Source organism: Hevea brasiliensis, chromosome 13 (assembly GCF_030052815.1).
Source record: "Hevea brasiliensis isolate MT/VB/25A 57/8 chromosome 13, ASM3005281v1, whole genome shotgun sequence".
NCBI lineage: Eukaryota > Viridiplantae > Streptophyta > Magnoliopsida > Malpighiales > Euphorbiaceae > Hevea > Hevea brasiliensis.
Window position 1 is genome coordinate 82,817,633 of NC_079505.1, and position 72,089 is coordinate 82,889,721.

The following is a 72,089-nucleotide window of genomic DNA, read 5'->3' on the forward strand; positions in this document are numbered from 1 at the left end:
CAGTTGACTGATAGAAGACTAATAGAGTGTATGCAACATATCATGGGGCCTATGCCTAGACAATGGATGAATGACTACATATTACCTCGGATGGAGGGTTTGTCGTGGACTCAGTTTGTGAAACTGTTCATCAATCGGTTTGTGCCAGAAAGCTTCAGGGATCAAAAGCAGTGGGCCTTTGAGGCCTTAAGACAGAATGGCGAGTCTGTAGATGAGTATGCTACAGAATTTCTGGAATTGAGCAGGTATGCCCCTACAGCAGTATCTGCAGAAACTATGAAGGTGAAGAGATTCCTAAAGGGGCTGGACAGGAGGTATGCAAACCTGGCCATGATGTCTAATCAGTCTTTTGATGTGGTAGTTGATTGAGCCAGACAGATAGAGATTAGCTATGCTGTGGATGACAGCGGAAGGGCAAAGAAAAACAGAGCAGAGGATTCTTCAGGTGTTCCCCACATGGGTACTCCAGATAGTGGTGGCCAAAGTAATTTCAGAGGAAGAAGTAGGAACAAGAAGAGTGGTTTTAGACACAAATCCCGAGGGTTCAGACTAGGGTACGGATCCAGCAGTGGTCACAGTTCAGGGTACAACAGTTCTGGGTCTGTTTCAAGATCCTCCTTGGCACCTTGTGCACAGTGTGGAAGAGGACATTTAGGACCTTCTATGATGGGTTCAGGAGTATGCTTCAGGTGTGGCCAACCAGGTCACTTTGCTAGGGAATGCCCCATGTTCAGCGAGCCACAGATGGGGTCACAGGGTTCTGTTGCAAATGTTCCTCGTTAGTTGTATCCGGGTGCTTCGGCAGATGGCAGTGATGCCTGGGCACAACAGGCCGAGGACAAGGGGGACGTGGATTTGGAGGCGGTCAGAGGTAGAAGTCGATCGTGGTTACGCCACTCAGAGTAGGGGTCAAGCTCGGGTTTTCACCCTGACCCATCAGGATGCTCAGGCTTCAAATGCAGTTGTGGCAGGTATTCTTCTGGTCTGTTCCTATGAGGCTCGTGTTTTAATAGATCCGGATGCTACGCACTCATTTGTCTCCCCTGTGTTTGTCATGAGGTTGGGTAGAAACCCTACAACTTTAGAATGCCCTTTATTGGTAGCTACCCCACTTAGTGACAACATAGATGTAGATATGGTTTTTCCGGGTAGCCCAGTAGTGGTGGATGGAAAGATCCTCCCAGCAGACTTGGTTCCTCTACTAGTGATAAATTTTGATGTAATTTTGGGGATGGACTGGTTGGCAACTCATTATGCCACTTTAGACTGCAGGAACAAAAAGGTGCATTTCCACATACCTAGTATGGAAGAGTTTAGCTTTGATGGTGACAGGAGCGTGGCTCCATATAATTTGGTGTCAGCAATTAGTGCTAGAAAAATGTTGAGGCGTGGATGTCAAGGATATTTGGCATTGGTGAGAGATACATCTGTAGAAGGTGTTAACATGGAAAATGTTTCTGTTGTCAGAGAATTCATGGATGTCTTCCCTGAGGAGCTTCCAGGGTTACCACCAGGAAGGGAAATAGAGTTTTGCATTGATGTTGTGCCGGGTACAAACCCCATATCAATGGCGCCTTACAGGATGGCACCAGCAGAATTGAAAGAGTTAAAGGAGCAACTACAGGAGCTTTTGGACAAGGGTTTCATACATCCGAGCACTTCACCCTGGGGTGCTCCTGTGCTATTTGTAAGAAAGAAAGATGGGTCATTGAGGTTGTGTATTAACTATAGATAGTTGAACAAGGTAACTATGAAGAACAAGTATCCACTTCCTCGGATCGATGACCTGTTTGATTAGCTCCAAGGGGCTAGATTCTTTTCCAAGATAGACCTACGATCAGGCTACCATCAATTGAGAATCAGGAATGAGGACATGTCCAAAACGGCATTCAGGATAAGATATGGTCATTATGAGTTTTTGGTGATGTCTTTTGGACTCACTAATGCACTAGCAGCCTTCATGGACTTGATGAACAGGGTGTTCAAGCCATTGTTGGACCGTTTTGTCATCATTGTTGGACCGTTTTGTCATCGTATTCATAGATGACATTTTGGTATACTCTCGGACCGAGGAAGAACACGTGTGGCACTTGAGAATGCTGTTGCAGACTTTGAGGGAGCACCAGCTATATGCCAAATTTTCAAAATGTGAATTTTGGCTAGAAAGCATCTCATTCTTGGGACACGTGGTTTCTAGTGAAGGTATTCGAGTGGATCCCAAGAAAATTGAAGCTGTAACTGATTGGCTTAGGCCTACAACAGTCACTGAGGTGCAAAGTTTTCTGGGTCTAACTGGCTACTATAGGCGTTTTGTGCAAGATTTTTCCAGGATAGTGGCTCCCCTAACTAAGTTAACTCAGAAGAATGTTCTATTCATTTGGACAGATGACTGTGAGAAGAGCTTCCAGAAGCTTAAGGAGTGTCTAACCACCGCCCTGTGTTCACACTACCTATAAGTGGTGAAGGATACATCGTGTACTGTGACGCCTCCAGAGTTGGCCTAGGGTGTGTTTTGATGCAGAATGGAAAAGTAGTGGCTTATGCTTCAAGACAGCTGAAGAGGCATGAGCAGAACTATCCCACCCATAATTTGGAAATGGCGGCTGTAGTCTTTGCACTAAAAATCTGGAGACACTACCTGTATGGTGAAGTGTGCGAGATATACACCGACCACAAGAGTTTGAAGTACATCTTCCAACAGAGGGATTTAAACTTGAGATAGAGGAGATGGATGGAACTTCTGAAAGACTATGATTGCACTATCCAGTACCACCCTGGGAAGGCCAATGTAATAGTAGATGCTTTGAGCGAAAAATCTTCTGGCAGTTTAGCGCACATTTCAGCAGAGAAAAGACCGTTGATTCGGGAAGTACATGAGTTAATGGATCAAAGTTTAATCCTAGATCTTTCAGATGAGGGGGTATTGTTGGCTCATTTTTCAGTGAGGCTAGACTTGCGGGACAGAGTTAGAGTTTCCCAGCACAGAGACCAACAATTGATGAAGATCATAGAAAGAGTACAGCAAGGTGAAGGTGGTGAGTTCGGGTTTGCCAATGATGTGGCCCTTATGCAAGGTTCTAGGATATGTGTGCCCGATATGGACAATCTCAGAAATGAAATCATGCAAGAGGCACACTATACACTGTACAATGTCCACCCAGGCTCCACCAAGATGTACCATGATGTGAAGGATAGCTATTGGTAGAATGGCATGAAGAGAGACATAGCAGACTTCGTGTCCAAGTGCTTAACTTGTCAGAAGGTGAAGTTTGAATACCAAAGACCGTCAGGGAAGCTGCAAGAGCTCCCTATCCCAGAATGGAAGTGGGAAATAATCACTATGGATTTTGTGACTGGGTTGCCTCGTACCACGCGAGAATATGATTCGATATGGGTAATTGTAGACCGTCTAACCAAATCAGCTCACTTCTTGCCTGTGAAGACTACATATTCTGTGGCACAGTATGCCCGACTCTACATTCGAGAAATAGTTAGATTGCATGGAGTTCCAGCTTCCATAATATCTGACAGAGGGCCCTAGTTCACTTCTCGGTTTTGGAGGAAGTTGCAAGAGGCACTTGGCACACAGTTGAACTTTAGTACGGCTTTCCACCCTCGCATGCAGACGGACAAATTGAAGGACAATCCAAACACTGGAAGACATGCTTTGCATGAGTGTTTTGGATTTTGGAGGTCAATGGGATGATCAGCTAGCTTTGGTGGAGTTTGCCTACAACAAATTCCAGCATAGGGATGGCACCCTATGAGGCACTATATGGAAGAAAGTGTAGGTCTCCTTTGTGTTGGACGGAAATGGGAGAAGCGAAGGTGCATGATGTAGACCTAGTGCAGTACACTTCAGAGGTAGTTCCTTTAATCAGGGAACGATTGAAAACAGCTTTCAGTAGGCAGAAGAGTTATGCAGACCCTAGACGAAGGGATGTGGAGTTTGCAGTAGGCGACTATGTATTCCTGAAGGTTTCTCCAATGAAGGGAGTTATGAGATTTGGAAAGAAGGGCAAGCTGGCACCTCGGTATATCGGACCTTTTGAGGTTACTGATAGAGTTGGAGCAGTTGCCTACCGGTTGGAGCTACCACCCAACCTTTCTCATGTTCATCCTGTGTTTCACATCTCCATGCTTAGGAAATACATTCCAGATCCTTCTCATGTACTACAGCCGGATGTAATAGAGCTAAAAGAGAACTTGACATTTGAGGAGCAACCTGTAGCCATAGTGGACTACCAAGTGAGACAGCTAAGATCAAAACAGATCCCTATGGTTAAGGTTTTGTGGAGGAGTCAGTCAGTGGAAGAGTGCACCTGGGAGTCAGAACGGGACATGCGTAGCAAGTACCCTTATCTGTTTAATGTGTAATTATGTATTTTATTCTGCCTTGTGTAAAATTCGAGGACGAATTTTCTGTAAGGGGGGAAGAATGTAACACCCCAAAATTTTAAATTTTATTATTTTATGAGTATTATTGACATTTTAATTTTATTTAAATTTTAAGAAAATATTTGAGATTTTTTGGATTTTAAAAATCGGGTTCGATTTAACAAAAATATAAACTTTGATGATTTTTAAAAATTTATTTAAAGACCACGTGGCAAAACTAAAAATATATTTGGAGTCTATAAAATTTTTCTGAGTTTTCTAGAATTTTTTCAGAATTTTTGGACCTCGTTTTTGGTCCCAAGGCAGAATAAAAATTCAAAATTTTGTATCCTAAATCAAACCGGCCGAATCGAACCGGACCGGATCGGACCGATCTTCTTCTTTTTCTTCCTCCTCCCCGCGCGCGTCCCTACCTCCCTCCCCTTCTCTCCCTTTTTCTCTCTCCTCCCTCCTCCCCTTGTTGCGCCGCCGCCTCCCCTGCCACCCCAGCTCGCTGGCGCGCCGCCCCACCCCTCCCCCACGGCCGGCCGATGTCCCAGGCTGTCGGAAAACGCGCGCGCGACTTTTCGACTTTCAGGCCAAAATCTGGCCGATCTGGCCACCAATCGGACCGGGTCTTGTGTCTAAACTCATCTACTCGTCGAGCGCTTTCCATAGACACTAAGAACACCAAAATCCATTGAGCGGTTTGTCCAATTTTTGCCCGGAAAGTTTTAGCCTATTTTGACTTTTGGGCTAGATTTCTTGCAAACCGTGAACCCCACGAGAAAACCGAGAGTACCAGAGCGCTCCACTCGTCGAGAGCTTCGAGGGGATATAAATTTCAAAATTTTCTAACACCGTTTTTTGGTGGGTCCCACGAAACTTCGCAGTGTTATTCTGAGCATTAAATAAGCTTAGAAAATTTTGAAAATTTTATGTACTAACCCCCGTGTTGTGGGCTTCGTGTAGGTATCATCAATTCACAGAAATTCGATAGTTGTCGAGGTCTGTGAATTTCCGGCCAGACAGACTCGCTACCGGAAAAGTCTCCGAACTGGATCGAGGTTTTGGCTACCCCACCATTGTCAGACATCTCGAGCGCGTTCCCGAAGTCGGAATCGGCAAAGGTAAACCCGAACCTTGCTTTTTCGTAAATTTCTAGTGCTTAAATAGGATTAAAAATCCATAAAATATTCTTGGTAGCTCAGAAAATTATGATTCTTTTTGCAATAGCCTAGTAATATTCTTTGAGGACATGAGGCAAAGTTTTAGAATTTTTAGAGCTTGTTTGGGTAGTTTTTGCAAAAATGATCAATTATAAGGACTAAATTAAAATTTTACATATTGTGATGGATGACGGATTTGATGGGCCCAGGAGAGGCTGTGTGATGTGACTGAATTGTGGATATATGAGTTGCGAATATAGAAGTGTGTTTTGAGCCCTTTTGCAGGTTGGGTAGATCCTAGGTATAAGGGAGACTCTGCCGGATTTTCGGCACGACTTAGGACGTATTTGGTATTTTCATGATTTGTATTGAGTTAATTGTGTTAAATAATTGTAATGTAATTGTCAGGTGAGCCGGGACAGCCTTCTTCCTCCGCCCAGCCGCCACAAAGGACTGGCCATCAAGTCTGTGAGTAAAATATTAATTTTAATTGTAATTTCGATATTATTATATGTTCAAGCATGTCCATGCATCACTTATATGTATATATCTATGTAGTTAAAATTTAGGCACGATTTATGTTGCATTCATAACTGTTAAAGTATCATGGATGTTGTTGTGGTAATTTGGAGCAGTGTGCGTGCATTAGCGTGCGTGTGATGTGGTGTGGACTATGGATAGGACGGGTAGACACGGCTTGAGATCTTCGCTGGGACCCGGTCCTTCGGGGTAGTCACGGCTTGAGTTCTTCGCTGGGACCCCGATTTGGTTTATTAAGCGAAAGTCCGGCTTGAGTTCTTCGCTGGCACTAGGTTGGATTTAAGAGAGCTGTATAGGGGATCAGCTCCCATATATTATGATTGATATTATTGGGTGTGTGAGTGCTCCAAATTACCTTTTTGCTGTTATGATGTGAATTTGTTGCTGATGTTGCATTTCACTTTACATGATGCATTAGTTTTATATAGTTATAGAGATTATGGTTAAAATTGATATTTTACTCTCTGAGTCGAACGCTCACTCCTGTTCAATATTTTTCCAGGCCACAGGAGGATATTTTTGAAGTTAACCTGCTTTTCTCCATCGCAGGTCATTTTCTCATGTTTGTGTAATTCTATAAACTTCTAGAAATTTCCACATGTGATAGAAATATTTAATTGATTCGGGTTTGTAATTGTCGACACCATATTTTGGCCGATCCCCAAAATCAATAAGACTTTGAAACCGATCCCCGGTACTAAGTCTCCTTCGGATGGCTAATCACATTTCCGATCCCTCTTTGATAGACAGTCACAATTCCGATCTCTCCTCACAAAGAATTAAATCAAATTGTTAAGTTCTCGCATCAGTCAAAGCTTTACCAGTCTATCGCTCACTAATCTCTCAAACCCATTGTCGAAACTCAGGACCCGTCAAGTATATTCCTACTAAACGAAATGAACTGGCACTAGATCTTTTCCTACCAGTTTTATTGCCGACCTCCTTTCCGAAAGTTTAAGAGCTAAAGTTTTGGTTCGATTCCGATCTTAAGTGTTCAAGTTAGATTTTCAAATTTAATCAAGTCTCATTCGGCATTTCTTCCCCACCGATCTCATGCTTAATGTGCTCTCATACTTAGATTAAAAATTGCATTTAGTTTCGCTATGCTCATACAATCAAATACTAAGGCAATTCAAAAATTTTCCGATCACAATCATTCATTGAACAAAAGGCATTCCATTTCATGTCATAATTTGTACAAGTTATTCGGCTGGGGGATCACCCCCAACCTGATCTACATTCTGCTCACTCTCTCTCTCACCTCGGCTTCCTCCTCACTGTCCTCATCATCACCCCGGGGCAGTCGACCATCCAAGAGAAGTCCTCCTCTGGGTAACGCTTCTGGAGTTTGGTCAAGAGGTCCTTGTGAGCATTCACATAGGCCCCGGCTATTCCCGTCACCATCTCTTCATCTTTCTCCTTAAGCTCCCCGTCTTTCTCTTTAAGCTCCTCGATGAGTTGGGCGACTGAGCGGCCGTTGGCACATGTAGCGCTGGACTTCTCCGAGAAGCCGATTCCTTTCAGCCAGAACAAGATTCAGTTCGGCTAGCCTATCTTCATAAAACTTCGCCCGTCCCTCAACTTGAGATATATAATCCCGAGCGGATGAGAGTTGGGATCGGAGGGAAGCCACTTCCTGATTCTTCTTCCCGATCTCCTTACCCAGACGCTGAACCTTTTCCCAAACCATGGTTTGACTCACGAGCACTCGAGTTCGGGCTCATGGATTGAGTCAAGATATCATCAAGGCATTCGAGGATAGCTTGTCCGATCATCGAAGGAAGATGGAAGACCCCAAGACTTGGGCAAAACCGGGGTTCTCCCGAACAGTCCGGTTATTCTTCAGGGACTCGATTAGCTTTTGAGCGCCACGAGAAGAGGTCCTCCCAGAAGATTGAGAAGGACCCCCTTCCGCACTAGAAACAACTGGAGGAGGTGGAGGCTGCTCTTCCGATCTAGGAGGAGATCGAACAGCTTCTGCGGTTGGCGGGCCCGAGGGTTGAGGTAGGTCCCCTTGTACTTCCCCAGGTTCATGACCAGGCGTTCGAAGCATTTCCGAACGCTTCATCTCCTTTATTTTTCGGGAGATCTCTTTGTCCTTCTTCCGCTTCCTAGAACCCTCACCGCCCGCCATACCTGCACAAAGAAAAGGTCAGTGAGATCGCTAAGGTCCTGAGATCTGAGATATAGAAAAATACCAATGCCGAGGTCAGAGAGCGGAAGTTTGCGGTCTTGGCCGGTGAGCAGTTGAATAGTCCAATGGTGCAACTCGGCAATCACCGCATCCAAACAAGAATACTTTTGAGTGGCGGCCAGACTCTTCAGATCCATCACTATTAAGCTTTCCTCCTGGTTCAGGGTAATATGCTTCGGAAGCAAAGGCCCCTGGTACCACCCGGCTCTGAGGAAGTCCTCAAAGCGGCTCGGATCTTTGCTCCTCGGAATGAAGAAAGCGGTTCTTCCAATTCTTAAGGGATGAGGGCGGTCGGAAAAGAGCCGCAATGAGGCTTACTGAAAGAACCAGTGTTCGTCATCCTTTCGGCGAGTTAGTTTGTGCAGCTCAGCGAACACCTTAGCCGTAGGTCTGATTCCCTTAGCTCGGCATAGACCTCGGAAGGCTACCAAGATCCGCCACGAGTTAGGGTGAATTTGAGCAATGCACGCTCGGTGAAGTTTTAGGACCTCCTTATAGAAGTCATCTAGAGGGAACCGAAGACCGACCTTTAACTGTTCCTCGTACACCATAACCATGTCATTCTCTTCAAAGGAGTGATCGACACGAAGATCGCCGTTGCACTTGATTAGCTCGCATTTAATCGGGCGAATGTTGTATTCTTGGCTAAACGATTGCGGATCGGATACTCAAGAACCGACGGTAGCTCATCTATAGGAGAGTCTCCTCCCCAAAGCAGTGCGCCTTGATGGTATGACCCGCCCCGACAGGCGGAAACCCTAGGAGGTTCAGGTTGCGTGCTTGGCCCGACTACCTCTTCTTCATCGGACGACCATGAGAACTGAATGGAAGGAGGGCTCGCCGCTCTCAGACCTTCGACACCGCTCATTTTCAAAGGAAATAAAGAACTTAAATTAAAAAGAAGATCAAAGCCCTTACGCAGTCCGATCGTCGGAAGAACTTGGGAAAAATGAGAGAACTTCGAAGTTGTGGGCAAGAGACTGAAAATGGAATGAGAGAGCAAATGGCTAACCCCCCCATCCCTATTTATACTAGTCCGAGCATTTAATGCTCACGAGGTTCCATGCAGTGCATCGGTTAACGGGATTCGCCAGCTGTTCTGACACGTCTCTCGAACATTCCGAGATCGGTTAACTGGAGATCGACATAATAAGTTGAATGTTTTGAATGAAGGATCAGTTAAGAGTCGTTTTGTTAGGACCCAGATCGGACAAATATATCAGAGGTCGAAAAATAATCAATAAGATAATAATTGGAGAAACAAGACTTTTATTTCCAAAAAGATCGGATTACATCATTAGGGCGATCTCTAGGGATCAGATTACAATAAAGGTCTAACTACATCATTTGGGCGATCTCTAGAGATCTGATTACATTAACGGATTACATCATTTGAGCGATCTCTAAGGATAGGAATACATTGGAGATCTGATGATATCAAAAGGCTGATCTAAGAATCAGTTTATAACTGATCCCAAGGATATTGCCGACCGGATGCTTCATCCGCTGTCGGAACACCCAATGTGGATCAGAATCGCTGTCGGAACACTTAATGTGATGAGAAGCTGAATGAACTCAGTTGAGCGACTCGAGATCGGTACAACCGAGGTCCGCAATACAGATCGGTCAAATCCAGATCTCTCACCATCGTCAGTTAGGGTTATGCGATCACCGGGATCGTGAATTTTCAGCCGGTGGTTAAAGAAGCCCATCGGAAAAAGATCAAAAACCACAATCATGGCGGGCGATCACGAGCAGCTAGAACTAGAGAAGTAAGAAGGAAGAGAGGGAAATCAGATGAAGGAAATGTCTCTGCCAACAGGGGTATATATAGGGGAAAATGAGCATTTATTGCTGAGCAGAAAACAAAGCGAACGCTTCGGGAATCGAGGGGCAATTAATGCTTTGACCAGACCGGACCTGAGGAAGGGAAAAGATCGGAATAATAGATCGGAAGATGGGAGACCAGCATGAAAGATCGGAAAGAACATGTGAAAGAGATCAGAAAGAGGAGGGATCGGAAGGCAAAAAGAATAAGACAAATCCCAAATAACCGTCGTCAGAATCAGAGCCGAGGTAGTTAAAGCGTTGCAGACGAGATCTCCACCGCACGCCTAAGAATCGCCGCAATCTTGTGAGTGCTAGGGTATGTCATGCGATCCTGTACATCCCAATCTCCACCGTTGATCCCACTTGTAAGGACAAACCCGGAACCCTTGGATCAAGAAAGAAGACGACAATGCCAGCATCTTTCGCTCTTAGCCCTTAGATCGTTCCGGACAAGAAGATCTGGGACCGTCAGATTGAAAGAAGAAAAGGACAAACATTCTGAAGAGGGATCTCAGCCATTCATTTTGATTCTCTTTAATTCCTGGACATCCGATCATGTCCTTCAAATCTTGACCCTCCATCTCCTCAAAATAAATCGACCCTCCACGGAGCGCCGATTCCTATAAATACTGCATGAAAAAAGCTGCTCAGGGACGGACGGACAAAAAGGAGAGGTCATTATTATAGTGGAAGAACTCGAAAACTTCGTTCGATTTGTTATTCCGCTACTTTGGAGTGTTGATTGGAAAAACTTTTGAAACTAGTTTTCTGAAGTGTTTCTTGAAAAGGATTCTGAATACCGGAACTCTACATTTCCAGTTTGTTCATTATCTGGTCACACCCTCACTTTCAGCCCTTTATCATCTCTGTTTTCATTCTCACGATCTAAGCTAAACTTCATTCCACTCGGCTTTTATCTTAATCGATTATATTTTAGTGAGCTCCCTTCACTTCCCGACGAACATCGGCTCTCGTGCTAATCAGTCCACTGTCTTATCTCTATTTGCCACCCGTAGCTATTTCAGATGATTTGGCTCCTCACGGTAAGAGCTCATATTCTTTGTTTTACTAAGTGTTTACATTTATTTTTTGCACTTTCTTTGTTTCTTCTTACGTATGTGATTTTCTCCAAGTTCATTTTGTGCAAAAGGACCCAAAAGAATGTTACTCTCGAGTTATCTCTTTAGTGATTAGTCCGTCATTTTATTAATCTTCGTCATGCAAGTTTTTCTGGTTCCTAGTAGCGTGTAAATGGTCAGGCAAGACGTAGGTAATCGCAACTCGAGGTCTCTTTTAAAAGAGAACACGAATAACGTCGAGAAGATAGCCAAACTATTAGGTGACGTGAGCAATGATTCGACAAAGAGGTCATAAAGTGGAATAAAACCAAAATAAACAAAACAGAATAGATCGATCATTAATAGATATTGGTAAAATGAATACATGGAAGGTCGGTAAATCAAGCCTAGTTATCCCCATCTAGCCAAAAGGTATCGAGAAGCCTTATCCTCAGCATCTTTGAATGCCAGAATCCTTAGCTTTAGGCTCTTATGTCATATAGCCGAAATTAAAATCCGGGAGATCGGAAAAGTCCCTTTCAGGCTCCTGTTAATCTAAAAGAGATCGGAGGAGAGTTCTTATCCGATCTCCCCTCAAAATTTTAATAAACGTTAAAAAGAGATCGGAGGAGAGTTCTTATCCGGTCTCAACTCAAAAATTTTGATAAATGTCTAGAGGAGATCGGAGGAGGATTCTTATCCGATCTCCCCTCAAAATTTTAATAAACGTTAAAAAGAGATCGGAGGAGAGTTCTTATCCGGTCTCAACTCAAAAGTTTTAATAAACGTCTAGAGAAGATCGGATGAGGGTTCTTATCCGGTCTCCCTCCAAAATTTTAATAAATAACTTAAAAGAGATCGGAGGAGAGTTCTTATCCGATTCTCGCACCAAATCTTAACCCGTACGCAAAATAATCTCAGAACTAAAAAATTTGTAACGTCAATTCACTAAGGTGGTCTCATTTACTTGTGTATCTGAGTGATCCGAATTTAGTGAAAGATCAAAATTTCCTTTTGAAAAAAGGATTAACATTTCCATCCGAGCCCTCTTAACTAATTTATAAAGAACGCAAAATTAAATCTACTTACCCTTATTAAGGGACGAGGTGGGGTGCCTAACACCTTCCCCACCCGTTTACTGACCCCGAACCTAGAATCTCTGTTTTGAAGTGGTTTCATTTTTAATTTATTTTCCCAAATGGTTTTCTTTGGTTTCCCTCAAAACTAAGGTGGCGACTCCTCACTCTTCCCACTTCGGTGAGTGATCGTCCAGGCGACCGCAAAATCCCTTGCGACAGCTTGGCGACTCCACTGGGGACGTAATTTTAACCCCGGTCTAGTGGTCCAAAAGTAGATTTAATTTTGTTAGATCAAATTATAGTTAGATGGGCTCATTCGGCGATGTTTTACATTAATTATTATTGCTGCTAACTATTTTGTTTTGCCTGTTCTATGTCCTTCTGTGCTCTTCTTTTCAAAATAGGGGAAATAGGGAAAAATGGAAAAATAAAATCCCCCTGAATTGGGAAGAGGTAAAGGTGTCCCTTCACACACTGAACACTCACACGATGTCCTCACACACTATGGTCCTAACCCGGGCTTTCTTACCCTTTTAGGAAAGTAGGAGGGGGTCATGTAGCGGTACCCGTGGGTTTTACCCCGTTAGTATCCGTGAAGGCTTCTGCTCAAATTGAAACTCGTTCTATTCACCGTGATACCCGTGGAATTTTCCCGATAATATCATGGGGGTAGAATGAGGTTCTCTGTTCTGATGAGGGCAATTTGGGAACTGTGGCTTTATAAAATTAGATCTGAGCTAAACTATCACAATAGTTGAAAGCGTAGTAAACTACCTTCTTAGATAGAAATATACCGATAGTTAGCTCTCACCCTGTATTAGGAGTCTCCAGACTATAGGACTAAAGGTGCATACTTACTCGTACCCTAGTCTGCTTTAATTTCCTGTTGTTCATTTCTTGAGAGGGTAATCTTGAATGCTACTATACCGCCTACTCATTTTGGTCCTTTGAGAAATGTGTACGTGTCACTCACAATGAGATGATTCAAAATTACCCCAATTTGTCTTACTAACGAATTTTCCGTAGGCATTACCAAACCAAGAGTCCAGAAAAGGATAGGCATCATTTTTATCATGGCATCCTCGAGTCGATCGTAAGAGGCTCGAGATGCTAAACTTTGGTCCAAATCAGCTCATAGGTCGGTACCCTCGCAAAATGATGTTTCCGAGGCACACGCTAGCTCAATACCTTCACTAGATCTGGATAAAATAGAGGTCAGAATGAACAACCTCGAGTGCATCTAATGGATGGAGGTCGCTTCCCGATCAGGTCAAGGTACGATTTGAAGAGAAGTACGGAAGGATTGCAACCTTAATGCAAGTCAAGGTCCAAATCCCGGCATTAAAAGCCATGTTGTCGGTTTGGAATTCTAAGTACGGGGTATTCTCTTTCAATGACATTGATACGGTTCCCACTATGGAAGAATATTAGGCATTGCTAGGGATTCCTTACTCATTACATAACCGGATCTACCTACACCTCGAACATAGGCAGACCTGGAAACGACTGGCACATATGTTGGGTACTCCCCCAGAAGAATTGAAGTCAAAAGAAACCGCCAAAGGAGACACGCATGGTTGGTATTGGACATATCTCCAGAAATGGTTAGATCAATGCCTCCGAGAGAAACGGTGGGATCAAGCTTCGGTAGCACTCGCCTTGGGAATCTATGGTCTGATTTTGTTCCCGGGACCATTGGGAATCATAACTTGCAACGCGGTGGAAGTGTTCTGGACAGTAGAAAGGCAGCAGATCAATCCAATATCGGCGATCCTTGCGGAGACTTTATTAACCCTTACCTACTGCAGACAACAGGGCAAAGGGTCCCTTAAGTGTTGTTCTCAACTGTTATACCTCTGGATTATCAGTCACATGTGTCCCGTGGAGACGAAGGGATTGACTTGGTACCTTGACCAGCCTCCCATCGAGAGAATGACCGGTTAATGTCGATCGAAAAATGAACAGCGATGGTGGAACGGATTTTGAGTTTCAATGGCCATAATTATCGTTGGAGGAAGGCGTGGACGTCGAGCCAACCCGTTACGATCGGTGCAGTGTCGGTGTGTCCTAATTGGAATAACCGGGTATACAAGTTACACTCCGGCATTAGTAATTGTCGCAATGGGATTTTGCGGTCGCCTGGACGATCACTCACCGAAGTGGGAAAAAGTGAGGAGTCGCCACCTTAGTTTTGAGGGAAACTAAAGAAAACCATTTGAGAAGTTAAATTAAAAATGAAACCACTTCAAAACAGAGATTCTAAGTTCGGGGTCCGTAAACGGGTGGGGAAGGTGTTAGGCACCCCACCTCGTCCCTTAATAAGGGTAAGTAGATTTAATTCTGCGTCCTTTATAAATTAGTTAGGAGGGCTTAGGCGGCAATGTTAATCCTTTTGGTAGAAGAAATATTTGATTTTTCACTAAATTTGGATCACCCAGATACATAAGTAAATGATACAACCTTAGTGAATGGGTGTGAGAATCGGATAAGAACTCTCCTCCAATCTCTTTTAAGTTATTTATTAAATTTGAGTTGAGACCGGATAAGAATTCTCCTCCGATCCCTATTTAATGTTTATTAGAATTTTGAGTTGAGACCGGATAAGAACTCTCCTCCGATCTCTATTTAATAGTTATTAAAATTTTGGATTGAGACCGGATAAGAACTCTCCTCCGATCTCTTTTAAATTAGAATTTTGAGTTGAGACCGGATAAGAACTCTCCTCCGATCTCTTTTAAATTAGAAAGGAGCCTGAAAGGGATTTTTCCGATCTCCCGAATTTTGGTGTCCTAAGAACCTAAGGATAAGGATCCTTAAATTTAAAGAGGTTGGGGATAAGATTTCTCGATACCTTTTGGCTAGATGGGGAAAACTAGACTTGATTTACCGACCTTCCATGTATTCATTTTACCAATATCTATTAACATCCGATCTATTCTGTTATGTTTACTTTGGTTCTATTTCGCTTTATGACATCTTGCCGAATTGCTGTTTACGTCAGCCTAATAGTTTGGCTATCTTCCTGACGTGTTATTCATGTTCTCTCTTTTAAAAGAGACCCCTAAGTTGCAGTTACCTACGTTTACCCAGCCACTTACATACTACTAGGAGTTAAAAAACTTACTTTCAAAAAGGATGAAGATTAATAAAAATGAACTGATCACTAAATAGATGATTTGAGAGTGTCATTCTTTGGGGATCGTTTGTGCAAAAGTAGAAAGTCACAGATGTGAGAAGAACAAAGAAAATGCAGAAAGTAAATGTAGACACTCGATAAAACAGTGATATGAGCTCTTACAGTAACATTCTTTGGGGATCGTTTGTGCAAAAGTAGAAAGTCACAGATGTGAGAAGAACAAAGAAAATACAGAAAGTAAATGTAAGCATTTAATAAAACAGTAGTATGAGCTCTTACCTGTGAGGAGCCAAAGCTACTAAAATAACTATGGGGTGCCAAATAGTGATAAGGCAAGGATTGATTGGCCTGAGGGGTGGTGTTCCTCGTGAACTGGAGGGTGATTAACTAAAATGCGATCAGATCAAGATGAAAAGAACCGAATAGAATGAAGTTGAGCTTGGACAGAAATGATAAAAGGCAGAAAGTGAGAGTGTGACCAGATAATGAACAAACTGGAAATGTAGAGTTCCAGTATTCAGAATCTTTTCAAGAAAAAAACTTGAAAACTTGTTTCAAAAGTCTTTTGATTGACACTTCTAAGTAGCGAGTAGCAAACTAAATGAAATTTGAGTTCCTCTGCTATAATAATGACCTCTTGTCTATTTTTTCTTGCCGTCCCTCCCTTAAAGCAGTTTTTATGCAGTATTTATAGGAATCGTGCTCTTCGTGAAGGGTCGGGATTTATTTGAGGGAGATGGAGGGTCGAGATTTGAAGGACATGATCGGAGGTTCAGGAATTAAAGAGAATCAAAATGAATGGTTGAGATCACTCTTCATAATATTTGTCCTTTTCTTCTTTCCATCTGACGGTCCCAAATTTCCTTGTCCGGAACGATCCGAGGGTTAAGAGCGAAAGACGCTGGTATTGTCGTCTTCTCTCTTGATCTAAGGGTTCCGGGTTTGTCCTTACAAGTGGGATCAACGGTGGAGATTGGGATGTACAGGATCACATGACATACCCTGGCACCTGTCAGCATTACGGGCGATTCTTTGGCGTGCGGTGGAGATCTCGTCTGCAACGCCTTAACTACCTCGGCTCTGATTCTGACGACGGTTATTGGAATTTGTCTTATTCTTTTGCCTACCGATCCCTCCTCTTTCTGATCTCTTTCACATGTTCTTTCCGACCTTTCGTGCTGGTCTCCCACCTTCCGATCTACTATTCCGATCTTTTCCCTTCTTCAGGTCCGGTCTTGGTCAAAGTATTAATTGTCCCTCGATTCCCGGCGTTAAGCCGTTTTACGCTCGAGAATAAATGCTCATTTTCCCCTATATTTACTCCTGTCGTGAGAGACATTTCTTTCATCGATTTTCCTCTCTTCTTTTCTTACTTTCCACTGTTCATTTGCTCGGTGGAAGTTCGCTATAATCGTGGCTTTGATCTTTTTCCAATGAACTTCTTTACTCACCGACTGAAAATTCACGATCCCGGTGATCGAATGACCTTAACTGACGATGGTGAGAGGACTGGATTTGACCGATCTGTATTGCGGACTTTGGTTGTACCGATCTCGAGTCGCTCAACTGAGTTCATTCGGCTTCTCATCGCATTGGGTGTTCGGCGTCTTTCCTCCACATTGGGTGTTCAGACGGTGGTCGGTTCAGTGGTAACATCGGTGACGATGTCTCTCATCTTCATGGGAGTCATAGTCACCCCATCCGAAGCCGCACATCTATCCGATGCCACCAACAAAGGTCTCCTGGTCAAACACATCTTTTGATTCAGCCACAAGACTAGGCTTTGACATAGGCCTTTTAGATAGGATGTTCCACCGGTCTCTAGAGATCGCCCAAATGATGTAATCCTAAAATGTAATCAGATCTCTAGAGATCGCCCAAATGATGTAGTTAGACCTTTATTGTAGTCCGATCCCTAGAGATCGCCCAAATGATGTATTTTATTTTTAATGCAATCCGATCTCTAGAGATCACAGAAATGATGTGATCCAATGTTAGTGTAATCCGATCCCTAGAGATCGCCCAAATGATGTAATCCGATCTTTTGAAAATAAAGACTTTATTTTGTCGGTTATCATCTTATTATTTTTGCATTGATTATTTTCCGATCTCTAATGTGGTTATCCGATCTGGTTCTTTACCTGAATGACACTTAACTGATCCTTTATTCAAAATATTTAACTTATTATGCCGATCTCCAATTAACCGATCTCTGAACATTCGGATATTTGAGAGAAGTGTCAGAACAGCTGTCGAGTCCCACCAATCGATGCGCTGCCTAGAACCTCGCGAGCATTAAATGCTCGGACTAGTATAAATAGGGGTGGGAGGGTTAGCCAGTTGTTCTCTCATTCCATTTTCAATCCCCTGCTCACAACTTCGAAGTTCTCTCGTTTTCTCAAGTTCTTCCGACGCCGATCAGACTCCGGTAAGGGCTTTGATCCTCTTTTTAATTTAAATTCTTTGTTTCTTTTGAAAATGAACGGTGCCGAAGGTCAGAGAGCGGCGAGCCCTCCTTCGATTCAGTTCTCGTGGTCATCGTCTGAAGAAGAGGCAACAAGAACCTCCCAGGGCCTCCGCTCCAACTCGGGGGCGGGTCATACCATCCAGGCTCGCACCTTCTTCAAGGAGAGAGACCCTTCCTATAGACGAGCTTCCGTCGGTTCTTCGAGAATCCGATCTGCAATCGTTTGTTCAAGAATACAATATTTGTCCTGATTCATATGAGTTGATCAAGTGCCATGGCGATCTTCGTGTCGATCACTCTTTTGAAGAGAATGACATGGTTATGGTGTACGAGGAACAGTTAAAGGCGATGCGAGGTTCCCTCTAGCCGATTTCTATAAGGAGGTCCTAAAACTTCACCGAGCATCCATTGTTCAAATTCACCCCAACTCGTGGCGGATCTTGGTAGCTTTCCGAGGTCTATGCCGAGCTAAGGGAATCAGACCTACGGCTAAGGTGTTCGCCGAGCTGCACAGACTAACTCGCCGAAAGGATGACGAACACTGGTTCTTTCAGGCGAAGCCTCATTGCGGACTCTTTTCCGATCTGCCCTCATCCCTTAAGAATTGGAAGAACCGGTTCTTCATTCTGAGGAGTAAAAATCTGAGCTGCTTTGAGGACTTTCCTCGTAGCTGGTGGTACCAGGGGCCCCTGCTTCCGAAGCACATTACCCTGAGTCAAGAGGAAAGCTTAATAGTGATGGAGCTAAAAAGTCAGGCCGCCACTCTAAAATATTCCTGTCCAAATGCGGTGGCCGAATCGCACCATTGGACCATGCAGCGATCACCGGCCAAGATCGCGAACTTCCGCTCTCTGACCTCGGCATTGGTATTTTCTATATCTCAGTTCTCAGGACCTTAGCGATCTCACTAACCTCTTTTCTGTGCAGGTATGGCGGGTGGTGAAGGTTCTAGGAAACGAAAGAAAGAAAGAGAGATCTCCCGGAAGATAAAGGAGATGAAGCGTTCGGAACGACTTCAAACACCCGGTCACGAACCTGGGGAGATACAAAGAGACCCGCCTCAACCTTTGGATCTGCCGACCGCTGAAGCTGTCCGATCACCTCCTAGATCGGAAGAGCAACCTCCACCTCTTCCAATTGTTCCAGAAATGCAGACGGGTCCTTCTCAATCTTCCGGGAGGACCTCTTCTCGTGGCGCTCGACATCGATCGATTCCTTGAAGAATAACCGGATCGTTAGGGAGAACCCGATTTTGCCAAAGTCCTGGTCTACCATCTTCTTTCGGGAGGATCGGACAGCTATCCGGAATGGTCTCGATGATATCTTGACTCGATCCATGAGCTTGAATGTGGAGTGTCCGTGAACCGGACCATGGTTCAGAAAAGATTCAACGTCGGGTAAGGAGGTCGGGAAGAAAAATCAGAATTGGCTTCCTCCGATCCCGGCTCTCATCCTTCGGGATTATATATCTCAAGTCGAGGGCGGGCAGTACCATGAAGACTAGCTGGCCGAAAAGTCTCGTGACCTGGCTGAAAGAGAACGGGCTCTCAGAGAAGTCCAGGCACTTCAGGCCAACGAAGCCGCTCAGGTCGCTCAACTTATAGAGGAGCTTAACGCGAAGGATAAGGAGCTTACAGAGAAAGACAAAGAGCTTAAGGAAAAAGATGAAGAGATGGTGTCAGGAATAGCCGGAGCCTATGTGAATACTCATAAGGATCTCTTGGCCGAACTCCAAAAGCGCTACCCTGAAGAGGACTTCTCCTGGATGGATGACCTGGCTCTCGAGGCGGCGAGAAGATAGTGAGGAGGAAGCAGAAGGTGAGGGAGAGAGGGAGAGTGATCCAAATGTAGATCAGGCTGGGGGTGATCCCCCAGCCGAATAACTTGTACAGATTATGACATGAAATGGAATGCCTCTTTGTTCAATGAATGATTGTGATCGGAAAATTTTAAACCATTGTTTGTCTGAGTATTTGATTGTATGAGCACAGCAAAACAAAAACTAAATGTGATTATTAATCTAAGTATGAGAGATCGGAAAGTACTTTAAGCATGAGATCGGTAGGGAAGAAATGCTGAACGGAACTTGATTGAAAATTTAACTCGAATACTTAAGATCGGAATCCTCATTAAATCGAACCAAAACTTTAGCTCTTAAACTTTCGGAAAGGAGGTCGGCAATAAAACTGGTAGGAAAAGATCTAGTGCCAGTTCATTTTATTTATCAACAGAGATCAGGAATATACTTGACAGGTCCGGAAATTCGACAACGGGTTTGGGAGGTCGGTAAATGATTTGAGAGATCGGCGAGGCTTTAATGAATGTGAGGACTTAGCATTGATTCAATTCTTTGTGAGGAGAGATCGGAAATGTGACCGCTAATCAAAGAGGGATCGGAAACGTGATTAGCTGTTCAAAGAAGAATTTTTATTGATTCTAGGGGTCGGCCAAAATATGGTGTCGACAGCTGCCCCTCTTTACATAATTTCTTTTAAAGGAAAATTTTCCGTATAGGAATTATGTAAAGATTTCGACTCATATTTTGGACGATTAGGTGTTTGAAGTTAAGGAACTAAAGCACACCTAAGTTAATGACCTAGAAATAGGCAACAGAAGTTAGACCCAAATTAACTTGGATCAAAGAATCGGGGAATAAAAATTAAAGTCAACCTAGATCAAGGATCCAGAGGTTGATGACAGAAAACGTAAATTGCAGGAAATTAAAATCAACTTAGATCGAGGAACCAGAGGTTGATAACAGAAATGTAAATTGCATGAAATTTAAAACCAGATAATGTAGATTGCATGAAATTAAAATCAACTTAGATCAAGGAACCAGAGGTTGATAGCAGAAATGTAAATTGCAGGAAATTAAAATCAACTTAGATCAAGGAACCAGAGGTTGATGGTGGAAATGTGAATTGCAAGAAATTAAAATCAACTTAGATCAAGGAACCAGAGGTTGATAACAGAAATGTAAATTGCATGAAATTTAAAATCAACTTAGATCAAGGATCCAGAGGTTGATAACAGAAATGTAAATTGCATGAAATTAAAATCAACTTAGATCAAGGAACCAGAGGTTGATAACAGAAATGTAAATTGCATGAAATTAAAATCAACTTAGATCAAGGAACCAGAGGTTGATAACAGAAATGTAAATTGCATGAAATTAAAATCAACTTAGATCGAGGAACCAGAGGTTGATAACATAAATGTAAATTGCAAGAATTTAAAATAAACTTAGATCAAGTAACCAGAGGTTGACAACGAAATGTAAATTGCGGAAATTTAAAATCAACTTAGATCAAGGAACCAGAGGTTGATAACAGAAATGTAAATTGCATGAAATTAAAATCAACTTAGATCAAGGAACCAGAGGTTGATAACAGAAATGTAAATTGCATGAAATTTAAAATCAACTTAGATCAAGGAACCAGAGGTTGATAGCAGAAATGTAAATTGCAGGAAATTAAAATCAACTTAGATCAAGGAACCAGAGGTTGATAACAGAAATGTAAATTGCAGGAAATTAAAATCAACTTAGATCAAGGAACCAGAGGTTGATAACAGAAAAGTAAATTGCATGAAATTTAAAATCAACTTAGATCAAGGAACCAGAGGTTGATAACAGAAATATAAATTGCATGAAATTTAAAATCAACTTAGATCAAGGAACCAGAGGTTGATAGCAGAAATGTAAATTGCAGGAAATTAAAATCAACTTAGATCAAGGAACCAGAGGTTGATGGTGGAAATGTGAATTGCAAGAAATTAAAATCAACTTAGATCAAGGAACCAGAGGTTGATAGCAGAAATATAAATTGCTGGAAATTAAAATTGCAGGAAATTAAAATCAACTTACAAGGCAAGTCTAACCCTGACACATGAAGTTCTTTCCCTGACGAAGTGTACTTAACAAGATACCGAAGGCCGATGATTAACGGAAAAGAAGTTGCAAGACTTGACCTATAACCCCATTTTCTTCAAATGCCCCTCTTCTGTTCCCGATTTTCTTCTTATTCTATGGAAAGCGCCCTCGCGGGTTTTCACTTTCTTTCCGTCCATTTAACCAGAAGCGCCCTTTCGGGTTTTCACCTCTAGTTTTTTTTTTTTTTTTTTTTTTTTTTTCAAGTCCCAACTTCCCATATCAATAGGTTGTGTTCACTGCTTAGTCATTCCCTATAATTCTCAATGCAATGTATATAAAGTTACCTGTGTTTAAATTCTTAACTCACAATAAAGCATTAACAAGTTAACAGCGCATGTTCCAAGGTAAATGGGCTAATGGAATATGAGAAAAATATGGTTTTTAATAGCAAAGAATAAGAATATGAATTTGGAAGAAAGAGAAATCTCACGAATTCCTTCATTAACTTTTCTAGACCCTTTACTGCCCCAAATACTAATAGTCTGAGAAGAATCCTTGTGCCATGGTCACTTGCTACCTTTTGACTCCATTTTACGTTCTCAATAAGGTTTCATGTTGCTAGGCGCATCCTTTGAGATTTTCAATCCCGATAACCCACTTTTTCAGGATGCCCTCTCGAGTTTTCATCCTTCACTCATTTTGCAGAAGGCGCCTTCTCGGGTTTTCACCCTCTTTCCTTTCGCCCTTTTGACTAGAAGCGCCCTTTCGGGTTTTCACCCCTACTTTTTTTTTTTTTTTTTTTTTTTTTTGATAACTCACTTTTTCAGGATGCCCTTTCGGGTTTTCATCCTTCACTCATTTTGCAGAAGGCGCCCTCTCAGGTTTTCACCCTCTTTCACACATTTTGCTAGGAGCGCCCTTTCGGGTTTTCACTCCTACATTTTCTTTTTTTTTTTTTTTTTTTTTTTTTAAAGTTCAAGTCCCACATTTTGTAGTATTTTCCTTCGATATAAGATTTCTTGGTTGGAGCTCCTGAGATTGTTCATTCTTATTCAAGCGCCCTGGCCTTTCTTCTTTGGTATATCGTCCATGGTAGATTTCGAATCTTGTTTTGACCTATTCGATTTCATCTAGCTCTGTTCTCCATTAAGATTCACAGTGAAGGAATTTCCATCTTGATTGGCAAAACTGCTTGCATATATGGAGTTGCCCTAATCAGTCATCTTTTCGATCATTCATTTGAGATTCTTGTTTACAGTTTCCATGGCTTTGTTCATTTGGGGCCGATAAGGTGATGAATTAAGATGAATCACCCCGGAGGCTTCCAATGACATCGATCCCCCGCATTGCAATCGATCATGGGACGTTTATCCAGCTAGCGTATGTACAGCACTTATGACATTTTCAAACATATTCAATATAGTTTCTCCTTCCAAAGTAATCTAATAGTATCTGCAGTAAGATTTTCTTAGCCATCATGTGTTCGTTAGCTTATGTGGCATAGTTCCCTTCATCAGAATCACTAGTATTCAGGGCAATTATTGGTCCTTCAAAGTTAACTTCATGAATATCATAGTTGATTGAATCATTATGTATTGGTTGATTATTATTCTTGAAGAAAATGGAAATGGGGCGGTTACAAGAGGAGAATTAAGTGGTTTTATTAAGCAAAGAAAAGGCTAAACAAAAGAAGTAATCGGATATGAAAATTTGGAAAAATGCGCTATTAACTTACTAATACTTAATCATGAGAGAAGGTCCATTCACAATTCACTTGACACCATGGACAAAGTAGTCAAGTGTTGGTAACCAAATATTCATTACTCAGAGAAAAGTATAAGGATATCCTTTGCCCCCCAAGTATCAAGCTCTTGATTTCCTTTTATTTGCACAATCAGCATTTCTGGTTCCAACGCATCCCCTATGCATTCTTTCATGTGCACATTCTCTTTTACCAGTTTCGTGGTTAGGCAACATTAGGAATTGCACTTTCACTTTCCATCTCCAACCACCCATTTCTGATAAGGGACTGTACTTTACCTTTGAAAGCTCCACAATTGTGTGTTGAGTGACCAATTGCCCCCCCTATAGTAGTCACAATGAGCATTTGGATCACACCTCATTGGATATGGGGATTGTAAAAGGTCAAGTGGTATGGGGGCTATCTGGTTTATGCTTAAAAGGTAGCAATAAATCTCGCTCAAGGGTATAGGCAGTGGTGGGTCGGGATTGGGGAGTGGGTGATTTAGATGAACTAGTTTGTTTGAGTCGGCAGACGTGAAGTATAAGCAATTGGTTATGGGACCTATTGCGGTTGGGATAAGAAGAACTTGTGGTGGAAAATTGGCTACCATTAGGTTTTGGGAAGGAAATCGAGAACGGTAGGTGTTTTGTGGGGGGCATGGTTGATCACATTGTGCACCTCCCCTAGTCTCAAATTTGCCTCAATTCTCTCCCCAGTCTGTATAATGTTAGCAAAGTTGTTGGAAGTGTTCCCGATCATCAAATAGAAATAAGGAGCTTTCAAGGTCTCAATGAAGAGAGAGCAAAGCTCATTGTCAATAACTGGAGGGTATATCTCCGCTGCTTTCTCTCCATCTCTCGAGCATATTCTTTGAAGCTTTCCTGTCCCTCTGCACCAAGTTTTGGAGATCTCTCCTTGTGAGGGCCACGTCAGCTTGAATTTGTATTGCTTCAAGAAGGTATCAGCCAAATCTTTCCAGGAGCGCAGCTTGCTCCTGTCCAATTGTATGCACCATCTCAGAGCTGCTCCGGAGAGGCTCTCGTGAAAGAAGTGAATGAGAAGCCTGTCATCTTCTGTTAGGGCACACATTTTGGCAATATAGGTTGCCAAGTGAATGCGAGGGTCTGAATTCCCAGTATACTTATCGAAATCAGGGACCTTGAATTTGGGTGGCACCACCACATCCTGACTAATCTTAATGATGCCACGTCAACTGAGCCATACATATTCAAGCCCTCTATAGCTCTCAATCTCTCTTCCAGAGCAGACAGCTTCTCATTTTCTCTCATCTTACTTTCTCCTCCTGATGTGTGAGGTACTCCCCCAACTGGGAAATGAGGGGCGGAATGAATTGGAGGGTTCGGGACCGAAAGGGATGGTTCGGCATTCGGGATGGCTGGATAATAAGAGAAAGGAGGTTCATTATTTAGTGGAACCGGATTGACAGTGACCGTCGGATCCGGTATTGATGGCTGGAAAGTGAAAGAGGTTGAAGCATAGTGAGAATCAACCGTTGTAGGAGGTGGGGGAGGTAATGGTAGGTTAAGGTCTGAAGCTGGCTTATTTTGGGACATCTCCCTCATCAGCTTCACAAGTTCTGAAACTTGGTCTTTTATTTGCACACTTGCCCTCAGAGGTTCTCAGACTTGTTCCTGGTCTTCCATTATCTTCTTTGTCCGGGATCTTATTAAGTACACTCGCTGGGGTTGAATCGCGTGCTTGGTCAGACTTGCCTTGTTCGAAGCAATGTTGTTTTTCTGTGAGGAAGTAAAAAAACTTTTAATAAATTTTGGATTTCGTAAAAACTAAAGGTCCTGGTTCGGACGAAGGATACTGTGGCATCTGGGAGCCAAAATGGGGTCTGGAGAAGGATAATTGCATCAATTTTATCATGGCATTGTTCGATAGTCTGACGGTGAATGACTGGATTGAACACGCCTCTATAGTACTTGTCCATATGGCGCCCAACTTTTCGCATAACCCTAACGAGGGAGTACCTACGGGAGTCATACTATCCATTCACAATTTTGCTAAACCATGGCCCGAACCGCCTCATAGGTTCAACAATGGTTTAGCATTCTGTTATGGTCTAAGAACTTCTTCTGCCAACTGACTTGAGAATGCCATGTTAAAAATGATGCTTATCTTTCATAGACCTTAATTTAGTGATGTCTTCAGTAAAAACTTATTAGCGGTATAGATACAGGAAATCTTGCATTATATTGTTGCCACAGTGTTACCTACACAATTAACAAACTAGGAAAATGTGCATGTTATCTAAACAACAGTATTCAAGATTACCCTTAAAAGTAAGAACAAAGTAAAATAAATGTAATAGGGTAAGAGTAAGTATGCCGCTTTTGTCCTAGCATAGGAGACTCTCGATCTGGGATGAGTGCTACCTAATTGGATAGTTCTATCTTATAAGGTAGCTTACTACGACTTTCGGCTATTGTGATAGTTTAGCTCAAGGTCTAACTTTCTAAAGCCACAGTTCCCAAATTGCCCCTCATCAGAACAAGAGAGCCCCATTCTATAACCATGATATTGTCGGGAAAATTCCACGGGTATCACGGTAAATAGAACGAGTTTCAATTTGAGCAGAAGCCTTCACGGATACTAACGGGGTAAAACCCACGGGTACCGCTACATGACCCCCTCCTACTTTCCTAAAAGGGTAAGAAAGCCCGGGTTAGGACCATAGTGTGTGAGGACATTGTGTGAGTGTTCAGTGTGTGAAGGGACACCTTTTACCTCTTCCCAATTCAGGGGGATTTTATTTTTCCATTTTTTTCCTTTTTTTTTCCTTTTTGAAATGAAGAGCACTGTAAGAGATAGAACAGGCAAAACAAAATAGTTAGCAGTAATAATAATTAACATATAAGACATCGCCGAGTGAGCCCATCTAACTATAATTTGATCAGACAAAATTAAATCTACTTTTGGACCACTAGACCGGGATATATGTCCCCAGCGGAGTCGCCAAGCTGTCGCAATGGGATTTTGCGGTCGCCTGGACGATCACTCACCGAAGTGGGAAAAAGTGAGGAGTCGCCACCTTAGTTTTGAGGGAAACTAAAGAAAACCATTTGAGAAGTTAAATTAAAAATGAAACCACTTCAAAACAGAGATTCTAAGTTTGGGGTCCGTAAACGGGTGGGGAAGGTGTTAGGCACCCCACCTCGTCCCTTAATAAGGGTAAGTAGATTTAATTCTGCGTCCTTTATAAATTAGTTAGGAGGGCTTAGGCGGCAATGTTAATCCTTTTGGTAGAAGGAATATTTGATTTTTCACTAAATTTGGATCACCCAGATACATAAGTAAATGAGACAACCTTAGTGAATGGGTGTGAGAATCGGATAAGAACTCTCCTCCAATCTCTTTTAAGTTATTTATTAAAATTTTGAGTTGAGACCGGATAAGAACTCTCCTCCGATCCCTATTTAATGTTTATTAGAATTTTGAGTTGAGACCGGATAAGAACTCTCCTCCGATCTCTATTTAATAGTTATTAAAATTTTGGATTGAGACCGGATAAGAACTCTCCTCCGATCTCTTTTAAATTAGAATTTTGAGTTGAGACCGGATAAGAACTCTCCTCCGATCTCTTTTAAATTAGAAAGGAGCCTGAAAGGGATTTTTCCGATCTCCCGAATTTTGGTGTCCTAAGAACCTAAGGATAAGGATCCTTAAATTTAAAGAGGTTGGGGATAAGATTTCTCGATACCTTTTGGCTAGATGGGGAAAACTAGACTTGATTTACCGACCTTCCATGTATTCATTTTACCAATATCTATTAACATCCGATCTATGCTGTTATGTTTACTTTGGTTCTATTTCGCTTTATGACATCTTACCGAATTGTCGCTTACGCCACCTAATAGTTTGGCTATCTTCCCGACGTGTTATTCATGTTCTCTCTTTAAAAGAGACCCTAAGTTCTGATTACCTACGTTTACTACCCACTTACATACTACTAGGAGTTAAAAAACTTACTTTCAAAAAGGATGAAGATTAATAAAAATGAACTGATCACTAAATAGATGATTTGAGAGTGTCATTCTTTGGGGATCGTTTGTGCAAAAGTAGAAAGTCACAGATGTGAGAAGAACAAAGAAAATGCAGAAAGTAAATGTAGACACTCGATAAAACAGTGATATGAGCTCTTACAGTAACATTCTTTGGGGATCGTTTGTGCAAAAGTAGAAAGTCACAGATGTGAGAAGAACAAAGAAAATACAGAAAGTAAATGTAAGCATTTAATAAAACAGTAGTATGAGCTCTTACCTGTGAGGAGCCAAAGCTACTAAAATAACTATGGGGTGCCAAATAGTGATAAGGCAAGGATTGATTGGCCTGAGGGGTGGTGTTCCTCGTGAACTGGAGGGTGATTAACTAAAATGCGATCAGATCAAGATGAAAAGAACCGAATAGAATGAAGTTGAGCTTGGACAGAAATGATAAAAGGCAGAAAGTGAGAGTGTGACCAGATAATGAACAAACTGGAAATGTAGAGTTCCAGTATTCAGAATCTTTTCAAGAAAAACACTTCAGAAAACTTGTTTCAAAAGTCTTTTTGATTGACACTTCTAAGTAGCAGAGTAGCAAACTAAATGAAATTTCAGAGTTCCTCTACTATAATAACAGCCTCTTGTCTATTTTTTTCTTGCCCGTCCCTCCCTTAAACAGTTTTTATGCAGGTATTTATAGGAATCGGGTGCTCTTCGTGAAGGGTCAGGATTTATTTGAGGGAGATGGAGGGTCAAGATTTCGAAGGACATGATCGGAGGTTCAGGAATTAAAGAGAATCAAAATGAATGGTTGAGATCACTCTTCATAATATTTGTCCTTTTCTTCTTTCCATCTGACGGTCCCAAATTTCCTTGTCCGGAACGATCCGAGGGTTAAGAGCGAAAGACGCTGGTATTGTCGTCTTCTCTTGATCTAAGGGTTCCGGTTTGTCCTTACAAGTGGGATCAACGGTGGAGATTGGGATGTACAGGATCGTCATGACATACCCCGCACTGTCAAGATTATGCGATTCTTTGGCGTGCGGTGGAGATCTCGTCTGCAACGCCTTAACTACCTCGGCTCTGATTCTGACGACGGTTATTGGAATTTGTCTTATTCTTTTGCCTACCGATCCCTCCTCTTTCTGATCTCTTTCACATGTTCTTTCCGACCTTTCGTGCTGGTCTCCCACCTTCCGATCTACTATTCCGATCTTTTCCCTTCTTCAGGTCCGGTCTTGGTCAAAGTATTAATTGTCCCTCGATTCCCGGTTGCCGCTTGCTTTCTGCTCGAGAATAAATGCTCATTTTCCCTATATATACTCCCGTCGACAGAGACATTTCTTTCATCCGATTTTCCTCTCTTCTTTTCTTACTTTCCTCGTCTAGCCGCTCCTGGAAGTTCTGGCTATAACTGTGGCTTTGATCTTTTTCCAATGAACTTCTTTACTCACCGACTGAAAATTCACGATCCCGGTGATCGAATGACCTTAACTGACGATGGTGAGAGGACTGGATTTGACCGATCTGTATTGCGGACTTTGGTTGTACCGATCTCGAGTCGCTCAACCGAAGTTCATTCGCTTCATCGCATTGGGTGTTCCGACAGCGTCTTTCCTCCACATTGGGTGTTCCGACAGCGGGTCGGTTTCGAGTGGTAACATCGGTGACGATGTCTCTCATCTTCATGGGAGTCATAGTCACCCCATCTGAGCTGCACATCTATCCGATGCCAACAAATGGCCTCCTGGTCAAACACATCTTTTGATTCACCACAAGAATAGGCTTGGACATATTCCTATGAGATAGGATGTTCCACCGGTCTCTAGAGATCGCCCAAATGATGTAATCCTAAATTGTAATCAGATCTCTAGAGATCGCCCAAATGATGTAGTTAGAACTTTATTTTAGTCCTATACATAGAGATCGCCCAAATGATGTATTTTATTTTTAATGCAATCCGATCTCTAGAGATCACAGAAATGATGTGATCCAATGTTAGTGTAATCCGATCCCTAGAGATCGCCCAAATGATGTAATCCGATCTTTTGAAAATAAAGACTTTATTTTGTCGGTTATCATCTTATTATTTTTGCATTGATTATTTTCAGATCTCTAATGTGGTTATCCGATCTGGTTCTTTACCTGAATTACACTTAACTTATACTTTATACAAAATATTTAACTTATTATTCCGATCTCCAATTAACAGTTCTCTTTACATTCTGATTTTTGATAGAAGTGTCGAACACCGCCGAGTCCCACGAATCGATGCGCTGCCTAGAACCTCGCGAGCATTAAATGCTCGGACTAGTATAAATAGGGGTGGGAGGGTTAGCCAGTTATTCTCTCATTCCATTTTCAATCCCCTGCTCACAACTTCGAAGTTCTCTCGTTTTCTCAAGTTCTTTCGACGCGATCGACTCTGTAAGGGCTTTGATCCTCTTTTAATTTAAATTCTTTGTTTCTTTTGAAAATGAACGGCGTCAAGGTCGAGAGCGGCGAGCCCTCCTTCGATTTAGTTCTCGTGGTCATCGCCTCAAGAAGAGGCACGGGCCAAAGCGTTCAACAAGAACCTCCTGTGGCCTCCGCTCCAACTCTGGGGCGGTCATACCATCGAGGCTCGCACCTTCTTCAAGGAGAGAGACCCTTCCTATAGACGAGCTTCCGCTCGGTTCTTCGAGAATCCGATCTGCAATCGCTTGTTCAAGAATACAATATTTGTCCCGATTCATATGAGTGATCAAGTGCCATGGCGATCTTCGTGTCGATCACTCTTTTGAAGAGAATGACATGGTTATGGTGTACGAGGAATGCTTAAAGGTCGGTCCGAGGTTCCTCTAGCCGATTTCTATAAGGAGGTCCTAAAACTTCACCGAGCATCCATTGTTCAAATTCACCCCAACTCGTGGCGGATCTTGGTAGCTTTCCGAGGTCTATGCCGAGCTAAGGGAATCAGACCTACGGCTAAGGTGTTCACCGAAATGCATGCACTAACTCGCCAAAGGATGACGAACATCGGTTCTTTCAAAGTGAGGCCTCATTATGGACTCTTTTCCGATCCGCCTCATCCCTTAAGAATTGGAAGAACCGGTTCTTCATTCGAGGAGTAAAGATCTGAGCCGCTGAGGACTTTCCTCGTAGTTGGTGGTACCAGGCCCTCGCTCAAGCACATTACCCCGAGTCAAGAGGAAAGCTTAATAGTGATGGAGCTGAAAAGTCGTGCCGCCACTCTAAAATATTCTGTCCAAATGCGGATCGCCGAATCGCACCATTGGACTATGCAATCGATCACCGGCCAAGATCGCGAACTTCCGCTCGACCTCGGCATTGGTATTTTCTATATCTCGCCTCGGGACCTTAGCGATCTCACTAACCTCTTTTTCTCGTGCGGTATGGCGGGTGGTGAAGGTTCTAGGAAACGAAAGAAAGAAAGAGAGATCTCCCGGAAGATAAAGGAGATGAAGCGTTCGGAACGACTTCAAACACCCGGTCACGAACCCGGGGAGATACAAAGAGACCCGCCTCAACCTTTGGATCTGCCGACCAAGTCGTCCGATCACCTCCTAGATCGGAAGAGCAGCCTCCACCTCTCCCAATTGTTCCAAGTATGCATAGGGTCCTTCTCAATCTTCTCGAGGACCTCTTCTCGTGGCGCCAGAATCTTGATCGATTCCTTGAAGAATAACCGATCATAGGGAGAACCCCGATTTTGCCAAAGTCCCGGGTCTACCATCTTCTTTCAGAGGATCGGACAGCTATCCGGAATGGTCTCGATGATATCTTGACTCGATCCATGAGCTTGAATGTGGAGTGTCCGTGAACCGGACCATGGTTCGGGAAAAGATTCAACGTCCGGGTAAGGAGGTCGGGAAGAAAAATCAGAATTGGCTTCCTCCGATCCGGCTCTCATCCGCCGGGATTATATATCTCAAGTCGAGGGACTGCGAAGTACCATGAAGACCACCGCCGAAAAGTCTCGTGACTTGGCCGAAAGAGAACGGGCTCGTGAGAAGTCCGTGCACTTCAGCCAACGAAGCCGCTCAGGTCGCTCAACTTATAGAGGAGCTTAACGCGAAGGATAAGGAGCTTACAGAGAAAGACAAAGAGCTTAAGGAAAAAGATGAAGAGATGGTGTCAGGAATAGCCGGAGCCTATGTGAATGCTCATAAGGATCTCTTGGCCGAACTCCAAAAGTGCTACCCTGAAGAGGACTTCTCCTGGATGGATGACCTGGCTCCCGAGGGCGACGGCGAAGATAGTGAGGAGGAAGCCGAAGGTGAGGGAGAGAGGGAGAGTGATCCAAATGTAGATCAGGCTGGGGGTGATCCCCCAGCCGAATAACTTGTACAGATTATGACATGAAATGGAATGCCTCTTTGTTCAATGAATGATTGTGATCGAAAAATTTTAAACCATTGTTTGTCTGAGTATTTGATTGTATGAGCACAGCAAAACAAAAACTAAATGTGATTATTAATCTAAGTATGAGAGATCGGAAAGTACTTTAAGCATGAGATCGGTAGGGAAGAAATGCTGAACGGAACTTGATTGAAAATTTAACTCGAATACTTAAGATCGGAATCCTCATTAAATCGAACCAAAACTTTAGCTCTTAAACTTTCGGAAAGGAGGTCGGCAATAAAACTGGTAGGAAAAGATCTAGTGCCAGTTCATTTTATTTATCAACAGAGATCAGGAATATACTTGACAGGTCCGGAAATTCGACAACGGGTTTGGGAGGTCAGTAAATGATTTGAGAGATCGGCGAGGCTTTAATGAATGTGAGGACTTAGCATTGATTCAATTCTTTGTGAGGAGAGATCGGAAATGTGACCGCCTATCAAAGAGGGATCGGAAACGTGATTAGCTGTTCAAAGAAGAATTTTTATTGATTCTAGGGGTCGGCCAAAATATGGTGTCGACAGTAATGAGGCAGTTTGGCTCAACACAGTCCGTGATTAACATCAAAGAATACCACCAAGGTCACTTCTACCATGAGCTCAAGGAAGAAGAAGGGTTGAAAATGGCTCGCAAGTCTTGGGAAAACATCACTCTGATGGAGAAATCACCCAAAGGCCCTAGTGCCTCGGGCGATTATCTTAAATGGAGAACTGACAGGGACCGAGAACACTCTACTGTAGAATTCAAGGACAGCAACCCTCGCCAAAACGTCCTATTAGAGGAAGCTGATAATCGCCTGGTTGACTCGCTACAAAAGGCAAATACCGAGAACTCACAGCTGCAAGAACGAATGAAACAATTGGAGGACCAACAGCAGAAACTTAAGAGAAGGGTGAGAATACTCAAGGAAGAGGCAAGAGCCGAAAGGATGGAGTTCGAAAAGCAAGAGGTACAGTGGGAAAAGGAAAAAGACTCTCTTCAAGCTGAGGCCAAAGAAATAAAAGTGTAGAATAGTAAGCTTCAGGAAAAGATGAAATACCAAGAAATACTCATTGAAGAGTATAAACAAGAAAACAAAAAGAAGAAGCTTGAATTAAAAGAACAAGCACTACTCATCAACGATATCTTGAAAGAGTGTGCTAAAGAAAGGAAAGAGAAAGAAAAAAAGTCGCTTCTCTATCAAGGACTGAAAGAGAATGTTGACCAGCTGGAGAGAACAATAGCACAGGGAAAACAAGAACTATTACCTGAATCCGAGTATGCCCTGAAAGCATTCTATCCTGCCAAGCAAGAAGAAAGGTTATATGAGTATCTCAGAAAATGTCATCTCATTATAAAGAACCTCCCAGAGCCTAGGCCGATGTAAAGAATATGGTGTACAAATTATTCAGTTAATGAAATGATTTTTGGATCATTGTTTAGTAAATTTGTGAATGAATAATATGACTCCCGTAGGAACTCCCTCGCTAGGGTTATGTGAAAAATTGAATGCTCTATATGGACAGGTATCATAAATGTGCATTCAATCCCGTCATTCACAGTCAGACTATCGGATGATGCCATGATAAAGTTGACGCGATTGTCCTTTTACAGATTTCAACCTGGCTCTCAAATGCCACTGTATCCTTCGCCCGCATCAGACTTTTAGTTTCTTTGCAAAATTCAAAGTTCATTTAAAATTTTCTTTTTTTACCCTCACAGAAATCAATATTGCTTCAACAAAGCAAGTCCGACTAAGCACACTGCTCAAATTCAAGCGAGTGTACTTAACAAGATCTCGGACAAAGAAGATAATGGAAGATCAGAACAAGTACAGAACCTACAGGGCAAGTTTCAATTGAAAGACTGTGTCTCGTAACTTATGAGACTAATGAGAGAAATGTCCCAGAATAAACCGACGGCAGAGTCTAGCCTGCCATTACCTCCTCCACCACCTCCAACAAATGATCCTCACCAAGCTTCAACTTCTTTTACCTTTCAGTCTCCCATCCCGGACCCGACAATCACTGTCAATCCGGTTACTACAAATAATGACCTACCTTACTCTCATTACCCAACCGTTCAAAACACCGACCCATACCCTTCAAATGTGATCCCTCCCATTCACTTCACCCCTCATCTCCCAACTGGGGGAGTATTCCACGCAGTAGGGGGAGAAAATAAGTCAAAAGAAAATGAGAAACTGTCTGCTCTAGAGGAAAGATTGAGAGCAATTGAAGGGCTGAATATGTATGGCTCTGTGGATGTGGCATCACTAAGACTGGTGCCAGATGTGGTGGTGCCACCCAAATTCAAGGTTCCGGATTTTGACAAGTACACCAGGAACTCAGATCCCCGCATCCACCTGGCAACCTATATTGCCAAAATGTCTGCCTCTAAGAAGATGACAGACTTCTCATTCACTTCTTTCACGAGAGCCTCTCCGGAGCGGCTCTAAGATGGTGCATACAATTGGACAGGAGCAAGCTGCACTCCTGGAAGGATTTAGCTGATACCTTCTTGAAGCAATACAAATTCAATTGTGATGCGGCACCCACAAGGAGAGACCTCCAGAACATGGCACAGAAAGACCGGGAAGGTTTCAAGCAGTATGCCCAGAGATGGAGGGAAAAGGCGGCGGAAGTATATCCCCCGGTGACTGACAATGAGCTATGCTCTTTGTTCATCGAGACTTTGAAGGCTCCCTACTTCAACTTGATGATTGGAAACACTTAAGAATGGGACGACTGCAGGAGTCAGCAGAGAACCCTGTAAAGAAGACTGCCAGCTTTGGCAAGAAAAAGGAGGGTGAGGTACATTCTGTCACCCGTCAAAACAATTATTCCCCATTCCCCCAAAATAACTACCAGCCATATCCTCCCTCTCATGGCCAAACCATCGCAAACATTCCACCTCCTCTCCCAAATTATCCACAACCGCGCCCACAATATGCCCCACCTACAAATTTTCAACCAAGACCACCTCCTCCCGTTCAACCAAGACCACCACAAAACAACCCAAGACCTCCAAGGAACCCTGATCCACCTCTTCCCCTCCCACTCAGTGAAATATACCGATACCTTGTCGGTATAAACCAAATTGTACCAGTCCCCTTAGACCCAATCCAGCCACCACACCCCAGATGGTATGATGCCACTGCCCGTTGTGAGTACCATGGAGGGGCACAAGGGCACTCAACCGACAACTGCGGGGCACTCAGAGGGAGAGTGCACGCTTTAATCCGAAACGGGTGATTGAAGATCGAGGGAAATGGTTCCCTCCCCAATGTTACCTCAAACCCACTGCCTAACCATAATACGGGCAGTGGTGTAAATATGATAGAGTCTAAGGGAGAAGGATCAACACCAGAAGTGGATAAGCTGGTTCCTTACTTTAAGGAGATTTTTGCTGTAGCGATGAGGGAAGGCTATCTTTGCCCTCAGGTAGCGGGATTCGAAGAGAGTACGGGGTGTCCTTACCATGGAGGGGCAGCTGACCATGAGCTGCGAGATTGTGAGGGGTTTAGGCAAGTAGTCCGGAACTTATTGTCTCTCAAGGTTCTGAGATGCCAGACAAGGCTGAAGACGAAAAAGGGAGTGAACACCACTGGATACAGCCAGAATGCTTCTACCTCCAAACCCAGAATCACCTTCTCACCCCCGGTAGCCTCACCGCCAGTAATGGTTATCCGAACTCCGCCTCAGCTCCCCGTCACCAATACTCACGCTGTTCCATGGAATTATAATTTCCAAGTTTTCACTCAGGGAGCGTCAAGCAGTACATCAGCTCCTAGTCTTGTCTCACCTCCGGCACCACCAAAACCATGTTTCGCTCCTCATGAGCACTTCAGGATGACTTATGCTGGACTCACAAATGACATTACTCCCCAGATCAGTTCTCAGTCCATTATCACAACAAAGCCCTCTCCACCTGAGCAAGAAGTCGAGTTTATAACTCGAAGTGGGAGGTGTTACTGGAACGAAGAAAGAGAGAGGAGGAAAGGGAAAGTAAAAATGGGAGAGTCATCAAGAAATACAGAAGAGGAGGTGGAGAAAGCAGGGGAAGTAGAGCCTGTTGAGCACAAGGAAGAGGAAGAACTGCTGCTCCAAATAATGAAACAGAGCGAGTATGATGTGGTGGAGCAGTTGAGAAAAACACCCGCCCGGATTTCACTGTTATCACTAATCCTGAGCTCAGAAGTCCACCGACAAGCCTTACAAAGAATCCTGGATCAAGCCTTTGTAAACCCCGACATTACTCCGGGGCAGTTTGAGAAGATAGTAGAACAAATCCAGGCATCCAGCTTTGTAGCCTTTTCTGAAGAGGAGGTAGACCCCGCAGGCTTAAGGCACAATAAAGCTCTACATGTAACTATGAAGTGTAAGGGTTGTATAGTGGCCAAGGTCCTCATCAATAACGGAACAGCCCTTAATGTACTGCCTAGCGCTACCTTAGCCAGGCTGCCGGTCGACCAATCATATATACGTCAGAGTGCTATGGTGGTAAGAGCCTTTGACGGTACCAGGAGAGAGGTGCTGGGAGACATTGACTTGCCAATCCAAGTCGGTGCATGTACTTTCAACGTCACGTTCCAGGTGATGAACATTGAGCCGGCTTACACTATGCTGTTGGGGAGGCCATGGATCCATTCTGCGAATGCTGTTCCTTCGACTTTGCACCAGAAGATCAAATACATTAAGGACGGCAAAATCATCACTGTAAGGGGCGAAGAAGCCATACTGGTCACCAAGCCGCAATCACTTCCTTATATGGAAGCGGCCGAGGAATCGTTGGAGAGTTCTTTCCAGGCCCTTGAACTGCAAGATACCGGGAAGGAGGGGGCTATGGCTATGGTGGCCAAAGTGATGTCGAGGAACGGGTATCAAGAGGGGAAAGGCTTGGGTACCGCCTTACAAGGAATCGTGGAACCCATACCGGCTATTCAGAAGGTGGGCCGTAATGGTTTGGGATATGAGGAGGATGCCCTCGTGGATGGGCGATTCTGGATGAGGAAAATACTTCGGGATCAGAGGTTTGACCAGGAGATGGGAAAGATAAAAGTAGTCCCGAGAATCACGGAGATCTTCACTAAACCGGTCATTCAACATCCGGCAAATACAGAAGAATCACCCGATGATCCATCCGTAGATGTCATCCAACTGGACTCCTTGTATGAGGCCCTAGTATCGCCAATGGCTGAGGGGCAGGAGTTGGACAACTGGACAACAGAGGATATCCCTGTACTCAAACTCGAGTAAAGTACCTTTGGTTATCAACACTTGATCATTTTGTCCATGGTGACAAGTGTAATACTGTAAATGGACCTTTTCTTATGGCATTAATACTAATGAATTGATAGCGCATTTTAAATCCAATACTCTCTTTCTTTCCTTTTTAATTCCATCCTAATAACACGTTCTATTCTTTATTTATTCAGGACCATTCATCAATTAACACTTAATAATCCAATAGACTCAGAAATCCCTCTGGTTAATTTTGAAATCCCCATAACTGCCATTACTTCAAGTGATTCTGAGGAAGACCTTACACAAGAAGACGGTGAAAAGGATGAGCCCTCCCTCATGCCTTGTGGAGACGAGACGCACACAATAAACTTGGGCACGGAAGAAGTAAAAAGGGAACTTAAGGTAGTAGAGAGTGAAGAATTGGGAGATATGATCAGTCTGCTTAAAGAATTCCTCGATGTATTTTCCTGGAGCTATGATGATATGGTGGGTTTGGACCCTCAGATAGTAACGCACAAAATTCCCTTAATTCCAGGAACGATTCCGGTGAAGCAAAAACTAAGGAGAATGAATCCCGACACACTGCTCAAAGTTCGGGATGAAGTCAAGAAACAGTATGACGCCGGGTTCTTGGAAGTGGTCAAATATCCCCAATGGGTGGCTAACGTCATCCCGGTAATGAAGAAGGACGGGAGAGTCAGGATGTGCGTTGACTACAGGGATCTTAATAAAGCTAGCTTGAAAGACGATTTCCCTCTCCCCCACATTGATGTGTTAGTTGACAATGCTGCGGGATTGGGCAGGTGTTCGTGTATTGATGGGGCATCAGGGTACAATCAGATCCCAATGGACGAAGAAGACAAGGATAAAACTGCTTTCATCACTCAATGGGGAGTATTCTGCTATCGGGTCATGCCCTTCGGGTTGAAGAATGCCGGGGCTACTTACCAGTAGCGATGGTCACATTATTCCACGATATGATGCATAAAGAAGTGGAGGTATACGTGGATGATATGATCATCAAATCCAGGAGAAGAGAGCCACGCTCAGTGATGAGGAGGGTATTCAAAGGCTCAGAAATACCACTTGAAGTCAACCCCGCTAAATGCATATTCTGAGCTAGATCGGGAAGTTGTTGGGATTCATAGTAGCGAGAAAGGGATAGAAGTAGATCCAGACAAAGTCTGAGCTATTCAAGAAATGTCGTCCCCAAAAACAGAAAGGGAGGTGCGCAATTTTCTGGGAAAGCTGAACTACATTTCGAGGTTTATTTCTAATCTCACTGCCAAAGCTGAGCCTATTTTCAGACATCTAAGAACAACTCTACTCAATGGGATTCAGTTTGTCAAGAGGCTTTTGAGAAAATCAAGCGATTCACAAATCCACCAGATTGGTTCCACTCGTGGCGTGCCTTTGATCCTCAGATATGGCGCTCAAAGAACTCGATGGGATGTGTTTTGGGACAACATGATGATACCGCCGAAAAGAGAGGGCCATTTATTACCTGAGCAAGAAGTTCAATGATTGTGAGTCAAGGTACTCTTTCTTAGAAAAGACTTGTCACAAGTTAGCTCGACAAAGAAATCGCCTCAAGCACTACATGTTGAATCACAAGACATGGCTCATCTCCAGGATGGATCCTATCAGATATGTATTCAAAAGCCCATTCGTGCCAGGAAGGATAGCCAAGTGGCAGGTTATACTCTCCCAATACGACATAGTCTACGTGACCCGGAAAGCGGTGAAAGGTAGTGTGATCGCTGACCTCCTAGCGGAAAATCCTATCCAGGATTATGAAGCTCTGGATTTTGAATTCCCTGATGAGCATATTAATGAAGTAGACTGTGAAGAAGAGGGCCCAGCCAATGTATGGGAAATGTATTTCGACGGAGCTATCAATTTGTCCGGTAATGGAATCGAAGCTGTACTGGTATCCCCGGACGGAAAACACTTCCCGATAGCTGTCAAGTTGAGATTTGACTGTACCAACAATGTCGCAGAGTATGAAGCTTGTGTAATGGGTCTACAAGCTGCTATCAAAATGAAAATCAGAAAGTTGGAGGTGTACGGAGACTCGGCTCTGATAATTTATCAAGTCAAGGGAGAATGGCAAACTAAGGATCCCAAGTTGATCCCATATCAGAAGTACTTACTGGAGCTGATTAAGAAATTCGAAGAAATCTCTTTCACTCATCTTAGCAGAGACAAGAATCAATTTGCTGATGCTTTAGCTACTCTAGCCGTTATGGCTCAAATGGAAGAAGGGCAGACAACTCAAGCATTGAGGGTTAAAGCAAGGGATGAACCACCATCGCTTCATGATTGAAGAAGAGCCCGATGGAAAGCCTTGGTATCATGACATCCTGCTCATCAGAGAACTGCAGAATTCCTCGTGGGCAAGCAAAAATGAAAAGAAGATGATTCGGAGATTAGCGTTGGGATACTTCCCCAGTGGAGAAACCTTATACAAGAGGAGCTCCAGCGGCGAATTATTGAGATGTGTAGATGCAAAAGAGGCAAACAGAATCCTTTTTGAGACTCATGAGGGAAATTGTGCAACTCACGCCAATGGACACGTGATGGCTAAGCAAATCATGCGACGGGGATATTTTTGGACCACAATGGAAAAGGACTGCATCAAGTATTTCCGAAAGTGCCATAAGTGTCAGATTTATGCGGATCCAATAAATGTGCCACCTCACAAGTTATTCAACCTCGTCTCACCATGGCCTTTCGCAATGTGGGGCATCGATGTAATTGGTCCCATCAATCCCAAGGCATCTAATGGACATAGATTTATCCTAGTGGCCATCGACTATTTCTCCAAATGGGTCGAAGCAACGTCGTATGCTCACATCACGCAAAACACGTTTCTTAAATTCTTCAAAAGCAACATCATCTGCCGGCATGGCCTCCCGAATGAAATTGTCACTGATAATGCCAAGAACTTGAATGGTCCAAAGGTTCAGAAACTGTGTGATCAATACAGAATCCGACATCTTAATTCCTCCCCATACCGTCCACAGATGAATGGAGCGGTGGAAGCCGCAAACAAAAACCTCAAGAGGATAATTCGGAAAATGACGGTCACATATAGGGATTGGCATGATATGCTCCCCTACGCTCTTCACGCATACCGGACTTCCGTGAGGACCTCAACCGGGGCAACTCCATACTCACTGGTCTACGGGATGGAAGCAGTATTACCTATTGAGGTCGAAATTCCTTCCTTAAGGATTTTGAAGGAATCAGGAATTGATGAATCAGAATGGATCCAGTCAAGGTTAGATCAGTTAAACCTGCTGGACGAGAAAAGATTAACAGCAGCATGTCATGGGCAATTATACCAGAGGAGAATGGCTAGAGCATTTGATAAAGGTGTCCGCACACGCGAATTCCAACCCGGGGACCTAGTACTGAAGAAAGTACTGCCGAACCAAAACGATCCCCGGGGCAAATGGTCACCAACCTATGAGGGACCCTATGTGGTTAAAAAGGCATTTTCTGGAGGAGCCTTGATCTTGACCCACATGGACGGTGAAGAATTCCCGAGACCTGTGAATGCCGACTCTGTCAAGAGGTACTATGCATAAAATGAGTGAAGGATGAAAACCCGAAAGGGCGTCCCAAAAAAAAAAAAAAAAAAAAAAACTTGGGATGAAAACCCGAAAGGGCGCCCCAAGAACCAAAATGGAGAAATAAGGAAGGGGATATGAAACCGAGGATGGAGAGGAAACTGTCGTGGCATGAGGCTTCAGAGAACTTGAAATAATGGCAGTTAAAAGACTTCGAAACCAACTATAAGGAATATGTGAGATCTATCCTTGTACCCTTCCTTTTCCTTTGAAAGTCTATCCCTATTTTCCCTAAAGCAATAATAAAATTATACTTTATTCCTTCTGCTTTTGTTTTCCTGTTTACTCACTTTTTAAATACTATCCTTTCTCTTTGTTTAATGCGCTATTGATTAGTTAAAATTTTTGCCATAAGATTTGAATTCGAAAATTGATAACCTCACGTACTTTACTATGAGATTTGCAGGGAATGACCTTCAAAAAAAAAAAAAACTAGGAGTGAAAACCCGAAAGGGCGCTTCTGGTCGAATGGACGAAAAGAAAGTAAAAACCCGCAAGGGCGCTTTCCGTAAAATAAGGAGAAAGTCGAGAACAAAAAAGGGGCATCCGAAGGAATGGGATCATAGGTCAAGTCTTGCAACTCCTCCTCCATTAATCATCGGCCTTCGGTATCTTGTTAAGTACACTTCGTCAGGGAAAGAACTTCATGTGTCAGGGTTAGACTTGCTTTGTAAGTTGATTTTAATTTCTTGCAATTTACATTTCTGTTATCAACCTCTGGTTCCTTGATCTAAGTTGATTTTAATTTCCTGCAATTTAATTTTCCTGTTATCAACCTCTGGTTCCTTGATCTAAGTTGATTTTAATTTCCTGCAATTTAATTTTTCTGCTATCAACCTCTGGTTCCTTGATCTAAGTTGATTTTAATTTCTTGCAATTTACATTTCTGTTATCAACCTCTGGTTCCTTGATCTAAGTTGATTTTAATTTCCTGCAATTTAATTTTTCTGCTATCAACCTCTGGTTCCTTGATCTAAGTTGATTTTAATTTCTTGCAATTTACATTTCTGTTATCAACCTCTGGTTCCTTGATCTAAGTTGATTTTAATTTCCTGCAATTTAATTTTCCTGTTATCAACCTCTGGTTCCTTGATCTAAGTTGATTTTAATTTCTTGCAATTTATATTTCTGTTATCAACCTCTGGTTCCTTGATCTAAGTTGATTTTAATTTCCTGCAATTTAATTTTTCTGCTATCAACCTCTGGTTCCTTGATCTAAGTTGATTTTAATTTCCTGCAATTTAATTTTTCTGCTATCAACCTCTGGTTCCTTGATCTAAGTTAATTTTAATTTCTTGCAATTTACATTTCTGTTATCAACCTCTGGTTCCTTGATCTAAGTTGATTTTAATTTCCTGCAATTTAATTTTCCTGTTATCAACCTCTGGTTCCTTGATCTAAGTTGATTTTAATTTCCTGCAATTTAATTTTCCTGTTATCAACCTCTGGTTCCTTGATCTAAGTTGATTTTAATTTCTTGCAATTTACATTTCTGTTATCAACCTCTGGTTCCTTGATCTAAGTTGATTTTAATTTCCTGCAATTTAATTTTCCTGTTATCAACCTCTGGTTCCTTGATCTAAGTTGATTTTAATCTCCTGCAATTTACATTTCTGTTATCAACCTCTAGTTCCTTGATCTAAGTTGATTTTAATTTCCTGCAATTTAATTTTCCTGTTATCAACCTCTGGTTCCTTGATCTAAGTTGATTTTAATTTCTTGCAATTTACATTTCTGTTATCAACCTCTGGTTCCTTGATCTAAGTTGATTTTAATTTCCTGCAATTTAATTTTCCTGTTATCAACCTCTGGTTCCTTGATCTAAGTTGATTTTAATCTCCTGCAATTTACATTTCTGTTATCAACCTCTGGTTCCTTGATCTAAGTTGATTTTAATTTCCTGCAATTTAATTTTCCTGTTATCAACCTCTAGTTCCTTGATCTAAGTTGATTTTAATTTCTTGCAATTTACATTTCTGTTATCAACCTCTGGTTCCTTGATTTAAGTTGATTTTAATTTCCTGCAATTTAATTTTCCTGCTATCAACCTCTGGTTTCTTGGTCCAAGTTGGTTTTTAATTTTCTAAGTATTCCAACTTCCGTTGCCAATTTCTAGGTCGTTAACTTAGGTACACCTAATCGTCCAAAATATGAGTCTGAATCTTTACATAATTCCTACACGGAAATTTTTTTCCTTTAATAGAAATTATGTAAAGAGGGGCAGCTGTCGACACCATATTTTGGCCGATCCCCAAAATCAATAAGACTTTGAAACCGATCCCCGGTACTAAGTCTCCTTCGGACGGCTAATCACATTTCCGATCCCTCTTTGATAGACAGTCACAATTCCGATCTCTCCTCACAAAGAATTAAATCAAATTGTTAAGTTCTCGCATCAGTCAAAGCTTTACCAGTCTATCGCTCACTAATCTCTCAAACCCATTGTCGAAACTCAGGACCCGTCAAGTATATTCCTACTAAACGAAATGAACTGGCACTAGATCTTTTCTTACCAGTTTTATTGCCGATCTCCTTTTCGAAAGATTAAGAGCTAAGGTTTTGGTTCGGTTTAATGAGGATTCCGATCTTAAGTGTTCAAGTTAAATTTTCAATTTTAATCAAGTCCCATTCAGCATTTCTTCCCCACCGATCTCATGCTTATTGTGCTTTCCGATCTCTTATACTTAGATTAATAATTGCATTTAGTTCTTGTTTCGCTATGCTCATACAATCAAATACTTAGGCAATTCAGAGATTTTCCAATCACATCCATTCATTGAACAAAAGAGACATTCCATTTCATTTCATTTTTTGTACAAGCTATTCAGCTGGAGGGTCACCCCCAGCCTGATTTACATTTTGCTCACTCTCTCTCTCACCCTCGGCTTCCTCCTCACTGTCCTCATCATCACCCCCAGGAGCCAGGTCGGCCATCCAAGAGAAGTCCTCCTCTGGGTAACGCTTCTGGAGTTCGGCCAAGAGGTCCTTGTGAGCATTCACATAGGCCCCGGCTATTCCCGTCACCATCTCTTCATCTTTCTCCTTAAGCTCCCCGTCTTTCTCTTTAAGCTCCTCGATGAGTTGGGCGACCTGAGCAGCTTCGTTGGCCTGTAGCGCCTGGACTTCTCCGAGAACCCGATTCCTTTCAGCCAGAACAAGATTCGGCCTGCCACCTATCTTCATAAAACTTCGCCCGTCCCTCAACTTGAGATATATAATCCCGAGTGGATGAGAGTTGGGATCGGAGGGAAGCCACTTCCTGATTCTTCTTCCCGATCTCCTTACCCAGACGCTGAACCTTTTCCCAAACCATGGTTTGATTCACCAGGCACTCCAGGTTCAGGCTCATGGATTGAGTCAAGATATCATCAAGGCTGTTCGAGGATAGCCTGTCCCGATCCTCCTGAAGGAAGATGGAAGACCCCAAGACTTGGGCAAAACCGGGGTTATCTCGAACAGTCCGGTTATTCTTCAGGGACTCGATTAGCTTTTGAGCGCCACGAGAAGAGGTCCTCCCAGAAGATTGAGAAGGACCCCCTTCCGCACTAGAAACAACTGGAGGAGGTGGAGGCTGCTCTTCCGATCTAGGAGGAGATCGAACAGCTTCTGCGGTCGGCGGGCCCGAGGGTTGAGGTAGGTCCCCTTGTACTTCCCCAGGTTCATGACCAGGCGTTCGAAGCATTTCCAAACGCTTCATCTCCTTTATTTTCCGGGAGATCTCTTTGTCCTTCTTCCGCTTCCTAGAACCCTCACCGCCCGCCATACCTGCACAAAGAAAAGGTCAGTGAGATCACTAAGGTCCTGAGATCTGAGATATAGAAAAATACCAATGCCGAGGTCAGAGAGCGGAAGTTCGCGGTCTTGGTCGGTGAGCAGTTGAATAGTCCAATGGTGCAACTCGACAATCACCGCATCCAAACAAGAATACTTTTGAGTGGCGGCCAGACTCTTCAGATCCATCACTATTAAGCTTTCCTCCTGGTTCAGGGTAATATGCTTCGGAAGCAAAGGCCCCTGGTACCACCAGCTACGAGGGAAGTCCTCAAAGCAGCTCTGATCTTTGCTCCTCAGAATGAAGAAACGGTTCTTCCAATTCTTAAGGGATGAGGGCAGATCGGAAAAGAGCCCGCAATGAGGCTTCGCCTGAAAGAACCAGTGTTCGTCATCCTTTCGGCGAGTTAGTCTGTGCAGCTCGGCGAACACCTTAGCCGTAGGTCTGATTCCCTTGGCTCTGCATAAACCTCGGAAGGCTACCAAGATCCGCCACGAGTTAGGGTGAATTTGAGCAATGCACGCTCGGTGAAGTTTTAGGACCTCCTTATAGAAGTCATCTAGAGGGAACCGAAGACCGGCCTTTAACTGTTCCTCGTACACCATAACCATGTCATTCTCTTCAAAGGAGTGATCGACACGAAGATCGCTGTGGCACTTGATTAGCTCGTACGAATCAGGCCGAATGTTGTATTCTTGGCTAAACAATTGCAGATCGGATACTCAAAGAACCGACGGTAGCTCATCTATAGGGAGAGTCTCCCTCCCTGAAACAGGTGCACGCCTTGATGGTATGACCCGCCCTCGACCTGGAACGGAAACCCTAGGAGGTTCAGGTTGCGTGCTTGGCCCGACTACCTCTTCTTCATCGGACGACCATGAGAACTGAATGGAAGGAGGGCTCGCCGCTCTCTGACCTTCGACACCGCTCATTTTCAAAGGAAATAAAGAACTTAAATTAAAAAGAAGATCAAAGCCCTTACCGGAGTCTGATCGGCGTCGGAAGAACTTGGGAAAAATGAGAGAACTTCGAAGTTGTGGGCAAGAGACTGAAAATGGAATGAGAGAGCAAATGGCTAACCCCCCCATCCCTATTTATACTAGTCCGAGCATTTAATGCTCATGAGGTTCCATGCAGTGCATCGGTTAACGGATTCGCCAATGTTTCGACACGTCTCTCGAACATTCCGAGATCGGTTAACTGGAGATCGACATAATAAGTTGAATGTTTTGAATGAAGGATCAGTTAAGAGTCGTTTTGTTAGGACACAGATCGGACAAATATATCAGAGGTCGGAAAATAATCAATAAGATAATAATTGGAGAAATAAGACTTTTATTTCCAAAAAGATCGGATTACATCATTAGGGCGATCTCTAGGGATCGGATTACAATAAAGGTCTAACTACATCATTTGGGCGATCTCTAGAGATCTGATTACATTAACGGATTACATCATTTGAGCGATCTCTAAGGATCGGAATACATTGGAGATCTGATGATATCAAAAGGCTGATCTAAGAATCAGTTTATAACTGATCCCAAGGATATTGCCGACCGGATGCTTCATCCGCTGTTGGAACACCCAATGTGGATCAGAATCACTGTCGGAACACTCAATGTGATGAGAAGCTGAATGAACTCAGTTGAGCGACTCGAGATCGGTACAACCGAGGTCCGCAATACAGATCGGTCAAATCCAGTTCTCTCACCATCGTCAGTTAGGGTTATGCGATCACCGGGATCGTGAATTTTCAGCCGGTGGTTAAAGAAGCCCATCGGAAAAAGATCAAAAACCACAATCATGGCCGGAGCGACCGCCGGAGCAGCTAGAACTAGAGAAGTAAGAAGGAAGAGAGGGAAATCAGATGAAGGAAATGTCTCTGCCAACAGGGGTATATATAGGGGAAAATGAGCATTTATTGTCGAAGCGTAAAACGGCTTAACGCCGGGAATCGAGGGGCAATTAATGCTTTGACCAGACCGGACCTGAGGAAGGGAAAAGATCGGAATAATAGATCGGAAGATGGGAGACCAGCATGAAAGATCGGAAAGAACATGTGAAAGAGATCAGAAAGAGGAGGGATCGGAAGGCAAAAAGAATAAGACAAATCCCAAATAACCGTCGTCGATCGTGAGCCGAGGTAGTTAAAGCGTTGCAGACGAGATCTCCACCGCACGCCTAAGAATCGCCCGCAATGCTGACAGGTGCCAGGGTATGTCATGACAGTCCTGTACATCCCAATCTCCACCGTTGATCCCACTTGTAAGGACAAACCCGGAACCCTTGGATCAAGAGAGAAGACGACAATGCCAGCATCTTTCGCTCTTAGCCCTTAGATCGTTCCGGACAAGAAGATCTGGGACCGTCAGATTGAAAGAAGAAAAGGACAAACATTCTGAAGAGGGATCTCAGCCATTCATTTTGATTCTCTTTAATTCCTGGACATCCGATCATGTCCTTCAAATCTTGACCCTCCATCTCCTCAAAATAAATCCCGACCCTCCACGGAGCGCCTGATTCCTATAAATACCTGCATGAAAAAACTGTTCAGGGGACGGACGGACAAAAAAGGAGAGGCTGTTATTATAGTGGAAGAACTCTGAAAACTTCGTTCAGTTTGTTATTCCGCTACTTTGAAGTGTTGATTGGAAAAACTTTTGAAACTAGTTTTCTGAAGTGTTTCTTGAAAAGGATTCTGGATACTGGAACTCTACATTTCCAGTTTGTTCATTATCCGTCACACCCTCACTTTCAGCCCTTTATCATCTCTGTTTTCATTCTCACAGTCTAAGCTAAACTTCATTCCACTCGGCTTTTATCTTAATCTGATTATATTTTAGCTGAGCTCCCTTCACTTCCCGACGAACATCAGCTCTCAGGCTAATCACCCACTGTCTTATCTCTATTTGCCACCCCGTAGCTATTTCAGTAGATTTGGCTCCTCACAGGTAAGAGCTCATATTGCTGTTTTACTAAGTGTTTACATTTATTTTTCGCACTTTCTTTGTTTCTTCTTACGTATGTGATTTTCTCCAAGTTCATTTTGTGCAAAAGGACCCAAAAGAATGTTACTCTCGAGTTATCTCTTTAGTGATTAGTCCGTCATTTTATTAATCTTCGTCATGCAAGTTTTTCTGGTTCCTAGTAGCGTGTAAATGGTCAGGCAAGACGTAGGTAACTGCAACTTAGGGGTCTCTTTTGAAAGAGAGAATCTGAATAACGCGTCGTGAAGATAGCCAAACTATTAGGCCGACGTGAACAAATGATTCGACAAAGAGGTCATAAAGTGGAATAAAACCAAAATAAACAAAACAGAATAGATCGGTCATTAATAGATATTGGTAAAATGAATACATGGAAGGTCGGTAAATCAAGCCTAGTTATCCCCATCTAGCCAAAAGGTATCGAGAAGCCTTATCCCCAGCATCTTTGAATGCCAGAATCCTTAGCTTTAGGCTCTTATGTCATATAGCCGAAATTAAAATCCGGGAGATCGGAAAAGTCCCTTTCAGGCTCCTGTTAATCTAAAAGAGATCGGAGGAGAGTTCTTATCCGATCTCCCCTCAAAATTTTAATAAACGTTAAAAAGAGATCGGAGGAGAGTTCTTATCCGGTCTCAACTCAAAAATTTTGATAAATGTCTAGAGGAGATCGGAGGAGGATTCTTATCCGATCTCCCCTCAAAATTTTAATAAACGTTAAAAAGAGATCGGAGGAGAGTTCTTATCCGGTCTCAACTCAAAAGTTTTAATAAACGTCTAGAGGAGATCGGAGGAGGGTTCTTATCCGGTCTCCCTCCAAAATTTTAATAAATAACTTAAAAGAGATCGGAGGAGAGTTCTTATCCGATTCTCGCACCAAATCTTAACCCGTACGCAAAATAATCTCAGAACTAAAAAATTCATAACGTCAATTCACTAAGGTGGTCTCATTTACTTGTGTATCTGAGTGATCCGAATTTAGTGAAAGATCAAAATTTCCTTTTGAAAAAAGGATTAACATTTCCATCCGAGCCCTCTTAACTAATTTATAAAGAACGCAAAATTAAATCTACTTACCCTTATTAAGGGACGAGGTGGGGTGCCTAACACCTTCCCCACCCGTTTACGGACCCCGAACCTAGAATCTCTGTTTTGAAGTGGTTTCATTTTTAATTTATTTTCCCAAATGGTTTTCTTTGGTTTCCCTCAAAACTAAGGTGGCGACTCCTCACTCTTCCCACTTCGGTGAGTGATCGTCCAAGCGACCGCAAAATCCCTTGCGACAGTAATATAAATTGTTATGTGGACCTGTAAACGTATAATGATATGCATGTTTGATGGACTGGATGAGGGAGCTGAGCTCCCATATATTTTTATAATGATATGAGTATATGGAGGGTGAGCTGAGCTCCCCAATTGAGTATTTACTGTGTTTACAGGTCGGGTGAGTCAAAAACTCCCCGTTGGAAGGTCCATTTTATGGCTGGACTCTGTCCGGTTGATTTCTTGAAATTGGGCCCAAATGGGCCTTAGAGTTGGATTAATGAATAGTTAGGCTTATTACGGGCCTCGGGGGCTTTAGGCTGACCCAGGTCCTAGTGTCGGTCCGGCCCATAGGTTGGGTCGTGACAATTCCAATAAAATCTTAACAAGAAATGAGAAACATTCGACTTTAGAATTAGTTTGTTGGACCTGGATTAAGACATTATTTTCTTTTATGGAACAACTGTTCAACTTAATTTCACATAACAATCTGCAGAACTGGTTTAACAGTTCTTCTAAAAAGAAATTAATATCGTCGTTTCGATCAAACAAGCTAATTCTAAGGTGCTCTCAAGTGTTTTTCACTTCTCGTTTAGATTTTATTGGATTGGAGAAATCTTTCACAATCCTCTATGCATGGGTTCTTTTGGTTCTCACAATCCTAAAAAATATTCAAACTGATGATTTTTGCAGGAGGATGCAAACTCATTATTGGAACGAGTAAAAAACCCTGTTTAGTTTACAAATATAAGAAGCAAAGCAGCACCGTGCTAGCAATTTTCTTTTTTTCTTTTTCATTTCAACCCTTGGAGCTGCTCCGATCTCAACCAGCTAAGACTTCTTACGTTTTTTTAAGTCTTAGTATCTAGAAAATCACCTACTGCATTTAAAAAATAATAATAAATTAATTAATTAAATTTCTTAAATAGGAAGCATATCAACATCAAATCATAGAAAATCACCATGTGATTTATATGTAATTTCAAACGCTGCACTCTAAAAAAATGCAATAATTGAATCCTTAAATATAAAAATTTATGAATATGGAAGCATATGAACATCAAATCATAGAAAATCATTATGTGATTAACATGAGACGTACCTACCATTGTTGATGACTCTGGAAAGCTGATTTCGCCGAGATACTAGCGAGTAAAGAAAACACCTCCAGGGTTATATACCAAACGGTGACGTCTTGTGTGTCAATGTCACCATATATTTTCGGGTCCCCTCCTCATCTGATCTGCATCAATTTAGCAAAAAAATTAAATCTTACAAAATTATTTTTATTGAAAAAATCATCACCGTCGTCCTTTTATAAATGATCTATACAAAATTAAAATATATCTACAACTCAAATCTAAAACCTTTACTAATACTCCTAATAAGAAATCCAATATATAATTAATTATGTTGATAGGACGCTAGGAGGTCTAATTTATTATATATATGTGTGTCACATAATAACATACCATTATTCATAGTTAAAGTATTTCAACCCGCATTATTATATCATTCATAATTTATTATAATACATATTATCACTAATTTTAAGTCCAAAAATCATTAACAAGTAATTATATATACCTAGATTATAGATTTATTAAAACACATTTGCATGCTAGCTAGTTTGCCAAAAGCGACAACAGATGGACTTAAAGATAACTACATTTATTAACATCATCTATATAGAAGAAAAAATCAATAGTTTGCCAAATTTAAGGGATTTTAATGAACAATTAAAAAAAAAAAAAAAAAAAAAAAAGAAGAAGAGGAGTAGAGGAGAAGGAGAAAATCTAATGATAAGCCTAATTTTGATTCATTTGAAGAATGTAAATGTGCAATTAAGTGAAGAACGTAAATGTACAATTAAGTGCAGAAAATGAATGCAGCTCTTTGGAAAGTCCGATCAAGAGAACCTACCATGCCTTCAACTTTCCAGTGCTACCAATTTCTAAGAAGACATCAGTTGTCTTCCAAAAACTACACTTTATATTGAAAGATTTCTAATCCTACCACATATGAATGATTTCTAACACTAGGATTTTGAGCAATTTCGTAATGGAAGGTTACGAGGGTATTTATAGAAGATTCATACGATATTATCGAGGCAAGATATGAAATGGAAATATTTTTAAAATTAAAATGTTTTGAGATACGATAATAATTATTTACGTGAATTTTTTTAAAAAGTAAAAGTTGATTTAAAAGAAAACTGATCACACAAAGTTGTTTCAAATATTTACAAAAATGATAAAATATTTTAAGTCACGATAAAAATTATTTAAGTGAAATTTCAGAATAAAGAGCTAAAAATTTTTTTTTTTCATGTGAATTTTTAAAACGCAATAAAAAAAAGAAACATTCTATATGTGTAATGCTAAAAAAGGCTGAAGTGGTTTTGAATATTGACAAAATATTGAAACGTTATTACAAACGACAAAAATAATTCACGTGAATTTTTAAGATATAGTAAAAAATAAAGAAAAATTTGTGTACATGCAAAACCAAAAGAAAATACCATCACATTTAGTTGTTTTGAATCTCGATGAAAAAGTTCAAATATTTTGAGACATAACATAAAACTTCCACGTGAATTTTCAGAAGACGGTTAAAAGAAAGAAACATCTTTTATGTACAAAATGCTAAAAGTAAACATCTTTATAAGAATTATTTTGAATTTTCACATAAATATTAAAACATTTTGAGATACGATAAAAATCAAGTACACGTGAATTTTCAGAAAAGCAATTGAAAGAAATTAGCATCTTTCTGTGCTTGCAAAACCAAAAGAAAACACCATTTGGAGTTGTTTTGAATCTTGATGAAAAAGTTGAAACATTTTAAGACACAACATAAAACTTTCATGTGAATTTTTAGAAGGTGATTAAAAGAAAGAAATATTTTATGTGTGACACGCTAAAATATAAACATCTTCATGTTAAGTTTTTTAAATTTTCACATAAATATTTAAACATTTTGAGACATGATAAAAATCATTCACCTAAATTTTCAAAAGGCAGTTAAAAGAAATAAACATTTTTCTGTGCATGCAAAACCAAAAGAAAACACCATTACATGGAGTTGTTTCAAATCTCGATGAAAAAGTTGAAATATTTTAAAATTTTCTCGTAAATTTTCATAAGGCAGTTAAAAGGAAAAAAAAACATCTTCATGTGTGACACACTAAAAGTAAATATATTCATGTAAAGTATTTTGAATTTTCACATAACTATTGAAATGTTTTGAGACACGATAAAAATTATTCACATGAATTTAGTTGTTTTGAATCTCGATGAAAAAGTTGAAATATTTTGAAATGACATAAAACTTCCACGTGAATTTTCAGAAAACGGTTAAAAGAAAGAAACATCTTTTATGTGCAAAATGCTAAAAGTAAACATCGTTATAAAAACCATTTTGAATTTTCACATAAATATTAAAACATTTTAAGATACGATAAAAATTAGACACACGTGAATTTTCAGAAAAGCAATTGAAAGAAATTAGCATCTTTCTGTGATTGCAAAACCAAAAGAAAACACAATCTGGAGTTGTTTTGAATCTTGATGAAAAAGTTGAAACATTTTAAGACACAACATAAAACTTTCACGTGAATTTTTAGAAAGTGATTAAAAGAAAGAAATATTTTATGTGTGACATGCTAAAAAGTAAACATCTTCATGGTAAGTTTTTTAAATTTTCACGTAAATATTTAAACGTTTTGAGACATGATAAAAACCATTCACCTAAATTTTCAAAAGGCAGTTAAAAGAAATAAACATTTTTCTGTGCATGCAAAACCAAAAGAAAACACCATCATATGGAGTTGTTTCAAATCTCGATGAAAAAGTTGAAATATTTTGAGACACGACATAAAATTTTCACGTAAATTTTCATAAGGCAGTTAAAAGGAAAAAAAAAAAAAAACATCTTCTTGTGTGACACACTAAAAGTAAATATATTCATGTAAAGTATTTTGAATTTTCACATAACAATTGAAATGTTTTGAGACGCGATAAAAATTATTCACGTGAATTTTCAGAAGGCAATTAAAAGAAATAAACATGTTTATTTTTGTCACGTTAAAATTAAACATCTTTCACATAAAGTTTTTCTTTTGAATTTTCACATAAATATTGAAATATTTTGAGACACGATAAAAGCTGTTCACGTGAATCTTCAAAAAGCAGTTAAAAGAAAAAAAACATCTTTATATGTGTCACGCTAAAAGTAAACATCTTCACATTAAGTTTTTTAAATTTTCATATAAATAGTAAAATATTTTGAGACACAATAAAGATCATTTATATGAATTTTATGGAGGCAGTTAGAAGAAATAAATATTTTTATATGTGCCATGCCAAAAATAAACATTTTCAAATGAAGTTTTTTGAATTTTTACATAAATGTTGAAATGCTTTGAGACACGACAAAAATCATTCACTTGAATTTTTATGAGGCAATGAAAAAAAAAACATCTTTATGTGTGTCATGCTTAAAGTAAACATTTTCCCGCGAAGTGTTTTTTTTTTTTATTTTGTTTAGATTTTCACATAAATATTGAAACATTTTGAGAAAAGACAAAGATCATTCATGTGAATTTCTAGAAGACAGTTAAAAGAAAGAAACATTTTTATGTGTGTCACACTAAAAGTAAACATATTCACGTGAAGTTTTTTAAATTTTCACATAAATATTAAAATATTTTGAGACACGATAAAAACTATTCACCGTAAATTTTTAGAAGGTAGTTAAAAAAAGAGAACATCTTTATGTGTATCATGCTAAAAGCAAACATCTTCATATGAAATTTTTCAAAGTTTTACATAAATATTGAAATATTTTAAGAAACAACAAATATCATTCACGTGAATTTTCATAATGTAATTAAAAGAAAGAATTATTTTTATGTGTGCCATGCTAAAAGTGAACATCTTCACATAAAATTTTTTGAATTTTCACATAAATATTAAAATATTTTGAGACACGATAAAAATCATTTATGCGAATTTTTAGAAGGCAGTTAAAAAAAAAAAAACTTGATATGTCTTTTAAAGTTTTTAGAATTTTCACAAAAATATTGAAAAGTTTTGAAACACGCCAAACATCATTTAAGTGAATTTTTATAAGATGGTTAAAAAGAAAGAAACATTTTCATTTGTATAAATCTCTATAAACATATTGAAATATTCTGAGATACAATAGAAATCACAGGGGGAGTCTTCAAAATAGAATTGAAAAAAAAAGAAATATATATATTCCTTTACACAAAACTCAAAAAGAAAATATTCCATATGCAAAATTGTTTCAAACATCTATAAAAATATGAAAACTTTTTGAAACGCAATAGAAACTATTTACATGAGTTTTCAAAAAGGTAATTAAAATATCTTCATGTAAAGTTATTTTAAATCCTTATAAAGATATTGAAAAGTTCTAAAATATGATATAAATTATTTATGTTAATATTTAAAAGGCACTTAAAAAAATATCTTCATTCATGCAAAATAAAAAGAAAACATATTCATGTGAAATTGTTTTAAATCTCCAAAACAAGGAATTAATGTTATCACCTCCATCAAACAAATTAATTCTACCGTATGTTGAGCCAAGTTTAAAGTGTGTTGCCATTTCTCATTTAGATTTTTTTGGATTAGAGAAATCTTCCACAGTTTTTGTGAATTCAAGATAAGCTCTTTAAACTATGGAAGCAAGTATAGTTCGATTATCATGCGAACCTTTTTTTTTTAATATTTTTTATTTTTTAAATTATTTAATACATTTATGCATTGAAAATACCCATATTTTTATATTTATGTGAGTTTCCGAGTAATCTCGCATATTTATGGATAAAAGAAATATTATTTACTAATGCATTAATTCTTTTTTTTTTCCAATTGAATGTATTAATTCAATCATTAATTTCATATAAAAAAATATAGATCTGTGATTTTTTTTTTTCTTTTAGAAGGATGCGAACTTATGATTGAAATGAACAAAATTGAAAATTCCTTTATTTAGTTTACAAATACAAAGAAGCATATATCAGCACCATGCTGGAAAGTTTTTTTTTTTTTTTTTTTTTTTTAAATTTCAACCTTTGGGCCTACTTTGATCGTAATGTATTAAGACTTCTTTTTTTTTTTTTTTGAAGATCTAGTTTGTATCTTATTATCTGAATGGCTGTAATTAGTATAATATAATTTCAACTATTACAATTAAAAAGGGATATGAATTAATTAAATTTCTTAAATGATAAGCAAGCATATCAACAACAAATTAAAAAAAAAAAACATATATTAATATAACACATGTTTAATGCAGTCTCACCTACTACAGGTTAAAATATGCAATAATTAAATTATTAAATAAAAAGTAAGTATATACAAACAAAAAGAAGGTGGTTCCATGCATGAAGTTCCTTTGAATTTTTATTAAAACAATGAAATATTTTAATACACAATAAAAATTATTTACGTAAATTTTCAGAAGACGATTAAAAGAAATAAACATGTTTATTTTTGTCACGTTAAAAGTAAACATCTTTCGCGTAAAGTTTTGCTTTCGAATTTTCACATAAATATTTAAATGTTTTGAGACACGACAAAAGCTATTCACGTGAATCTTCAAAAAACAGTTAAAAGAAAAAAATATCTTTATATGTGTCACGCTAATCCCTTATACAGCCCTCTTAATCCAACCTTTGCCAGTGAAGATTTCAAGTCGGACTTTCGCTTAATAAACCAAATACGGGGTTCCAACGAATCTCTCAAGCCGTGTCTACCTCGAAAGATCGGGTCCCAGCGAGTATCTCTCAAGCCGTGTCTACTCTACCTGTCCATATCCAACACCATACCACACGCACGCCAACACACGCATACTGCTCCAAATTACCACAAACAACACCCATGGCAATTCATCAATTAAGAATGCAATATAAAACGTGCCTAGTGTTTAACTACATAGATATATACATATAAGTGATGCATGAGCATACCTGAACATATAATAATATTGAAATTATAATTAAAATTAATATTTTACTCACAAACTTAACCGCAGTCACTGTGGCGGCTGGACGGAGGAGGAAGGCTGTCCCGGCTCACCTTAAAATTTTATTACAATTATTTAATAAATTTGACTTAATACTAACTATGAAAAGACCAAAGATATCCTAAGTCGTGTCGAAAATCCGACAAAGTCTCCCCTATACCTAGAACCTACCTAACCTGCAAAAGGGCTTAAAACGCACTTCTATATCCACAAACCACTCACCCACAACTCAATCACATCACACAGCCCCTCCTGAGCCTATCCAAATAGTCAACAATCATAATATGAAAAATGTAACAACCCAAAAATTTAAAATAATAATACTAATAATAATAATAAATAAATAAATAAATTAAAGTTAATTTAGTAAATGAAAATAAAATAATTAAATTTTCCTAGACTATATTTATTTTTATCATTATTAGAATTTTATCAAATTTTAACAAAATAAAAATTATTTTTGGACCTAATTGTAAACCCCTGAAAAGTTGGGGGACTAATAGTATAATTAGAAGTTGCTCATTTTCGGCTAGAATTGGCATAGGTAAACCCAAACTCTAAGTTGCTCATTTTCGGCTAATATCGATTTAGAATAAAATTCATAAAATATTCGTGGATTATCGAAAAATTTTAATTCCTTTTGCAATAGCCTTATAATATTATTAAGGACCGCGGGGCAAAATTTTAGAATTTTTAGAGCTTGTTTGAGTGGATTTTAAAAAAAAAATGTCAATTATAGGGACTAAAACGTAATTTTTAAGATTTTGGGTATTGTCTGAGTTGGAGGGCCCAGGAGGGGCCATGTGATATTAATGAGATGTGATTGTGGAAATTAAAAATTTAGAAGTGTTATTTGAGCCTCTTTGCAGGTTGGGTAGGTTCCAGGTATAGGGGAAACTCTGTCGGATTTCCGGCATGAATTATGCTGTCTATTGCCTCTTTAGAGTTCTATCTTAACTTAGTACTAATAAATTTATAATTTAATTATTAGGTGATTGAGGTCAGCTACTTTTCTGCATCCAGCAGCCACAATAATCATCGGTGTACAGTGAGTAAAATATTAATTTTAATTATAATTTCAATATTATTATATGTTCAGCATGCCCATGCATCACTTATATGCATATATTTCTGTAGTTAAATTCTAAGCACGATTTATGATGCATTGATAACTGTTAAAGTGCCATGATGTTGTTGTGGTAATTTGGAGCAGTGTGCGTGCGTTGGCGTGTGTGTGATGTGGTGTGGACTATGGATAGGACGGGTAGTCACGGCTTGAGTTCTTCGCTGGGACCCGATCCTTCGAGGGGTAGTCACGGCTTGAGTTCTTCGCTGGGACCCTCGATTTGGTTATTAAGTGGAAGTCCGAGCTGAGTTCTTCGCTGGCACCAGGTTGGATTTAAGAGAGCTGTATAGGGAATCAGCTCCCATATATTATGATTGATGTTACAGGGTGCGTGAGTGCTCCAAATTACCTTTTTGATGTTATGATGTGAAAATGTTGTTGATGTTGCATTTCACTCTACAGGGTGCATTAGTATTAGATAGTTATAGAGATTATGGTTAAAATTGATATTTTACTCTCTGAGTCGAACGCTCACTCTTGTTCAATATTTTTCCAGGCCACAGGAGGAGTTATTTTACAGAGCAACCTGTTTTCTTTCTCGCAGGTTTAACGTCAATTATTTAATTGTTTTACTATCTTTTCTAAATTTAAAAGTCTAGAACTCCGCATGTGATAGAAATAGTGTGGACCTTGGTAGAGGTTGTGTTAATTTAAATTTTTAAGATTAATAAATGAAGATTTGTATGGTATTTAAACAGTTTGTAAGTGAGGTAACAGGGTTGAGCTAGGCTCCCCTGATTTTAGTTTCTGAAAATTTCTGGGCTAAGTTGGCCCGAAATGAGATTATAACAGTTTGATTTAAATTATTTTATGTGCATATTGGGCTTAAATTGTGGGCCTGGTTATGGATTTGAGGAATAGTTAGGCTTACTACGGGCCTCGGGGCTTTAAGTCGCCTGTGTCCTAGTCTTGGTCCGCCCATAGGTTGGGTCGTGACAAAGTTGGTATCAGAGCTTAGGCTCTAGATTCATGGGAAATAATATAATTGAGAGTGTAAAAGGAGTCTTGTTAGGATGTTACATGCGGAGTATAGGATTCTGTTTTGTCTTTTCTGTAATTCTTTATTTCTAGATTCTGCGTTATACCTCGGGAAATATAAAAGTTTCTCAATTAGTGTCTTGATTTTCGTGGAGTACATAGAAATGTGAAATAGAGTTAGTAGACATGTGAGGTCCATCATGAGGATACGTACTCCAAGAAATGCTATGTTTCTGTCTGTATGGGTTTAAATGGTGTGCCCATTTTGTGTAAGGCACGACTACATAAAGGTGAGTCTTGCAAGTACAGTTGCCCTAGATAAGGATGAGGATACCACTGCTGGCAGTCATCAGTGGATGACCCAGTCAGAATAAGTTTATGATAATAGAAAATTCAAGAGATATAAGAAATTGGGAGACCTAGTCTGTCAGGACGTATCGTAGTAACTATACAATGTTCTCGATGTCTGCTCTGTAAGCTGCAGATTACAGTACCGACATGAGATTATTGTGTAGAGCTGCGTGCATCCCCGTGGTAATCCATAATGAGGGTGTTTGCGGATGGCCTCTGTTTTGGTACGATTGTGCCAGAACAGAGTTTTATATCTGCAAAGGAGTTGGGAACTCCTGGTTAGGGATCTAGAGTTAGAATATTGAAAGGTCACAGTTGGGTGATAACTAGAGTCAGTGACTCAGTTACCCTAGCATGAGCTAGAGTTACATCAAGAGTTGCCATCAGACCAGAGGTTGCGAATTAGTTGCAAGTAAAGGTGACATCTATAGAGTGAGACCATCTGGTCTTTGGTATGGAATTTTGGATGGTTTTGTAGTACGACAGACATTTTGCTTAGAGCTTAGTGAGAATAGTATACCTTGTGTGTATCAGTATGGAATAAAGTACAACCCTACTACCTAGAGAATGTCGAAACTATGAATTGATGATTTATAGAGCTATGATATGATAAAAGAGTCATTAACTTGACATGGTTTTGGGCAAGGTGGTAAATGTAGTACCTTTGTTGCAGCAAGTTAGGGTATAGTTCTATCTTTTCAGAAGGGATCCAAGGTTATTACTGATAATGATGACTTATGGAATAGTGTCCTAGATGGGACTGTAGAGTGTGGTAGAGAGTAGTTGGCTCGGGTATCCTGGAGAGGATACAAGTTTCGTTATAGGAATCATATATAATCAAGATCATGATGGATATAAATCCTTTGAATTGGATGACAGGTTTGGGTGCCCGAAATCTTAAGTTTTGGCTAATTGAGTAAATATGGAAAATAATAATAATAATAATAATAATAATAGTAATAATAATAATAATAATAACAAATAAATAAAAATTGCTACAGAATCAGTTCTCGAGGTAGTAAGGGTATTATGTAAGCTAAAGGATAAGAATAGAGATCATACAATAAAGGTATGACTGTAATTTCCTGAGTTCCTTTCTAACTTCATATCGTTCAAAACAATAGTATAATCTAATTATAATAGTGTTAAGAGTAATAAATTAGCAAAGATAAATTATAGAAGGCCAATGGATAGAGAAAGTGCAGAATGAAAGTTTGGACAATTGATTGCAGATGCAATATAATCTAAAGGTCAGTGGAAGTACTAGCTAGAGTGGTCAAAGGACCAAATCTGAGTAGTATAGACATGTGATGACGTGGTAGAGACTCTGAAAGATATAGTCAGCAAGTACAGCTGTCATGTTAGGAAGAGGAATAGAACCAGGGATAGAATAGTCAAGTTCTATTTTGGGTAAGACAAAGGAAATAAATGAAAGGACAACCTGAAAGGCGCGTAACAAAAGGAACAAAGTTAAGATATAGGGTAGACTAAGTGTTATTCTTGGCAAGGAGAATGACAAGGATGGAAAACCCAAAATGGGACCACATTAGTGAGAACAGTGATGGAGGTATGAAATACAATAATAATGAGTAAATGCTAGAAGGTGTGCGATGGTATTGCGGACTACCTAATTAGGTAGAGAAAGAGAAGTTAGTAAGCAGTAAGTTGAACAAAAGTCAATCTAAGGGATCAAATAGGTATGATGAGAGGAAAAGAATGATAGATAATGACACAGAGGCTTTAGGTTAGACTTTTGAGATAGTGAAAAAGTAGTTAGAGGTTCATTATAAATGTCAGGCAAACATTTTAGTGTGATCAACAGAATCACTTTGCAGTGAAGCAATAACGGCAGAATAACAATAGGGGTAGAACGAAAAGTGACAAGTATGGGTAGTTATAAATCACTAGAAAATTCAAGGATCAAATTAATGACCATAGATAAGGGTGGAATTAGTGTTGGAAGAATCTATTAGTAAGAGAAATCTTTCAGAAATCAACAAAAGTTAAGGGCACAATATAAACGATGATAGATATGAATAATAGGTCAAGTATAAGTAAAGTTAATAAATTATAAAATATTATGTCAGGAAGGACAATGGTACGGTAAAGGGTTCATGCAGATGATACCTTATAGGTAGAGCACAATTGTGCTAAGAGATGATGAAAATTGAAGAGAAAGACCAAGAAACATAGGTTAAACATTATGATATGGACAATCGAGCGTAGTTGAATATAAGAGAATATTTTTTCTTTCTTTTCAAGTTTAGCTTGTGCTTTTGGTTCTAGAATGCTATATAAGGAACAGAGACTGAGTCAAGAAGACCGAGTTATTTAAGAGTTTGGTAGGCACCAATTCATATACAATTTCATGATATGAGAATGACAGTGTAACACCCTCCCGGTAACCACTCCGTACATCCTACTGTTCCGGTGATCGGTGTCGGTCCGGACAGCTAGAATGTCCGGAAAAATATTTAAACTAAAGTCAGGAACCATAAGTAACTCAAATATTAATAAGAAACACTTAGTAAAAATTTTAGAAATAAAATACAACCAAGCAAAACGAGCCGGTGCCCAAGCGATGGGTAAACGGAGGGAAGTTGCGGTTCTCGCAACGAGGAGCCCTAGACCCGGGGGAAAAATTATAAAATAATTTTTGGGACTCCAGAGAAGGGTAATTGAGGTTCCCATGGCATTAGAATGCCAAGAAAATACCTAGAAAAATATTTCAATCGGTACAGCCAATTTTGACCCGTTAAGCCAAACGGAGGGCATTTTGGTCATTTCGCCTTCAGAGGTGATTTTTGGCCGACTTGTCCAGTTGAGTAAATAATTAATATGAAATAAAATATGAATAAATATTGCTAGAAATTAAATTGAAAATGAGTAGTGGAGGAAAGAAAAGGAAAAATGCAACAAATGCAAATTATGACCTCAAAGTGATGTCATTAAGGAAATGTGGACCAATCACAAATAAGCCATCCTTTGGCTAACAAGTTAAAGAGATAAATGAAGACTAATGAGGACCAAAAACCAACTGCTCTTCTTCTCCTTCTTCTCCACCAAAACGTGAACCCTTTCCTTCCACCCTCCATTGGAGCTCAACCAAGCAAGCTTGATTTCCTACCTTGTCTCACCATAAAATCCTAACCTAGCTTCACTAAAACTTGCCCTAGCACCTTGCTAAAGCCTTTGGCAGCCAAGAAAAGCCAAGAAAGTGAAGGAATTGCTTGGGAAAATTCTGCCCAAACAAGGTTAGTGCATATATACATCTAAAGCTTTTTAAATTCTATGTTAGAGACTTGGAATAAGTAGGAATTTGTGACTAAAATGAATGAAATCTATGTCTATCCATGCCCTAGGTTTCAGCAGCCCTATTGAATAAAAAGGAATGAGTGTTTTGATGAACTTAAAGTGGACTAGAGATCAAGATTAAACCATGTATGCATGTGATTATGGAATGAGATAGTTAATTAAAGCATGTTGTAAAAATTCACATGGAAATTAGGGTTTGGAAAGGTGAAAGTGTGACTTGGCTTAGGAAATTGTTAGGGCACATTGTAATGGTCAATTAGTGACCATTTTAGATGTGTTGACCATAAATGGGATAGAAAAATGAGATTGCAAAGTGAGGATTGCAGGCTGCCTAGGACAGCAGCATAGGGACTGAAAATTCAGTCCCTTTGCACTGCCATAACTTAGGCAGTGGTGGTCCAATTGGTGTTTGGACAATTGGACATGAAACTAGGCTTATAATGGCACATTTTTGCTGAAGAAACCATGCCCAAAAGACCAAAGCAAAAGGGTCAAAACTCAGCCACAATCCGGATGCCCTGCACTGAATTCTGCAGAATTTGCCAAATGAACATTAACTGTTCATTTGGCCATAACTCACTGTAGATTTGGTCAATTGGCCTGAAATTTTTACAGCAACAAGTTAAGACATAGACAAACAACTTTCATGAAGGAACCTACCCCAAATTATGGCCAGAACCCATTCAACCAAGTGACTCAAGTTACTATTCATGCACTGTAGATGTGGTAAAATTCTGCAGAATGCATATCCTGACAGCTTGGGTTTTTGGGCCATATCTGGAGCTACAAAACTCCAAATGGAGTGATTCAAAAAAGGAAATTCAACTAGACAAAATAAGGAACAACTTTTATGTTTTACATTTCTCCAAATTCCAACAGTAACAGTGTCTAATGGAACAGTGAAGTTATGGTAAAAAATCTGAAAAATCTGCTCCTTTGGTTTAATGCTTAGAAATGGTAAAAACACTTAATGCCAACAAGTTTTAAACACCAAATGTGGTATGTTGGGAGTGCCAAAGTCAATGTACACCTTTTTATTCTAAAAGTCAACATTTTTTTTGACCAATGATGAATAGTGACACCAAAAAAGTTGAAATTCACAAATTGAAGAATTTAAAAGTTTCAAATGCCCTAGTATACCTAACAAGATTGGTTTGGATAGTTTGGCATGCCAATAGGGTTCAGTTAGCAGTACTGCACATGGCAAAAATGCCATTTTGTGATTTCATGGCTTTTAGCCATTCTGACTTTGTATTGAGACTTGGCCTTGTGCCGGATATTATTCTGACTTGTTAGCTGTTTTGTTGCACTGGGAGATACGTATGTGACCGATGGTGTGGCCCGAGGTACTAGGTGCCCAGTGCGGTTACCGTTATCCATCCGATGCGTCTAGTGTAGGTTACTTGGGCAACCAAATGAATAAAATGAACCAAGTTACTGAATTAATGTATATATAACCATACTAAACAAATGAATCATACACATTCACTATATATTTGTTTTCTTGCTATTTTCTTTTATTTTATTATTGCACCACTAAGCATTATTGCTTAGCGCGTTGCTTTTGCCACGCGTAGGTACTGGAGATCCCGATCGTGAGCCCAGTAGACCACAGACTGGGTGAGTCCATCTGACAATTCTGCTCAGTGTCCGTGTCACCTCACTACCTGCAGTGCATCGGTAGGGCACTAGGTGTCATTTTGTCATTTTGATATTTTGTAGCAGATTTGTATTTTCTCATATGTATTTGAACTCATGTAATATATTTTGATGTTTATGTAAATAATGAAAGTTATGACTATGAATGCAAGATTTGAGCATGTATTTATTGCTTGTATATGAGAAATGGATGTTGAGAAATGAAAAGATTATAGAGAATTTGCTATTGAGAAATATTATTGAGATTTTGAATATGGGAGTTTGAGATGATGGAATAAAAATTACTGGAAGTGTTTTTAACAGGTTCCGAAGAACGGTTTTCTCCATTTTTAGCAGTACTCATGGATTTTCTTTAAAATTTTCGGAACCTTAAATGAATGATACTTTTGATAAATGGTTAAAATAAATCATATTTCATAAATTAACTTCAAAAGCATGACACAAATTAAGTACGGTATATTATAGTGTGCCAGTACACAGTGTGGCCTTACTTACTCGGGTATCTTGTACGGGTAAGGGGTGTCACATTTAGTGGTATCAGAGCACGGTTTAGGCGTTTCTGGGCCTAGATTGAGTCCATACCATGCATTGCATTTGTAAGAGTCGAGGTGACACTAACGCAGATCTGTTTATCGTTCTTATTTTGAATAGGATATGGATCCTTCATCTCAGAGAGCCGTTGAGGAGGAAGTGGAGAGTCATGCTCCACCTGCGGTGAGGCCCTGGGGCATGAGAGAATGCGCTCGCCGGCTCAGCGAGCACCTGCTCAGCCTCCACAGGCCATGTTTCAACAAATGGCCGACTTCTTTAGACAGATGGCTGGGGTAATGCCAGCACCACCACCACCACCACCACCAGCTCCACAGCAGAAATCACACTTGGAGAGACTAAGAAAGTTTGGAGCTGTGGACTTCTATGGCAAGAGAGAAGATGACTCTGTTGCAGCCGAGAATTGGTTGAACAGAACGGGTAGAGTCTTGAAACAACTCCACTGCACCCCAGAGTAGAACTTAGAAGCTGCTGTATCCTTGTTACAAGACGATGCCTATGAATGGTGGGGCACTGTGTCCAGTGAAGTACAGCCAGAAGCTGTAACTTGGGACTTCTTCCTCTCTGAGTTCAAGAAGAAATATGTGGGTACTGTATACTTAGAAGAGAGAAGAAGAGAATTTATTAATTTGAGGCAGAGACAGTTGTCAGTGGCTGAGTATGAGAAAGAATTCGTTCGATTAAGCCGCTATGGAAGGGAGATAGTCCCAAATGAAGCTGAAAGATGCAAGAGATTTGAAGAGGGACTAAATGACAATATCAAGATCCAGCTCACTGCCTTGGGAATCACAGAATTTACCAAGTTAGTGAAAGCTGCAATAAAGGTTGAAAAAGTGAGAATTAGTGAGTGGACTAGAAGAGAGAGGCAGCAGAAGAGGGGACCGGGTCAGTCGAGTTCAGCTCCTGCATCAGGGAAGAAGTTCAAGGGTCCTCCTGCACAAAGTTCAGCTCAGCCACAGGGCCAGGGTCAGTCTCAGGGGCCCAGGCCACAATTCACTCCTATGAGAGGTCAGTCCACACCATCAGTGGGCAGCTCTCCAGAGATGGGGTTCAGGGGACCAGCCCCAACATCTTCTTTGTGTCCACATTGTCAGAATGGCATAAGGGGGAGTGTTGGAGAGTGACTGGTGCTTGCTTGAGGTGTGGGTCAACAGAGCATCAGTTGAGAAACTGTCCACGCAGAACTACTACAGCTGCTCCAACACAAGCAGACAGACCTGCTCCTGCACCACAGAGAGGTAGAAAATCTGGCAAGTCTGAGGTCAGGACCATCACAGAGGCTGCATCGAGCCGAGCGAGAGGCTCGACAGCGGACCACCTGCAAGAGCCTATGCTATTAGAGCTCAGGAGGAGCAAGATGCCGGGCGTCATCGAGTGCGTTCTCCTCTACACTACACTGTGCATGAATTGGTGGATCCAGCATCCTGTCAGTCCTACATTTGCATCAATCTACCCTTAGAAAGGGGATCTTGGTAGGGAAAGTGACCAAGACATTACGGTCACTAATCCATTAGGCCACGATGTAGTGGTGAACAAAGTATACAAAGGTTGCCCGTTGAGGATTCAGGGTATGAATTCTTGGCGGACTTGATTGAGTTGCCCTTCCATGAGTTTGACGTGATTTTGGGAATGGACTGGTTGTCACGTCATCGTGCAATAGTTGATTGCAAATTGAAGAGAATTTCTCTAAAAACTTGAGGGTAATGAGATCACGGTTGTGGGGAAAGGGCGATTTCTTGTCCAATGTCATCTCAACCACGATTGCAAGAAGAATGATGAGAAAAGGTGAAGCCTACCTAGCACATGTGGTGGATACTAGGCGAGCTAAGCCAAACCCGAGTAATATACCCACAGTGAGAGACTTCCCAGGTATTTCGGAAGAGTTGCACAGTTTGCCACCGTAAAGGAAGTCGAGTTTGCTATTGAGATCTTTGCAGATCTGAGACCCATTTCCATTGCTCCTTACAGGATGGCACCCAGAATTGAGGAGTTGAAAACTCGGTTGCAAGAGTTGCTTGATAAGGGGTTCATACGCCCCAGTGTGTCACCATGGGGAGCTCCCGTGCTGTTTTTGAACAAGAAGGATGGGACTTTGAGGCTTTGTATTGATTACAGGCAGTTGAATAAAGTGACTGTGAGGAACAAATATCCGTTGCCAAGGATTGATGATCTGTTTGATCGGTTGAAGGGAAGCGAGTATTTTTAAGATTGATCTCGGTCGAGTATCATCGGTGAGGTGAAGGATGTAGATGTGCCCAAGATCGCATTCAGACCCGATGCAGGCATTATGAGTTTCTGGTGATGCCCTTTGGCTTAACAAATGCACCAACGACATTCATGGACCTTATGAACCGTATCTTCCACCCACACCTAGATCGGTTCGTAGTGGTCTTTATTGATGACATTTTGGTGTATTCCAAGACCAGGGAAGAACATGATGAGCATTTGAGGATTGTTACGCAAACCTGCGGGAAAAGAAGGTATGCTAAGTTGTCCAAGTGTGACTTTTGGTGAATGAGATTGCATTCCTTGGACACATAGTGTCGGTGATGGGATTAGTGGATCCCAAGAAAATAGAAGCGATAATGGAATGGAAGCCTCCCAAAAATACAAGCGAGGTCGAAGTTTCTTGGGGCTAGGGGTATTACTGAAGATTTGTGAAGGATTTTCCCTAATAGCCGCTCCAATGACCAAGTTGTTACACAAGAATGTCGGATTTGGAATGACAAGTGTCAGGACAGTTTTGAGAAGTTGAAGGCTATGTTGACAGAGGCACCAGTGTTAACACAGCCAGTGTCAGGAAAGGACTTTGTGGTCTACAGTGATGCCTCACATAATGGGCTAGGGTGTGTATTGATGCAAGAGGGGAAGGTGGTCGCCTATGCTTCCGAGCGATTAAGGCCACATGAATGTAACTACCCTACCCATGATCTAGAGCTTGCGGCAATTATCTTTGCAGAAGATATGGAGGCATTACTTGTATGGTGAAAAGTGCTATATTTACACGACCACAAAAGCCTAAAATATTTGCCAACCCGGAAGGAGCTCAACCTTAGGCAGGCGATGGATTGAGTTCTGAAGGATTATGATTGTGTAATTGACTACCATCACAGGAAGGCAAATGTAGTTCTTGATGCTTTGAGCAGAAAATCCATCACGACTTTGAGATCATTGAATGCCCGTCTATCCTTGGTTCGAGATGGAGCTATTTTGGTGAGTTGCAAGTGAGGCCAAACACTGCTCTGGCAGATTTTAGATGGGCAAAAGGCGGATGAAAAGTTAATGGCTATTATGAGCAAGATCTCGGAGGAAAAGCAAGCGACTATGGGGTGAAAGCAGATGGGTGTCTCAGACTACAAAGAAAGACTGTGTACCAAATGATGGGGAATTGAAAGCAAGTATTCTAAAAGAGGCACACACGGTGTATATGCTATGCACCCAGAAGTACAAAAATGTATCATGACACGAAGCTTGATATTGGTGGCACAGTATGAAGAGGGATATAGGTGACTATGTAACTAAATGCTTGACATGTCGGCAAGTCAAGGCAGAACATCAAGTTCCATCAGGTTTGCTACAGCCTATACGCATACCTGAATGGAAATGGGATCGGGTCACCATGGATTTTGTAAGTGGTCTACCTCTCACCCAGAAGAAACATGATGCAGCATGGGTAATAGTGGATAGATTGACCAAGTCAGCACACTTTCTGCCAGTTAGGACTGACTACTCACTAGAGAGATTAGCGAGTGTATATCGGTGAGATAGTTAGATCGCATGGAATTCCACTTTCCATCATATCGATCGAGACCCAAGGTTTACATCGAGATTGGAAAAAGTTGCATGAATCCTTGGGTACACAACTCCATTTCAAGATGACTTTCCATCCTCGAACGGATGGGCAATCTGAAAAGAGTAATCCAGTCCTTGAGGATATCTTTGAGGAGTTGTGTCATTGAGTTTGAGGGAAGTTGGGATAGATACCTCCCACTGGCAGAATTTGCATACAACAATAGCTACCAAGCTAGTATCCAAATGGCCTCGTATGAAGCACTGTATGGGAGAAAATGTAGAACTCCAGTGTGCTGGACTGAATTGGGAGAAGACAAACTGGTAGGACCAGACCTGGTGAAACAGGCTGAGGAAAAAGTGAAAATAATCAAAGCCAACTTGAAGGTTGCCTCAGACAGACAGAAATCTTATGCCGACCTGAAGAGAAAAGAAATAGAATATGTGGTTGGCGACAAAGTGTTCCTCAAGGTGTCACCATGGAAGAAAATGTTGAGGTTTGGAAGAAAAGGTAAGTTGAGCCCTAGGTTCATTGGCCCATATGAAGTCATTGAACGTGTGGGTCCAGTGGCCTATAGGCTAGCTTTACCACTAGAGCTGGACAAGATCCACAATGTGTTCCACGTGTCCATGCTCAAAAGATACCGCTCAGATCCTTCGCATGTCATCTCCAGAGAAGAAATTGAAATACAGCCGGATTTGACATATGAAGAAGAACCTCTACGGATCCTAGCTCAGGAAGTGAGAGAGTTGAGGAACAAACAGATTCCATTGGTGAAAGTGCTTTGGAGGGACCACAACACTGAGGAGGCAACTTGGGAAAGTGAAGAAATGATGAGGCAACAGTTCCCTCAACTGTTTGCATCAGGTAAATTTCGAGGACGAAATTTAAATTAGAGGGGAAGAGTTGTAACACCCTCCCGGTAACCACTCCGTACATCCTACTGTTCCAATGAGGATGTCGGTCAGGACATTAGAATGTCGGAAAAATATTTAAACTAAAGTCAGTAACAATAAGTAACTCAAATATTAATAAGAAACACTTAGTAAAAATTTTAGAAATAAAATACAACCAAGCAAAACGAGCCGGTGCCCAAGCGATGGGTAAACGGAAGGAAGTTGCGGTTCTCGCAACGAGGAGCCCTAGACCCGGGGGAAAAATTATAAAATAATTTTTGGGACTCCAGAGAAGGGTAATTGAGGTTCCCATGGCATTAGAATGCCAAGAAAATACCTAGAAAAATATTTCAATCAGTCTGACCAATTTTGACCGTTAAGCCAAACGGAGGGCATTTTGGTCATTTCGCCTTCAGAGGTGATTTTTGGCCGACTTGTCCAGTTGAGTAAATAATTAATATGAAATAAAATATGAATAAATATTGCTAGAAATTAAATTGAAAATGAGTAGTGGAGGAAAGAAAAGGAAAAATGCAACAAATGCAAATTATGACCTCAAAGTGATGTCATTAAGGAAATGTGGACCAATCACAAATAAGCCATCCTTTGACTAACAAGTTAAAGAGATAAATGAAGACTAATGAGGACCAAAAACCAGCTGCTCTTCTTCTCCTTCTTCTCCACCAAAACGTGAACCCTTTCCTTCCACCCTCCATTGGAGCTCAACCAAGCAAGCTTGATTTCCTACCTTGTCTCACCATAAAATCCTAACCTAGCTTCACTAAAACTTGCCCTAGCACCTTGCTAAAGCCTTTGGCAGCCAAGAAAAGCCAAGAAAGTGAAGGAATTGCTTGGGAAAATTCTGCCCAAACAAGGTTAGTGCATATATACATCTAAAGCTTTTTAAATTCTATGTTAGAGACTTGGAATAAGTAGGAATTTGTGACTAAAATGAATGAAATCTATGTCTATCCATGCCCTAGGTTTCAGAAGCCCTATTGAATAAAAAGGAATGAGTGTTTTGATGAACTTAAAGTGGACTAGAGATCAAGATTAAACCATGTATGCATGTGATTATGGAATGAGATAGTTAATTAAAGCATGTTGTAAAAATTCACATGGAAATTAGGGTTTGGAAAGGTGAAAGTGTGACTTGGCTTAGGAAATTGTTAGGGCACATTGTAATGGTCAATTAGTGACCATTTTAGATGTGTTGACCATAAATGGGATAGAAAAATGAGATTGCAAAGTGAGGATTGCAGGCTGCCTAGGACAGCAGCATAGGGACTGAAAATTCAGTCCCTTTGCACTGCCATAACTTGGGCAGTGGTGGTCCAATTGGTGTTTGTCCAATTGGACATGAAACTAGGCTTATAATGGCACATTTTTGCTGAAGAAACCATGCCCAAAAGACCAAAGCAAAAGGGTCAAAACTCAGCCACAATCCGGATGCCCTGCACTGAATTCTGCAGAATTTGCCAAATGAACAGTAACTGTTCATTTGGCCATAACTCACTGTAGATTTGGTCAATTGGCCTGAAATTTTTACAGCAACAAGTTAAGACATAGACAAACAACTTTCATGAAGGAACCTACCCCAAATTATGGCCAGAACCCATTCAACCAAGTGACTCAAGTTACTGTTCATGCACTGTAGATGTGGTAAAATTCTGCAGAATGCATATCCAGACGGCTTGGGTTTTTGGGCCATATCTGGAGCTACAAAACTCCAAATGGAGTGATTCAAAAAAGGAAATTCAACTAGACAAAATAAGGAACAACTTTTATGTTTTACATTTCTCCAAATTCCAACAGTAACAGTGTCTAATGGAACAGTGAAGTTATGGTACAAAATCTGAAAAATCTGCTCCTTTGGTTTAATGCTTAGAAATGGTAAAAACACTTAATGCCAATAAGTTTTAAACACCAAATGTGGTATGTTGGGAGTGCCAAAGTCAATGTACACCTTTTTATTCTAAAAGTCAACATTTTTGTTGACCAATGATGAATAGTGACACCAAAAAAGTTGAAATTCACAAATTGAAGAATTTAAAAGTTTCAAATGCCCTAGTATACCTAACAAGATTGGTTTGGATAGTTTGGCATGCCAATAGGGTTCAGTTAGCAGTACTGCACATGGCAAAAATGCCATTTTGTGATTTCATGGCTTTTAGCCATTCTGACTTTGTATTGAGACTTGGCCTTGTGCCGGATATTATTTACAGCTTGTTAGCTGTTCTGTTGCACACCGGGAGATACGTATGTGACCGATGGTGTGACGGCCCGAGGTACTAGGTACCCAGTGCCAGTTTACCCGTTATCCAGTCCAGTCGTCTAGTGTAGGTTACTTGGGCAACCAAATGAATAAAATGAACCAAGTTACTGAATTAATGTATATATAACCATACTAAACAAATGAATCATACACATTCACTATATATTTGTTTTCTTGCTATTTTCTTTTATTTTATTATTGCACCACTAAGCATTATTGCTTAGCGCGTTGCTTTTGCCACGCGTAGGTACTGGAGATCCTAATCGTGAGCCCAGTAGACCACAGACTGGGTGAGTCCATCCGATTACGCTCGATGATCCGTGTCACCTCACTACCTGCAGTGCATCGGTAGGGCACTAGGTGTCATTTTGTCATTTTGATATTTTATAGCAGATTTGTATTTTCTCATATGTATTTGAACTCATGTAATATATTTTGATGTTTATGTAAATAATGAAAGTTATGACTATGAATGCAAGATTTGAGCATGTATTTATTGCTTGTATATGAGAAATGGATGTTGAGAAATGAAAAGATTATTGAGAATTTGCTATTGAGAAATATTATTGAGATTTTGAATATTGGAGTTTGAGATGATGGAATAAAAATTACTGGAAGTGTTTTTAACAGGTTCCGAAGAACGATTTTCTCCATTTTTAGCCGGTACTCCGCCGGATTTTCTTTAAAATTTTCGGAACCTTAAATGAATGATACTTTTGATAAATGGTTAAAATAAATCATATTTCATAAATTAACTTCAAAAGCATGACACAAATTAAGTACGGTATATTATAGTGTGCCAGTACACAGTGTGGCCTTACTTACTCGGGTATACTGTACACGGGTAAGGGGTGTCACAGACAGTAAGTGCATACCTAGTGTTAAGTATGAAAGGACGATCAGAGTAATGACAGGAGTTAAATGGAGTTAGCTACTAAGGCTTGCAACTGTTTTAAACTATGAGCTGGAGGAAATACTAATTGTGGATGAGTTTCAATAGATGAAATTGTTGTTGATGGATAATTTGAGGTTGAAGTTTGGAAAGTTGTGGGCAGTATATGTGATTATATTAAGGAGAATAAACACGTGAAGTATCTTGTTTAGAATTAAGGCATGGCACACATTTCCCACAGCCGTTTTAGTTCAGATGGAACTTATAGTTTCAAGGGCTCCTATCCATCCAGGATGAGCAATTTCCTACTGAGGCTGGTGGGGAATGATAATGTTCTGATAGTTAAGTTGGAAAAAGGGAATACAAAAAAAAAAAAAAAGAAAGAATTTTCTATGGTTAATTATAAGTGTTACAAAAGGTGAATAATGTGCTGGTAGGGGTCAA

At 40.6% G+C, this 72,089-nt stretch overlaps 2 long non-coding RNA genes across 2 annotated transcripts; one reads left to right on the top strand and one right to left on the bottom strand.

Moving 5' to 3' along the window:
* Positions 1 to 49,261: 49,261 nt before the first annotated feature.
* Positions 49,262 to 50,801, bottom strand: LOC110664014 (uncharacterized). Its single transcript, XR_002496622.2, has 3 exons — positions 50,682 to 50,801; positions 49,861 to 50,001; positions 49,262 to 49,638 (listed from the first exon to the last, which is right to left on the bottom strand). It is a non-coding gene; the product is annotated as an uncharacterized LOC110664014 (long non-coding RNA).
* A 6,180-nt stretch (positions 50,802 to 56,981) lies between these two features.
* Positions 56,982 to 57,629, top strand: LOC131171742 (uncharacterized). Its single transcript, XR_009142383.1, has 2 exons — positions 56,982 to 57,267; positions 57,437 to 57,629. It is a non-coding gene; the product is annotated as an uncharacterized LOC131171742 (long non-coding RNA).
* The last annotated feature ends 14,460 nt before the right edge of the window (positions 57,630 to 72,089 follow it).